The sequence below is a fragment of the Podarcis pityusensis genome, assembly GCF_964106645.2.
Source record: "Podarcis pityusensis genome assembly, chromosome: 14".
NCBI lineage: Eukaryota > Metazoa > Chordata > Lepidosauria > Squamata > Lacertidae > Podarcis > Podarcis pityusensis.
In genome coordinates this window covers 211,582-283,670 of record NC_138039.1, presented here as the reverse complement: position 1 = coordinate 283,670, position 72,089 = coordinate 211,582, and the positions used below count along the sequence as shown (strand labels likewise).

The window sequence follows — 72,089 nt, the reverse complement described above, 5'->3', positions numbered from 1 at the left end:
TATCAATACTTTGATTCCTAAATTCATGGTGATTTGATTGATACCACCTTTATGGTTTTTGAAAAAGAAAATACCCATTGCATTTTACTGGTTTCCACTTATCTCTGATACTTGTTTAGAACTAACTGATGGCTTAGAATTGTGTTTTGGGGGCAGAACAATATTTCTTTCAAAGGAAATTTGAGATACCATTGGGGATGGAGGAATACATTACAAAGAATGAAACATGCCTGTAGGAATAGGTTGCCTTGTTTGTTGGAAGTCATATATCATTCATTTGATTTTTTTAGATACGGATTATTGTTTCAAATGCCAAGAAGGTCAATTTCCAAACCACAACAGAGATCAATGCATTCCCAAGAGTCAACATTTTCTTTCCTACGCAGAACCTTTGGGATTCACATTAGCTGCCTTGGCTCTGCTCTTCGCTCTGGTCACAGCCTTGGTCCTTGGCGTCTTCTCTAAGAACAGGGACACTCCCATTGTCAAAGCCAACAACCGGGACCTCACCTACACTCTGCTCCTTGCCCTCTTGCTCTGCTTCCTCTGCTCCTTGCTCTTCATTGGCCAGCCTCACCCAGTGAGCTGCTCTTTACGACAAACGGCCTTTGGCATCATCTTCTCCATTGCGGTGTCTTGTGTCTTGGCCAAAACCATCACGGTGGTTCTGGCCTTCATGGCCACCAAACCAGGATCCAGGGTGAGGAAATGGGTGGGGAAATCTCTGGCCAACTCTGTTCTTCTGGGTTGCTGCTCACTTCAGGCCAGTATTTGTGCTGTTTGGCTCTGTACGGCTCCTCCCTTCCCAGATGTGGACATGGACTCTCTGGCGGAGGAAATCATTGTGGAATGCAACGAAGGCTCTGCCCCCATGTTTTATTGTGTCCTGGGGTACCTGGGATTCCTGGCCATGGTCAGCTTCACCATGGCTTTCCTGGCCAGGAAGTTGCCCAACAGTTTCAACGAAGCCAAGTTCATCACTTTCAGCATGTTGGTGTTCTGCAGCGTTTGGCTGTCCTTTGTTCCCTCTTATCTGAGCACCAAAGGAAAGCAGATGGTGGCTGTGGAGATCTTCTGCATCTTGGCCTCCAGTGCAGGCCTGCTCGCTTGCATCTTCTTCCCCAAATTGTACATAATCATTCTAAGGCCTGACTTGAACAGCAAAGACCACTTGATTCTGAGGAGCAAATAGGAGTCAACTTGCATTGATGCCTTTAATTCTTGCATTATTAGAAAATGTAGATATTTGTTGGAATAAAACTGGTGAAGGAAATCCCTCGTGTGTCCCAATTCTTATCTTTTTTCATAATCAGTTTTTTCTCTCCTCTCTTGTCACTGTCTATTTACATACAGCATTTTTCACAATCTGTGCTGAAAGTGGTTCACACAAAATTCAAAGTCTAAACACAGTGTGTATATATATATATATATATATGAACTTTGGGAGAACATGCTACATCCAGTCCATGGTACATCTAGTCCTGCATCCTGTTCTCACAGGGGCCAACGAGATTATCATTAATACTAGTATTTTTTCAATTTGTATACCATCCTTCATTTATGGTTACAGTTACTGTACCCCATCACATTGATTGGGTTTCCCCTGCCATTTTTGGTAGCTTCCAACATATATAAAAACATAATAAAACATTACGCACTTGAAGGCTTATCGATACAGGGCTGCCTTCAGATGTTTTTTATATTGGTATTCATCTCCTTGACATCTCATGGGAGGGCGTTCTCCAGGGAATGCCCCACTACCCATAAGGCCCTCTGCCTGGTTCCCTGTAACCTCACGTCTCGCAGTGTCAAGGACTGGGCAGAGGAGGAATGGTGGAGACTGCCTCTCCAGCCCTATCCTTCCAGGGAAGAGGAAGAAGAAGACAGTTTAGATTTAGAACAGGACTTGAGAGAGGTCACAGCTCAGAGGCAAATGAGGGGGGAAGTTGGGAAATAATTATTTGGGAAATAATGGGAGAGGAAGAGGAGGAGGAAGTGGGGGGGAGACAGTTGATGAACAAAATTTATTGTTAAGATGACATGTAGAACAATTAAGTAGTGCAATAAATCATCAAAATACGGAACTTGGAAGGCTGGGGGCCGAATTGCAGAGGCGTTCAGTGAAACACCCCAATGACACCCCCCCCCCCCGAAATTCAATGGAGAGACATATGAGTTCCTTGGGTTTAAAGCGAATGTGAACATGTTTTTCAAGGTGAGGGAAGATGATTTTCAGACAGACCAGCAATGCTTTGTTGTATGATTAATCTTCTGGAAAGAGTTGCCAGGTGATTTATTGATTAATCAGCGTCCTTGTTTGTTGAGATTGGACAGCTTTATGACTCACCTCAAGTCCATGTTCCAGGACCCGAAGCAGAAACCTGCATGTACACAAAAGTTACTGAAGCTGAAGCAGGGGTCTAACTCAGTAATGGGGTGCAGTACAGAGTTTAGTTTGCTGTTGCAGGAGCTAGTGTGGAATCAGGAAGCCTTGATGGCTATTTACCATACAGGGCTGAGGGAAACCCTCTTGGATGAGTTTGCAAGAATGGACCCCCCCCCCCCCCAGTTCCCTGGAGGCGTTGATGCAAGCGGCCTTGAGGTTTGATCAGAGGAAGCAGCAGAGTTGTGAGCCCTCATCGACTCAGGTTCCTCAGCAGATTTTCTTGATGTTGAATTTGCTAAGGAACAGGGCATACCCATGCAGAAACTGTCGGATCCTTTGGAAGTACAGACCATTGATGGAAGACCCCGGTGTCTGGGGTGATTTCTCACACTACTGTGCTGTTGTCCCTGGAGCTCCCAGCTCGTCGAGAGCAAGCTACCTTCCACTTGGCAAAGTTGGCCACATTTTCTACCTCCCCTTAACCGGTGTACAAGGATACACCAGTTGTTGTTGTTGCTGCTCTTGGTGTTACACCACTGAGGTCCAAAATCCTAAAAATCACGCCTCTGTTGGTGACATACATACACGTGAGGAAAATGGGGCATGTGTGATTGAGCAAGAGATTTGGAAAAACTAGAGAGCTCCCTTCAGATTACCGGATTGCAGGTGGGCTGCTTGCTTTCCTGTGACTCGCCATTCCCAGTGCACCACTCAACAAGAAATAAGTATGATTATTTTGCTTATTATTTTGTCTCACAGAACACAATGCTCCACGGAGATAACGTCGGAACTAGTAATTATCTCAGATTGCTGGGTTTCATCATCCATCTTGCCAAATCTCATCTAAGACCATGAACACAGTCAGAGTGTAAAGCTTATATCAAATAAACGCTGTGAAATTCAGAGCCCCAGTGAGAAATTCTGAACACACAGGATCTCATGGGTCAGATCTTTGGCACATCCCATTTATCAAAATAATCCAGAGCCAATAAACCTAATGCAATTTATGGTGGATGAGAGATAAATTTGCCGTTCTGCATAACTGTTGGTCAAGATGAGAGGAGCATTTCTGCTGCTGCTCCTTCTCTTCCTGTGGCTCCAGATGCCTCCAACTGAGTGCAAGGAAGACTCCGAGAGATGCACCATGACGGATCCTGTCCAGCTTCCATACCAGAATTATCAGAGAGGGGACCTGATCATTGGAGGAATTATTAATACTTTTGGCTATGCATCTGAAGAAAAAGATTTCCAGGACCATCCAAACACAGAATTTACAGATCAACTTTTGTAAGGAAATAACTATATCCTTTATAGTGTACACTTCTATATGCTGCTATAGGCTACAACTACACCATACAAACCATGGCATGTTCAGAAAATGTTTGACTTCTTTTCCATGTAAGAAGGTTAAAAATACAGTTTATTCTTTTTATATTGTGATAATAGCATCTTCTCCTATGTTGCTTTATTCCTCATCTGGAGGTTTCTGTCTTCTGACTCTTTTGCTTTCTCCACACCTGATCTCATACTTGATCCTCTTCCTCCCTCTGTGTTTCCTTCCACACCAAGGATGGATGATTTTACTTTGCAGCAAAGCTTGATCCCCTCATTCACAATCAGCATCATTTAATCTGACTGTCTCAGATGCTGTGATATCATAGATTCTGGATTATATTCCCTGTTGTACCATTTAAACAATCTTGGGTAAAAAAAACACCCCTGAAGTGTTGCAAACTTCTCCCCCCCAACCCTCCCCCAAAGTATCTAACTGAGGTTTATGCAAAGCAGACCAACTGAAATTCATACCTCTAGGTTTGTCTGATCTATTAAACGCAAGAGATAAGAGAAATTTTGTGTGTGTGTTACAAGAATGTTCTGCACAAAATGCTTTTTAGAGGTTGTTGTTGTTTAGTCGTTTAGTCATGCCTGCCTCTTTGTGACCCCATGGACCAGAGCACGCCAGGCACTCCTGTCTTCTACAGCCTCCCGCAGTTTGGTCAAACTCATGCTGGTAGCTTCGAGAACACTGTCCAACCATCTCGTCCTCTGTTGTCGCTGTCTCCTTGCGCCCTCCATCTTTCCCAACACCAGGGTCTTTTCCAGGGAGTCTTCTTTTCTCATGAGGTGGCCAAAGTATTGGAGCCTCAGCTTCAGGATCTGTCCTTCCAGTGAGCACTCAGGGCTGATTTCCTTCAGAATGGATAGGTTTGATCTTCTTGCAGTCCATGGGACTCTCAAGAGTCTCCTCCAGCACCATAATTCAAAAGCATCAATTCTTCAGCGATCAGCCTTCTTTATGGTCCAGCTCTCACTTCCATACATCACTACTGGGGAAACCATAGCTTTAACTATACGGACCTTTGTTGGCAAGGTGATGTCTCTCCTTTTCAAGATGCAGTCTAGGTTTGTCATTGCTTTTCTCCCAAGAAGCAGGTGTCTTTTAATTTTGGGACTGCTGTCACCATCTGCAGTGATCATGGAGCCCAAGAAAGTAAAATCTCTCACTGCCTCCATTTCTTCCCCTTCTATTTGCCAGGAGGTGATGGGACCAGTGGCCATGATCTTAGTTTTTTTGATGTTGAGCTTCAGACCATATTTTGTGCTCTCATCTTTCACCCTCATTAAGAGGTTCTTTAATTCCTCCTCACTTTAGATCCTATATTCCTAAAGCTGACTGAATACTGATCATGGATTTCCATTATCAAGTGTTGGCATCCACAATGCATATGAGATTTTTTGCTTATTTGTGTTATTTAATCTTTTGGAATTTGCTGGAAAAAGCCAAAAAAAATGAATACCTCTGACACATTGTACAACTTTTTTATTAGTTCAACACTGAAGTACTACCAGAATACCCTCTCCCTGGTGTTTGCTGTGAAAGAAATCAATGAGAATCCCAACATCGTACCAAATATGAGCTTTGGGTTCCACCTCTATGATAGCTTTGTGAATACAAGGATGACTTATCAGAACACCCTGAAACTTCTGTCCATCACAGAAAGGATTTTCCCCAACTTCAAATGTGACAAGAAAAGAAATATTATAGCTGTTATTGGAGCACTTGACTCTGACATCTCCCTTCACATGACTACAATCTTAGGCATCTACAAGATTCCACAGGTATAACAATGGTAATAGTAATATAGTAATAGTAATATGGCACCATCTGACTGGGTTGAGCCAGCCACTCTGGATAGCTTCAACTAAGTTATAAAACTACAGTATAGCATCAAACATTAAAAAACTCCCCAATACAGGGCTGCCTTCAGATGTCTTCTAAAAGTCAGTTGTTTATTTCCTTGAAATCAGATAGGAGAGTGTTCCACAGGGTGGGTGCTAGCACTGAAAAGGCCCTCTGCCTGGTTCCCTGTAACTTCATTTCTCACAATGAGGGGACCACCAGAAGGCCCTCAGATCTGGACCTCAGTGTCTGGGATGGATGATGGGGTGAAGATGCTCCTTCACTTATACTGTGCTGAGGCCGTTTAGGGCTTTCAAGGTCAGCACCAACATTTTGAATTGTTCTCAGAAACGTACTGGGAACCAATGTAGATACTTTCTCACTGGTTTTATAAGGGTCTCGGCAGCCACTCCCAGTCACCAGTCTAGCTGCCGCATTCTGGATTGATTGCAGTTTCCAAACCACCTTCCAAGGCAGCCCCACGTAGAATGTATTTCAGTATTCATAATGGTAAATAGTGAGTATGTGAGCTGTGAAGCTTTTCTGCCTCTGGTACAATAATTATCTTCTGGTATTCCATAATTTCTTTTTACCTTGGTTCATTTTTCTGAAAAAAGAAGTGATAAAGAAAAATACAAAACTTGTTCAAAAGTGTCTGGTTTTCTCATGTTTTTGATAAAAAAATCATACCTGGAAAAATAAATAGTTCACTCACTGATATTCATGCACCAGTAGGAATCCTCCTCCCAGGAAGATGCACAACACCAGTTGCGAGAGGGCAGAGAAACGATGCTACCCAGCTACTGCTGGAGATACGCACTAGGTTATGGTGAAGTCAACATGCATCCATAAATGGATTCTTCCCTCTTTTTGCCTTTTTCTATTCCACAAGGATGTTGAAGGAATGACCGTGATGGCCCCTCCCAACCAGCTGGTTTGATTTCTTCAAGTACTAGTTGATCTGTGAAGGTCCACTTCTCTCTGTGTCTTATGTTTCCAATCTCAAGGGATGACCACAAAATTGGTGGTGCCCCGCCCCCCATTCTAAAAGGCCTCGCAAGAATAAATCAGCATTTCAGTGTTCATTTCTCCTATTTTTGTAAGCATTTTTGCCTAATCCACAAATTTTCCAGCAATTTCTCCATGGTAGTATATTTTTGAATTTTATTTTGACTAAGAATGACACTTTTATGACCAGTGTCTCTTAATATATGCATTTATTTTTGGTTGGAGAAGGGAAGTGCAAAATTCAGAAGAGAAGAAATGTCAACAGATAGTTGCATTTTGGTTCACAAATTGTTTCTGGAATTCTGAGTTAGGTAAATTTTCATTCAAATGTGAACCCAACTGAATTTCTCTCCTATCCCTTGCCGTGTCTCATCAGAAAGGGATGTTGCTTGTCCATATGTTGCCCACTAGCCCAAGCCTCTATAACTCAATGGTCAAGCATGACCACTTGGAGTCCAGGAAGTTCTGGAGGGCCATGAAGTGAAGCATGATGTCCAGGTACAAAGAGTTTCTGGACAGACACTCCATCCACAGTTTCGTTGAGCTTTACTTTCTTCCTTCCAAAGATGCAGAACTTGAAGGAAAATGTCCATAGCTTGCACTAGTTTAGTGGTGTATTTCAGGACAAAGTATAGGAAAATGTGAAGGCCTTATTTTGTTACCTTCTATGGGGAGGGGGAATGAATAATAATAAACTGAAGAAGAAGAAGAAGAAGAAGAAGAAGAAGAAGAAGAAGAAGAAGAAGAAGAAGAAGATCCCTCAATTGTCTGGGGCTTTCCATGGAATTAGATGACATTATCTAGTACTTTTAAGGGACGCGGGTGGCACTGTGGGTAAAACCACAGTGCCTAGGACTTGCCGATCGTATGGTCGGCGGTTTGAATCCCCGCGGCGGGGTGAGCTTCCGTCTTTTTTCGGTCCCAGCTCCTGCCCACCTAGCAGTTCGAAAGCACCCTTAAAGTGCAAGTAGATAAATAGGTACCGCTTTATAGCGGGAAGGTAAACGGCGTTCCGTGTGCTGCTCTGGTGCTGGCTCACCAGAGCAGCGATGTCACACTTGCCACATGACCCGGAAGTGTCTGAGGACGGCGCTGGCTCCCGGCCTCTAGAGTGAGATGAGCGCACAACCCTGGAGTCTGACAAGACTGGCCCGTACGGGCAGGGGTACCTTTACCTTTACCTTATCTAGTACTTTACTGCAGAACCGAAGTAGTTAATCAAAAGGGTAAGTCTCCGAAGAAAATGACAGTATTGTTGGCATAAGAGAACTAAAGATTTGAGCCATAATAATAATAATAATAATAATAATAATAATACAATATAATAATAATAATAATAATAATAATAATAATAATAATAATAATGGCTTCCAACAAAATATTAAAAATACAATTAAACATCAAACATTAAAAACTTCCCTAAACAGGGGTTCCTTCAAGAAGTCTTTTAAAAGTCAGGTAGTTGACTTGACATCTGATGGAAGGGCGTTCCACAGGGCGGCCTCATAGTTCTAATATCACTTAAGAACTATTTCATTTTCTACATACTTCATTATAAATGATAAACCTGACCAAGATGTTGTCAGTGATGAATAATGGAGTCAGTGGTTTTATGTTATAAGACTTCTAAAACAAGGAATTTGTACTTCCATTCATTCAAATTCCTCCGATATACAAAACTATAGAATAAATTCAATAAATTCTCATGGTATCCACTTCAGGCAGTTATGTGGGGTGAATCCTAACCCTTTGCTATGACTCTCCCATTTTTGTGAGACTGATTTCTTCCTTAGATTGCTTATTGTGTATTAGCTCCAATGAGGAGGACCGAGTTGCAACTCCAAACCTTCTTCCGGACGGTGCCCAATGAGAAATATCAATATGCTGGGATTGTCAAGCTACTTCTTCATTTCCAATGGACGTGGGTCGGACTTGTTGCATCAGATGATGAAAATGGAGAGAAGTTTGTGCAAATCTTAGGGCCAGTGCTTTCCCAGCACCGAGTCTGCACAGCCTTCAAGGAAAAAGTACCATCCTTATCTCAAGGGGTAGATCATTTCATCTCACTGGATCTCATTCAAGCTAAGTTCTCTTTCCTGATGGACTCAGACGTCAATATATTAGTGCTATGTGCAGAACCTCAAACTACTGCAGCTGTGAAATTGATGATTTATTTTTCTTCATTATCTGAAGATATTGCAGAGAATTCTGCAGGCAAAGTGTGGATTTTGACAGCCCAATGGGCCTTCTCATCAGATACAATGCAAAGGTATTACGATATTCAAGTCTTTGATGGTGCCCTGTCTTTTGCAATTCACACAGAAAAAGTCCAGGGATTTACAGAATTCCTTCAGACCCTAAATCCTAACTCTCCAAATGGAGATGGGTTCCTCCAGACTTTTTGGAAAAAGGCATTCAACTGTAAATTTTCAGTTTCCAATGACCCCAATGAAATCAGAGACACATGCACTGGAAAAGAGAGTCTGGAGAGCCTTCCTGGGCACATTTTTGAAATGACCATGACTGGTCAAAGTTACAGTACCTATAATGCGGTTTATGCCATTGCATATACTTTGCATAAGATTCTCTCATCCAGACCAAAATACAGAATGATGGCAGGCAGAGGTGGACTCGATCCTTCAAACCTGCAACCTTGGCAGGTAAGACTTCATATTCAGAATAAATCTTTGCTTGGGACTAATATATTGAATGATGACAGACGTGTAAAACAAATGTTCTTTTCGGTGCTTCCCTGTTTTCCCTTGCCTTCAATTTGGAGCCAGAATCAATATATTCCCTGCATTTCCCCTTCAAGTTGCAGAGGTGGAAGTATCTCCTCCTGCTCTTCCTCAAACAGAAATGTCACCTCTTTGTAGAACTCAACAATGTTGTGGGAGGAGCTGCATGTTCTGCTGCCCTATGTGTTTGTGATGCTGATATGCCAGGAGTGGTGAAGAAGAGGCATGTGAAAGTGGGACTCATGATGTGTTAATATCAGAAAGATGGTATGATTTTGTACAGGATAAACCACTCCAGTACTTTCTTCAGGCAGTTCTTCTCACCTGTTGACATTGCACATACCACTGTTGTTTGTCTCTCAGCACCCTATAATAATATTTTTCTATAAAACCACTGAAAAACCTCCAACATTAAATATTTCCTCCAATATGAGTACTTTAAAGAATGAATAGACGCCAATCTTCATAATGCATTCTGTATAAAATGGTTCTGAATCTAGACATGTTTCATTATCCATGTGATAATGTGCAGAGTCAGGGAAGAGAATGGACAAATATCAAGAATGAAGAATGCATTTGAAATTATTTAGCTATGTTTCTACCCCTGACTGCCAAAGCATTTCGTCTATATTCTAGAGCCTGCAATTCTTTCTGAACCAAAGAGGCACTTATACGGCTATTTAAAATGTAATTGCGCTTCCCTCCCAAAGCCAGGTGAGTGTTGGGAGTTTCCATTCCACCTTTAGTTGCAGACATGGGATTGTTACATGGCACATGTCTGTTTACATTCCAGCACAGTTTGCTAGCATTAGCAGAACTTCTGCTGTATTGCTTTTGCTTTGACTCTCTCTCTGAGAAGTCGGCAAGGAGAGACAACAGGTTTCTTTGTCTTGATTTATGATTAATAAATCCATAGTTCATAGTATCAGCCTCTTCTGTTTGTGCAGTTTACACTGCTGAATATAGTGTGCTCAAGTCCAGGAGGCTTGAGTCACTGATTCATGTTGGAGCCATATGAAGTCGATGTATCCTTGCAGTGGCACGGCCGGAAGGAGACAATCCAGCTGGGGGCTAGCCAGCTGGCCTTTCGACCCCCACACAGTGAGCAAGGCAGTGCATTCCATGCCACCTTGGGGACGGAGACACAAGGCCTCTGGAAGGCTAGGAGAAAAGGTGCCCCCTTGCTTATCAGGCTGTGAGGAGGTCAGGACAAGTCTCTGGGAGCTTCCCAAGGCCTTCCTGCAACCTTCCCAGAGCCTAGGATGCCCCTCTCTGCCTTGCGCTGGGCACTTCCAGGGGTTCCTAATTTTGCACGATTTTGCCTTTGCACATGGACCCCCAGAAAGGAAGCCGTATATAAGTGCCTGGCCAAGTCTACTTCCTAGAAATCCATATGTGCTCCAAAGGTGGACCACACCATTTTTGACTCCTTTCCATTGTGTGACATATATTGATTGATACTTTTCATATGCCTTGTTTTCTTCTGTCTAGCTTCTCTCTTTCCTGAAGAGCATCTCCTTCAACAACGGTGCTGGGGACTTTGTGTCTTTTGATGAGAATGGGGAATTGGCAGCTGGATTTGACGTTATTAACTGGGTTACTTTCCCCAACCAAACCTTCTTGCGAGTGAAAGTAGGAAAGATAGAACTACAGGAATCACACTATGTTGACTTCAGCATGGATGAAGAAGCCATCACATGGCACAAAGCATTCAATCAGGTGGGAGTGGACTCTTGGTTTTCTAAAAAGGTAGCATTTTTATTAATATTAAGAATACAAATTCAAGAATAAGGTCCGGTGTTAATAACATTCTTAAGTTCCGTTATTGCATGAAGGGGTTACTACAAGGGAGTAAGCTCTCCTGCCGATCTTAGCCAGGTCACATTAATGTAGGACTGGAGGTAAAAGGGAAGGCAATTGACCCCTTAATGGTTAATTCCAGTCAAAAGGGACTATGGGGTTGTAGCGCTCATCTCCCTTTTCAGGCCAAGGGAGCCAGCCTTTGTCTGCAAACAGCTTTCCAGGACATGTGGCCAGCATGACTAAACCGCTTCTGGCACAACAGAACACTGTGACGAATGCCAGAGTGCACGGAAACGTTGTTTACCTTCCCACCACAGCGGTACCTATTTATTGACTTGCACTGGTATGCTTTCAAACTGCTAGGTTGGCAAGAGCTGGGACAGAGCAACAGGAGCTCACCCTGTTGTGTGGATTTGAATCTTTGACCTTCTGATCAACAAGGAGCTCAGTTGTTTAGACTACAGGACCACCTGAGTCCCTGTGTAGGAGTAAATCCTGTGTTACCAAACAACACACATATCTCAGAAGTATAAGTTACCCACTTGCGAAGAAGAAGAAGAAGAAGAAGAAGAAGAAGAAGAAGAAGAAGAAGAAGAGGAGGAGGAGGAGTTTGGATTTGATATCCTGCTTTATCACTACCCTGTGGAGTCTCAAAGTGGCTAACATTCTCCTTTCCCTTCCTCCCTCCCTCACAACAAACACTCTGTGAGGTGAGACACTTCAAAGAAGTGTGACTAGCTCAACATCACCCAGCAGCTGCATGTGGAGAAGCGGGGAAGTGAACCCAGTTCACCAGATTACGAGTCCTCTGCTCTTAACCACTACACCACACTGGCTCTCAATGAAGGAAGAGTACTTGTCTTGTAGTGTTTCTCTGAGCCTAATGTATATGCTTTCTATTTTGCCATCTCTGCCAACTCCCTGTAATTCATAATCTGTTGTCTTTCCTAGTCTCCTTTCCACCCACCATCTCATACAGATGAAATATTCAATTTCTCTTCTACTTGACTCCCAATATTTATAAAGCAATTTATTCACACATACAAAACCATTCTGGAATAAGATGAATCTGCCAAATGATCTCATCTTTTTGGTTCAAACTGTGTTCTTTACCATGCAAAAGGGAGCTTCCTCTTCTCCTCTCTTTCTGGCTAGGTGATGCCCCTTGGTTTGTGCAATGATCGGTGCCAGCCAGGCTACAGCCGGAAAAAGAAGGAGGGGCTGCCATTTTGTTGCTATGATTGTGCTTCATGTCCGGATGGGATGATTTCAAATCAAACGGGTAGGAGACATCAGCTGCTCTTTTTAAAAATGCTTCCTAGTCTATTTCAACAGTTTCCCCTTAATAACAGTTCAGTACTCACTCCTAAACAGGACAGCAGTTGCACTCAGATCTGGAAGAAAGAAGACAGACACAGAGAGTGGGGCAAACTAGAGCCACAACTTTAACCTTGACAAAGTAGATTTGTGGAAATAGGTGTGGATCATGTCCAGTGTTCTCTGCCTGCTCCCCACCTGCCACAATTTGTGGAGTCAGGGAAGACTTGCCTCTCCCTCCATCCCCAGAGTTTTAGGGGTGAGAGCCAGAAACACCTAATCAAATTCTGCTGCTCCAAGATATCATAGTGGGCTTCTCACTTTTCAACAGAGATAACCGTTTTCTGGACAATAGCCATACGAGAAATATGTAAAATAACTAAGCAAGTATTAGACATCACCCCAGAATTGGCCCTACTAAACATCTTCCAAGACAACAGTGCCCATTTACACCACAAAGAACTCATAACCCACCTGCTCTCAGCAGCCAGAAACACCATAACCAGACACTGGAGAGACCTGTCAGGAGTAAGCATGGACCAATGGTACCAAATAGTATGGGAAACAGCCCTACTAGAAAAATTAACTAATAAACTGAAACTGACACGGGGACAAACAGAAGAAGACGCCTTCACCCCGGTATGGCTCCCCTTTATCACATACACAGCCCAACAAGACAATGACAATAATCCACCAACAGCATACAAATCAATATGGCTAACCTGATCCAAAACACCCACCCACCTCACTCACACACGAAAACAAAGATCACCACAGCCAATCACACCCTAGGCCAACCCCAACCTCTCTCACCGCCAAAGGAACACAAGTGAACAACACAAGCAACGCTGACACCAAACTCTACATACATTAAGCATAATAGAAACATCGCCACCTGACCCCACCCCCATCCATCTTCCCTCCCGCCACCCCCTTTCTTCCCCCCCATTTTCTTTCTTTCTTCTCCCCCTAATGTCTCAACAAATGAAACGGATTTGTAAAAATGTTACATGGGGAAAAAAAATACACGAGGCATTACACTTACTTCTGTAAAACAAGAAAATCTTTAATAAAATATATATTTAAAAAAACAACAGAGATGACCGTTTGCTCTTCCAACGGCACCATATTAACAATCGTCAATACTTTGCTTCCTAAATTCATGGTGATTTGATTGATACCACCTATATGGTTTATGAATAAAAAATACCCATTGCATTTTACTGGTTTCCACTTATCTCTGATACTTGTTTCCAAATAATTAATGGCTTAGAATTGTGTTTTGGGAGCAGAAGCAATATTTCTTTCAAAGGAAATTTGAAAGGCCATTGGAGAGGGAGGAATTGATTTCATTACAAAGAATGAAACAAGCCAGAAGAAAAAGGTTGCCTTGTTTGTTTGAACTCATATATCAATAATTTGATTTTTTTTAAGATACAGATTATTGTTTCAGATGCCAAGAAGGTCAATTTCCAAACAAGGACAGAGATCAATGCATTCCCAAGAGACAAAATTTTCTTTCCTTCGCAGAGCCTTTGGGATTCGCATTAGCTGCCTTAGCTCTGCTCTTCGCTCTGGTCACAGCCTTGGTCCTTGGCGTCTTCTCTAAGAATGGGGACACTCCCATTGTCAAAGCCAACAACCGGGACCTCACCTACACTCTGCTCCTTGCCCTCTTGCTCTGCTTCCTCTGCTCCTTGCTCTTCATTGGCCAGCCTCACCCAGTGAGCTGCTCTTTACGACAAACGGCCTTTGGCATCATCTTCTCCATTGCGGTGTCTTGTGTCTTGGCCAAAACCATCACGGTGGTTCTGGCCTTCATGGCCACCAAACCAGGATCCAGGGTGAGGAAGTGGGTGGGGAAATCTCTGGCCAACTCTGTTCTTCTGGGTTGCTGCTCACTTCAAGCCAGTATTTGTGCTGTTTGGCTCTGTACGGCTCCTCCCTTCCCAGATGTGGACATGAGCTCTCTGGCGGAGGAAATCATTGTGGAATGCAATGAAGGCTCTGCTCCCATGTTTTATTGTGTCCTGGGGTACCTGGGATTCCTGGCCATGGTCAGCTTCACGGTGGCTTTCCTGGCCAGGAAGTTGCCCGACAGTTTCAACGAAGCCAAGTTCATCACTTTCAGCATGTTGGTGTTCTGCAGCGTTTGGCTGTCCTTTGTTCCCTCTTATCTGAGCACCAAAGGAAAGCAGATGGTGGCTGTGGAGATCTTCTGCATCTTGGCCTCCAGTGCAGGCTTGCTCGCTTGCATCTTCTTCCCCAAATTGTACATAATCCTTCTGAGGCCCGACTTGAACAGCAAAGACCACTTGATTCTGAGGAGCAAATAAGAGTCAACTTGCATTGATGCCTTTAATTGTTGCATTATTAGAAAATGCAGACATTTATTGGAATAAAACTGGCCAAGGAAATCCCTTGTGTGTCCCAATTCTTATCTTTTTCATACTCAGTTTCTTCACCCCTCTTTTGTCACTGCGTTTTTCACAATCTGTGCTTAAAGTGGTTCGCACAAAAGTCTAAGTCTAAACTCTGATTTTCCAGGGACAGTTCCATAATTCCAAAAGCCATCATGGCTTCTGATTTGATCCTGGATTGTCCATATTTCCCAAGCCAGTTCTGCCAGCACCAACTCAGGGAGGAGGATGAGCCAGGGCTTGCCCTGAGTGGTGGCAACAGTGGAGGTGGCCAGGAAGCCTCCTCTTGCCTCTCCATGGCTGCCGCTGCTGACCTCCTCCCTTGGGCAGCTGCTGGGGAGCAGGTGGGGAGGAGAGGCTGTCACTGCCCAGGCCAACCCCGCAAGACGCACTGACTTTGAGGGGCAGGCAGAGGGCAGGGCTCCCCTGGGTGGGGAGAAAGGGGAAGGGGAGCAGAGGGGAGCACAAGGAGTCCGTACTGATTTCTACTGAATTGGCAAAAATACCTAATTGACTTCAACTGACAATTCAGAATATGTATAATTAATGACTTCACTGTGACTGTGATTTTACTGCATGTAATTGATGTTCATGAAACCAAGGCTTTATGTCTTTATGTCTTAAGATTTTATAGTTTTATGGCAGGATGCGTGGCTGGTTTGAGATGAGAAAGCCTGAGTAACAGAATGCAGGCCTGGCCTCTGACGCTGCCATCAGGATTTGAGATGCCTTTCACTCCTAATTTATTCCCAACATGAATTGAGCATTATGAGGATGAGAAAAACCCTGAATAGAAGAATCAGCTTTGGGTCCTATTCCAATCTGTCTGGAAACCGCCAAAATAGAAGTAGGAATGGGGGTATTTGTGGCACATTGACTGAGTCAAGAACCATGCTGACAGGAATTTCCCTAAGCCAATACGCATAGCCAAATTCTTTCGAGATCTCTATCATCAGCATTTGTCTAGATGCACAATGAAGAGATGTCCATACTCTTTCATTTTGCTTTTCTTATGAGCTGCTCCCTGTCGTTCAGCTCAGGCCTCAGCAGAATGATGTAGCATTTCGGAGAAAAGATGCAACCCAGTAATCCAGCACCGGATGATAAGATGGAGAAGATCTCCACAGCCACCATGTATTTCCCTTTAGTGCTTAGGTAAGTTGGGAGAAATGATGACCAAACACTGCAAAATGCCAACATGCTGAAGGTGATGAACTTGGCTTCATTGAAACTATCTGGCAACCTCCTGGCTAGAAAAGCCACAAAGAAGCTGACAAAGGCTAGCCAGCTCATATAGCCCAAGACACAGTAAAACATGGTAACTGATCCCTCATTACATTCCAGGATGATTTTCCCTTTCAATGAGTGTGTGTCCCTATCTGGGAATGGAGGGGAAGTGCTTAACCACAGAGCACAAATTCCGGTTTGAATGGAGGTGCAGGAAAGGACAAGAGCATTGGCCGGCCCTTTCCCTACCCATCTTCTCACCCTGAATCTTGGATCCTGAAATTGATGTTGTCATTCTCTTACATCCAACACCAGTTATCAGTCCATAGTATACGTGAAAATGTGTGTTAGCGTTATATCAAACATTAACATTTTTAGTTTAAATGCTTTCAAATCAATAGCCACGATTCATTAGGTTAATTAATTTCAGTGAGTCTAACTTAATGGATACATCTTGGTGTGTGTATTGGATTAGGATGACTCCTGTATCCCAGGCCAAATCATGCTGATTTCATGAGATTCAGAATGCTCTGGGACTCAGAAGGATGCAATTAAACACTAATTATAGTTTTTACCAAACAGAAATACTAAAGATTTAGAGCAAATTGTTCTGGCAGATGCCTTTTCCAACTGGTTGGATGTGAATAAAAAAAGAGGAGGGCAACCAAAATGGTCAAAGGCCTGGAAACGATGCCTTATGAGGAACGGCTAAGGGAGCTGGGCATGTTTAGCCTGGAGAAGAGGAGGTTAAGGGGTGATATGATAGCCATGTTCAAATATATAAAAGGATGTCACCTAGAGGAGGGAGAAAGGTTGTTTTCTGCTGCTCCAGAGAAGCGGACACGGAGCAATGGATCCAAACTACAAGAAAGAAGATTCCACCTAAACATTAGGAAGAACTTCCTGACAGTAAGAGCTGTTGGACAGTGGAATTTGCTGCCAAGGAGTGTGGTGGAGTCTCCTTCTTTGGAGGTCTTTAAGCAGAGGCTTGACAACCATATGTCAGGAGTGCTCTGATGGTGTTTCCTGCTTGGCAGGGGGTTGGACTAGATGGCCTTTGTGGTCTCTTCCAACTCTATGATTCTATGATTCTATGATTCTATGAAACACTAATTATAGTTTTTACCAAACAGAAATACTAAAGATTTAGAGCAAATTGTTTTGGCAGATGCCTTTTCCAACTGGTTGGATGTGAATAAAAAAATTACCTTGCTGTTTCTTAATTTTTTTGTTGTTGCAATAGAAATGCAACATATTGGAAACATAAGTGAATTTTGGGAAATACAGACTTGACACCTTAACAACATGTAGCTTCAACCTGGCATCCTTAGTTACCGCAAATAAAACACTTCTTAGTATTATATTATCAGTGTTCTGCATCTATGACCTCAGATATAGCTAGAGATGGGAGAGAAATTCATTTCAGTTTGCCTTTAAAGGGAACCCACATAATTTGCACTTCGCAAAACAATGAACAAGCGGAAGAACAAGCAGGCTTTGAAATCTGCCTTTGAAGAGATAGCTATATATCGTATATACAAGGGCAAACTATATGGAATCATAGAATCATATAATTTTTGCATTGGGAGGTACCCCAAGGGCCATTTAGAGCAATATGGTCAAGCAGCTGTTAATGCCAGAAAGGACTTCTGAGTGTTTAGTTGGAATCTGCTTTCTTTGAATCTATCGGTTTGGTTCCTCCCTACTGAAGCAGTGGAAAACAAGCTTGTTTCATCTTCCTGTTAGATATTTGAAGATGGTTATCTTTACTTTTCTCAAGGAAAACATACCTAAGTGCCTCAAATATTTCTCATCAGGCTTGGTTTCCGGAGCAGGAGAAAACAAGCTTGCTCCATCCTGCATGTGACAGCCTTTCAGATATTTGGAGATGGCTATCATATCTCCTTTCAGTCTCCTCTTTACTAGGCTAAACATACCCAGCTCCCTCAACTGTCCCTTGTCAGCCTTGGTTTCCAGACCCTTTATCATCTTGGTTGCCCTCCTCTGCACACCTTCCAGTTTGCCAATATCCTTCTTCAAGTGTGACACCCAGAACTGGACACAGGACTCTTGGTGGGGTCTGACCAAGGCAGAAGAGAGTGGGACTATCACTTCCCTTGAATGGGACACTAGACTTCTCTTGATGCAGCCTAGAATTGCATTAGGTGGTGGTGCTGCTGTTATTTTTGCTGCTGCATCATACTGTTGACTCATGCTAAGCTTGTGGTCTACTAAGAAACTGTATGTAACCAAATGGGGCAAATGTGCTGGACAACTGCATTTATTCATAAAGTTCCCAGGTGAGTTGTACACATACACTGTCAAAAGTCTAGGCTTAAAGCAATGGGCACCCAAGTGGTGGCTGCTGACACCCAGCGTGTCACCAGTGTCAACCATGGAGCCCATAAGGGATATTGTTTTTCCAATTCTGATGGTTTATATTGCTATGACATTTGTTTGCATAATGCACAAGAATATCTAAACTAGTAATTTTGGCAATGATTGGTGTTATAATTTTCCTTGTGTACTGTGTATTTTCTTCTTTGAGATATATGTAGTCAGTGGCACTTGATGAGGAAGTTGAAGGCTGCTTTTGTCCAAGAGAGAGATTGTTGTTATTACTAAATTTGTTCCCTGCATCACACCCTAAATTCCTGGGGTGCCAACTTGAATAAAATATGGGGGGGCAGGTAAGCCCCACCCCACACAATTGGTCACAAGAAGTGGCACACTCACAGCATTTGAATGGCAGTGCCCATCGTCCTGAGGGGGCCTGGACCCCACAAATATTTTTTGCTCAATCTAAGTTCTTGGCAGAGCTATGCACAGTTTCTGGTCCTGATTTATAAATCTGGATCAGACTCTATAGGGTCCAAACTGACCCAAACCTGATTTGCCCTGCCCTGCATCCACATCCAGATCATGATCATGATCCAGAAAATAGAGTTCCCCAGTCTGGAGGTGGTCAAGAATAAGAAACCAACACAAAGGAAACTCATGAGACACAAATTTATTCAAAGATCAAGATCAGAGGTCAGAGTGAATGATGTCCCAGGACTACTCAAGCTCTAAGATATGGACATACACACACTATTTTCTTCCCCTTATTAGGCTTTCCTTGTTGTTCAGGTCAGACCTCAGCACAATGATGTAGCATTTAGGGAAAAAGATGCAACCCAGTAAGCCAGCACTGGAGGACAAGATGGAGAAGACCTCCACGGCTACCATGTATTTCCCTTTGGTGCTCAGGTAGGTTGGAACAAAGGTCAGCCAAACACTGCAGAAAACCAACATGCTAAACGTGATGAATTTGGCCTCGTTGAAACTGTCAGGTAACTTTCTGGCCAGGAAAGCCACAAGGAAACTCACAACGGCCAGAAAACCCATATAGCCCAAAGCACAATAAAACATGGCAGCTGAACCCTCATTGCACTCAAGGATGATCTCACTCTTCAGTGACTGCATGTCTGTATCTGGGAATGGAGGGGAAGCACTTAGCCAAAGGGTGCAAATGCCAGCTTGAAGGAAAGAGCAGGAAAAGACCACGCAATTGGCCAGCCCCTTCCCCACCCATCTCCTCATTCTGGATCCTGGCTTGGTTGCCATGAATGCTAGAACCACGGTGATGGTTTTGGCCAGAATACTGGAAAGGGCCACCGAGAAGACGATGCTGAAAGTCATTTGTCGGAAGAGGCAGGTCCCTTTTCCAGGCTGACCAATGAAGAGCAAGGAGCAGAGGAAGCAGAGAAGGAGGGAGATGAGGAGGAGGTAGGTGAGGCTGCGGTTGTTGGCTTTGACGATGGGAGTGTCCTTGTGCTTCACAAAAGTCACCAGCACGAAGGTGGTGATCAGGGAGAAAGCCAGAGCGGAGACAGCTAAGCTGAGCCCTAACTTTTCTTGGTAGGAGAGGTAGCTCAGCCCCCTTGGAATACACCCTGTTTGGTCCTGGTTTGGGTAGTTTTCTTCTGCGCACTTGACACAGGCATCCATATCTGGAGGGTGGAGGGGGAGAAGATGGAACAATTAAAAATGTCAAGATAATGACCTACATCTCCTGAAAGAATCAGTTACAGCAGGCAGTGAAAGTGTTCTTGAAATTGTTTGACAAACTGCAAGAGATTGGACACCCATATTTTCTTTTTCTTTTTTTTAAATGATATTTATTAAAGTTTCAAAAAAAGGTTACATAGATAAGAATAATAAAAAAATAGAGAAAAGAAAAATACAAAATACAAAAAAAAAAAAACACAATTAAAAACAATTCCATCTTTTCATCACTTATCTTTCATTTACTTGTTTCCCGGACCTCCTCATGCCTCCCTTTTTTGTATTCCAGTTCAATTTATTAGTTCAGCAATTCCTTTCCCTCCTTATTTTATCCTGATCTTTAATCTTAATATATTATAGCATTGAGTTTTTACGTATTGAAAATCCAATTTTTCCATATTCTTTTATACCATTACAGCTAGAAACCACTTAACTTCAATCCAACATCATTCTAACATTCATTAATTTTACAATATTTCTGTAAATAGTCTTTAAATTTCTTCCAATCTTCTTCCACCGACTCTTCTCCCTGGTCTCGGATTCTGCCAGTCATTTCCACCAATTCCATGTAGTCCATCATTTTCATCTGCCATTCTTCCAGTGTGGGTAGGTCTTGTTGGACACCCATATTTTCAGGGAGAGGGTTTGAATGTTGCTGAGGGGTCAGATTATTTTATAGCCGCTAACATTTCCCCAATCAAGCTAGGGAATTCCTAAGGAAAAGCAAGGCATTCTGGGATCAAATCAGAAACCAGGATGGCTTCTGTAAAACCAGGACTGTCCCTGGAAAATAAGGACACTTGGAGGGTCTAGTAGATGCAGATCTCATCTAAAACCAAGAATGCACTAGGAAGTTCAATTATTCCCATAGTATATTTGTATCTGCTTGTTGTTATTGAAAATCTTCATAAATTAATTACAAAATAAAATGTATTCCAAAAGGGAAAAGAAAAGTTTGGTGATAATTTTGTGCTTCCTGTGCAGGGCTTCTTTTATTAGTAGTAGCAGCAGCAGCAGCAGCAGCAATAATCATAATAATAACAACAATAATTTTATTCTTATATCGCCCATCTGGCTGGGTTTCCACAGTCACTCTGGGTGACTTAGACCCTATATAAAAACACAACAAAACATCAAACATTAAAAAATAGAATATCCTATACACACAACAAACAAACCAATAAATCAATAATAACTATAATAACAGTTTAGTTATACCCACATTAAAATGTATTGCATAATGCATTCAAGGGGACATACATTTTCCAAAGAAAGGAGGAGCAAGTATATTATGCTAAGTGAGTGTCTCGATATCTCTGTCCATGTTGCCTCTTACCCTTCTGATTAGAGATCGTCCCTTCTGGACATGGAAAACAATCATAGCAGCAGAATTTCTCTCCCTCCTTCTTTTTCCTGCTGGAGCCAGGATAGCAGTTGTCGTTGCACACAGAAACTGGCAGCCCCTGCACAGAAACACGCACAGGAGATTAGTAGGAATATATGAACCCTCATGATGAGGAGCGTGTGCATGGGTCTGTGGACATTTGTTAGACCCTAAATCAGCGTTTCTCAACCAGGGGCCATATAGCCCCCTGGAGGCCCCCAGGATATTCCAAAGGGGCCACAGGTGAAAACCGCATAAATAGCGGGCCTTGACAAAAAACTAGGGGGGCAGGTTTCAGTTGTGTAAATTATTTACTCTGCCTAACATGGAGTGGATTACTGTCATCATGCCTGGAATATGGAAATATGAAGCAGAGATAAAGTAATTAAACAAGAAAAGAGATAATGCGGGATTTGACCAAAACAAATTCTGGAGAAAGGAAGAAACTTTCAAAAGTGTTGAAACTTGTTTGCCTCTCCGTCATTCAATCTCCATTCTCTAGATGTTGGCAGATTATACTACACATCCCATCATCCTTGATCATTGGCTATCCTGCCTGATAATGATGGGAGTCGTAGTCCAACAACATTAGGGGACCCAACATTGATTTTTTTTTTTTTTTACAATATCAGGGATGGATCTACACTCATGGTTTATAACATTAAGAAAGGGTTAAGGAAAGATTTTCAAAACGTAAGAGCCACATTACGTTTAGCTTAGAACGTTGATCATGCATTATTAAAATGGGACACCAGAGGTTGCTGCAGAACAACCAGGAACCAGGCAGTGAGGGGAACAGCTCTTTTGTAAGTAATGAACGCTTTTTTGAGCAATTATGTTTTAGAACGATATAGTTAAAATCATTCTAATGACATTAAAAAGGTCAGTGTACATCCAGGTCTGGTCTCAGACTGCTACATCTCACCTGATTAAAGCTTTTATGCCACACAATCTGATCATCATAAATGGTTAACTTTTTGCCGAAAGGAGCCTGAGGGTTCAGTTTTCCAACTTTGGCTCTAATCACTGAACCATTGGGGTAAATTCTCCAGTTTGTAACATCGAAACCTACAACTATTTCTGCATTTTCATTAAAGTATACAGTATCTCCAGCACTGTTGTTGAATATGATGCTCCGTAGAAATTGATGGACCTGGATTGAAGAAAGAACAGTCTATGGTAGAAAATCTTAAATTAACTGGAGATTTAAACACCCATTGGATAGAGAATTTACTTTTTTCTCAGAGCCAAATTGATCTGTGGGAAGAATCAACTCGGTATGGATATCTAATCAGTATGGATATCTAATGAACTAACATTAAGAACTAAAAAAGTGGAACTACAACCTAGGACACTCTTGGAGTATAATTCATTACTGTTGGAATTAAGAAGAGAAGAAAACTCACCTTTCAGATGGAGACTAAACGAAAGCTTATTAGACAATAAAAATTACCTTGCAGAAAGCAGGGGAAAACCCTGAGAGATTATTTTGAACTAAATTTGAAGCAATGTATGGATATAAATGTGGTTTGGGGCACAATTAAAGCAGTAATGAGAAGTTTTTTTATACAACAAAATACTCTGCAAAAAGAGAGAGAGAGAAGAGAGAAGAAAAAGAAAGAGTTACTCGATGAACTGATTAAACACGAAAAACAAATAATTAAAAAACCAGGAAATGAATCAACAAAACAGAATATAAAGATGTTACAAACCTAATTTTCAATGTTGGTAAATCAAGAAATTGAATGGAAAATAAAATTGATAAAACACAAATTTTGAGTTTGCAAACAAATGAGGAAAATTGCTAGCATGGTAGTTTGTTTTTTTTTAAAAGCAAGGAAGTTGGATTGGAAAATGAAGATAAAATTGATCCATATTTAAAGTAGAATGTCCTACAAAAGATTCCAAAAGAAAAGATAAATCTTTTAAATGCACCAGTAATGATGATGGAACTGCAGCAAGCAAGAGGACAAGCTAAATTAGAGAAATTGCCATGACCAGATGGACTTTTAGCTAAATATTTCAAAAAAATCTGCAAGATCAGTTGGCACAACCACTGAAAGATGTAATGAATAGGATAATGAATTCGAGTCAAATGCCAGATTCTTGCTTATATTACATTATTTCCGAAACAGGATTCAGATTTACTTTTAGTTACAAATTACAGGCCGATCTCACTATTGAATAATGACTACAAATTATTTGCCAATATTTTGGCAAACCGTTTGAAAACAGTGTTAAAAGAAACAATCCACCAAGATCAAGCTGGCTTTTTACCTGGCCACTAGATGAAAGATAATATAAGGAATGTAAGATACATAAAAGAGTATCTGGAGGCCAGGAATGAAAAGCAAGCGGATTTGATGTTTACTGATGCAGAGAAGGCCTTTGATAATGTTTCTTGGATTATTATGAAAAAGACAATGGAAATGATGGAATTTGGAGAGCCATTCCTTAGAGGAATTGACGCTATATATTCTGAGCAGAAAGCCATGCTGATTGTGAATAATGTTGTCAGGGGTTCAGGAGCAGAGGCAAGGGCAAGGGAGGAAACAGAGAGCGAGGGAGAGGAGGCAGAAGAAAAGATGAGTGATGACGACGACCCGAGATCTCCGAGTCTTTCCAGTGAATCAGAAGATTCACAGAAAGGAGCACCAGTGGCCAGGGCAAGGGGGGAGCCTAGGGGGACACCCCAGGAAGATAGAGCCAGAGGGGACTCAGAGGGGAGCAGTTGGAAATCAGGACCAGCGTCACCGCCAGAGAGCAGGGAAGAGGAAGGGCGCCAGGGATCAAGCGCTGGCAGCTCACAACAGGGGGGAGGGCACGAGTCAGGAGTGGCCACACCTCCATCGGGGAGCGAAGAAACGGTCAGACGGAAGGTGGAAGGTTGGGCGCGCGTGCCAAGTTCAAATGCACAGGAAGGTGGCGCAGTAGGCAGCCCGGAAAGGGAGCCAGGTCCTAAAGCCCGCCGAAAGGAGGGAGAAGAGTCAGGGGGGTCAGCGTCAGCGTCAGAGGAATCCCGGAAGGAAGAGACCCCGGGGGGCAGAGGGACCCAGAGAAGAACAGTCAGGCGGAAAAGGTGGAGCAAGGCTAGGATATTAAGTTGGTGTACAAGGGGCGGAGACTCAGATGGAGCTTCGCCGATCTAACCATGAGACGTAGAGTTGCACGCAGCAGCTTGAGAATGGAAACTGTAACTCAATAAAGACTTTTATTTAATGATCGCTGGCTAGCGTGATCCTCTGTGAGCTAGGATCTGGAAGCAGCTCTGACAGTAAGCTCCATCCCCAGATTGTGGGCATCTACGTCCTCGCGGAGAGGAGAGAAAGCGGGTGCCTACTAGCGAGCTCACGAACGGCAGACAACATGACTGCCGAACAGCAGATAGTGGAACTCAGAGAAGCAGTGACACGACTGAATGCCGAGGCTCTTGCATCCAGGAAGAGAGAGGAGGACGCAGCTGCCGCCTACAGGGATCTCCAGGTCAGGTTGGAAGTGCTTACGAAGCAAGGGCAACTGACACCCAAACCGGAGGGGATTGGGTTGGGGAGACGAACAGGCGGTCTGGTCTCTCACTTCGATGGGAATTTGCAACAGTACCCCAACTTTAGAGCAGATGTAATGTGTGCACTGCAACTGCTGAACAAAGACTTTAGAGATGAGCAAGAGAAGGTGGGATTCATCATGTCCCATTTGCATGGAGATGCTAAAGCATGGCTGCGCAATTTGTGGAGAGATAAGGATCCGGCGCTCCAAAATGCGGATGCCTTTATTAAAGCGATGGATGGGTGCTTTTTATCAAGCATTGACGTGGATCTTGCTCGGCAGGAGATACATGGACTGAAGCAAGGGAGGGCCAGCGTAAGGCAGTACCATGCCCGCTTTTTCGCTTTGGTCAGTGCCCTGGAATGGGACAGAGATTCGGCTCCTGTAAGAGACCTGTTTTGGGAGGGATTGCACGGCTCGGTTAAAGATGAAATTGCGAGGGGGGAGAGACCCCGGACCACGCAGGAGATCGTTCAGAGGGCGCTGGCGGTGGGGGTGCGGCTGGAAGGACGTCCGTGGAGCAGGGACGAAGGGCGTGGAGGGCGCGAACCAGCCAGGGGCTCCTCCTTCCTTCCCAGAGAAGCAGCGCGTGCGCAATCCACGCCTCCGCCAGGAGGAGGAGCGGAACCTATGGAGGTTGGAGGTGCAAGGGCTCAGTCAGCAGCCAGAGCCCTAGCACCGGCAGCAGTGAAAGCGAAGCCTCCTAGAGGGAACAGGAAGTGTTACATCTGCGATGATCCACAGCATATGGCGAAAGAGTGTCCCCAGAGGCTCCACAAGCACACTGCAGCCTCAGCAATGGTAACTGCAGCAACGCAGCAAGGACAACCACAGCAGGGAAACGAAGGAGTCTGGTTGGAAGAAGAGGCACTGGGGCCCAGCCAGACGTGTCAGTGAAGCAGTCCCCAGAGATTTTACAGCCCATGGACCCCCTCCCGCCCAAACCGGTAGTGAGGCTCACCGCGTCGCTCCAGCTGCCCAATGGAATCACCATGGACGTGCCAATCACCATTGACTCCGGAAGCAATGCGGACTTTATAGGGCAGGACTTTGTCGACCGGCACGCTATACAGTTGCTGCCTGCCACGCTGCCCCTGCAGGTTGTCACGGTGGATGGCAGGGAGCTGCTAGGGGGGCAAGTGGTGAAGCAGACGCCACCAATGGTGATGCGACTTGGGAATCACAGGGAAATCATCAGCTTCAATGTCACTCAACTATCGGACACGCCCATTGTATTGGGCATGAGTTGGCTGGACAAGCACAGCCCGACGCTGGCTTGGTACCAGAGGCAGCTGACCTTCGGCTCTTCCTTTTGCGCTGAACACTGCATCGTGCCCAGGCAGGAAGGAGGGGAAGAGGAGTCACAGCTGCAGCTAGGCACGCTGCAAGCGGTTCCCCACAAGTACGCAGAATTTTTGGAGGTTTTCTGCGAGAAGGAGGCAGACAGGCTACCCCCCCACAGACCATATGACTGCAAAATTGACCTGCTGCCGGGGGCGGCGCTGCCCAAAGGGAAGCTGTATTCCATGTCTGAGGACGAACTGCAGGAACTCAAAGAGTTCATAGATCATAATTTGGAGCGCGGTTTCATCCGAGAGTCCAAGGCAGCGGGGGGCAGTCCGGTATTCTTTGTTAAGAAGCGGGACACGCCCCAAAAAAGACTTGTAGTGGACTTTCGCATCTTGAACAGTGTGACCAAGCCATCGGACTTCCCCATGCCCCGAATCGACGACCTCCTCGCAAAGGTACGGAAGGGCAGAGTGTTCACCAAGTTGGACCTGCGAGGGGCATACAACCTCATTCGCATGCGGGAGGGAGATGAGTGGAAGACAGCCATGTTCACGCCCCTGGGCACCTACGAATATAGAGTTATGCCTTTTGGATTGCAAAATGGCTCCCACGTTTTTCAAGCTTTCATGCATCACGTGTTGGCGGGGCTCCTCTACAAGACGTGCGTCTGTTTCTTGGATGACATCCTGATCTTTTCGGAATCGCAGCAGGAGCATGACAGACACGTCAAGGAAGTGCTGAGCAGGCTACAGCAACATAGGCTTTACGCCAAGCTGGAGAAGTGCCAATTCGACGTGACGGAGGTGGATTTCCTGGGCTACAAGTTGTCTGATAAAGGGCTCGCCATGGACAGCGCCAAGGTCCGAGCAGTGTTGGATTGGAAAAGCCCACGCAACCGGAAGGAGGTCCAACGGTTTGTCGGCTTCGCGAACTTCTATCGCAAGTTTATCAAAGGCTTTGCGATGCAGACAGCGGCCATCACGGACACGCTCAGCTCCAAGAAAAAGAAGTTCATCTGGACAGAGCAGGCGGAGCAGTCCTTTCAGGCACTCAAGCGTCTCTTCGCGTCGGAAGAGCAGCTGCTTCATGTCAACCCCAGCAGGCCGATGAGGGTGGAGACAGACGCTTCGGACAGAGCCGTGGGAGCAGTCCTGCTGCAGAAAGACCCGCAGGGGGTTTGGAGGCCGGGAGCGTTTTACTCAAGGAAGCTCAGCAAGTCCGAACAGAACTACACCATCTGGGACAGGGAGTTGCTGGCCATTCATGCAGCGTTCAAAGCGTGGAGGCACTTCCTGATCGGCGCCAAGCACACGGTGCAGGTCTGCACGGACCACAAGAATCTAGAGCACTGGCGCACGGCACAGTTCCTGAACCAGAGGCAGATACGTTGGGCTGAGTTCTTTGCGAATTTCGACTTCCGAATAGAGTATGTCCCGGGGGACACCAACATCATGGCGGATGCTCTCTCCCGTAAGCCACAGTATCTGGAGGAGGCAACGCCAGCGGCCGCCATGCACATCTTCGCACCGACAGTGTGGGCGTGCGCGGCGGCGACAGTTGACCTGGATGCGGTGCGACGAGCGTTGCAGGATGACTCCTTCGCGCAAGCAAAGATGGCAGAGGTGCACAGGGGCACGGCAGCGACCGACGAGTTCCAGCTGCGAGATGGTTTGCTCATCCGTAAAGGGGCCATCTACGTGCCGGGAGACGAACTTCGCGCCAAGGTACTGCAGCAGCTGCACGACGCGCCCACTGCCGGGCACTTTGGCAAGGAGAAGACGGTGGAATTAGTAGCCAGAGACTTCTGGTGGCCCGGAATGAGAGGGGAAGTCGCGGACTACGTGGCGAGGTGTGACACCTGCCAGAGGTCCAAACCAGTGCACAGACCGCCGGCCGGACTGCTGGAACCGCTGCAAACTCCGTTCGAGCCATGGGAGAGAGTGGCCCTGGACTTTGTCACGGATCTGCCCAGCTCGAGGGGCAAGACGGCTGTGCTGGTGGTGGTGGATTTGTTCTCCAAGATGGCACATTTCATTCCGTGTGCGAAGGTGGCCACGGCGGAACAAACCGCCAAACTGTTCATAGACCACGTGTTCAAGGTTCACGGTCTGCCGCGGTCTATTCTGTCCGACCGAGGGCGACAGTTCATCTCAAACTTCTGGCAGAGGCTGATGGGCTTCCTGAACGTCAAGATCAACCTGGCGTCGGCTAGACACCCGCAGACCAACGGGCAAGCGGAGCGGGTCAATGCCATCATGCAGCAGTACCTGAGATGTTATGCGAATCAACAGCCTGCGACGTGGGTGGATTACCTGCCTCTCGCCGAGTTCGCCTACAACAACACGAAGCACGTGTCCACGGGGGTCACGCCGTTCTTCGCCAACAACGGGAGGCACCCTAGAACCTTCCCGGGACTGGAAAGAATGGGGGAGGGGGAGCCGCAGACAGCAGATGCGTTCGCGTCGGAGTTGCAGGAGGTCCACGATCAGCTGCGGCGGCACCTGGAGCTGGCTAAACACGCATACAAGGTACAAGCGGACAAACACAGAAGGGTTGGCGAAGAGATCCATGTGGGAGACTGGGTCTGGTTAGCAGCCCACGCAGTGCCGGCCAGGTCGTTGGCGAAGAAGAAACTAGGGCATAAACAACTGGGGCCCTACCAAGTCGACGAACAGGTCAACCCGGTGGCTTTCAGGCTGGCTCTTCCGGAGGGTTCCAGAATGCATCCGGTGTTCCACAGATCGGTGCTCACTCCCTACAAGGCACCTCACAGGTTTCAGGAACCAGGAACGGCACCGGGTCCGCTCCGAGAGAGAACCGGGCAAGGGGGAGTGGCACAGGAGGAGCGCATCAACGAAGTCACGGAGATTTTGGACTCCAGATGGGGGGAAGAGGGGGTAGAATACCTTCTCGCCAAGGAGGGCACCCCGGCCAGTGCCAACAGCTGGGTGCCGGGCTACGCTTTAGACGAACCTCTGCTCAAAGAAGAGTTTCATGCCCTCTTCCCACATAGGCCAATGCCAGCAGACTTTTTCGACGACTGGCTTTTCACGCCCACGCTTTCAGCCAGCACGTTCCGGGGGTTCGACTCGGACGAGGAACCGACACGAGACGCCCGTTCCCCGGAGGGGTCACCCTCGGGATCTGCTTCAGAACCCTCGTATTGGTGGGATGATCGACCAGAGGAGCAGTTCCGCAGAAGGTGGCTGGAGGGTCCAGGACGAGCAACGTCTCCAGAAGGCAACGAGGGAGAGACGGACATGGACGTTTTCGGGGACGACCCGGGTTTCGAGCACGGCGGCACAGAGATGGAAGCGGAGGTGACCGTCGTCAACGAGAGCAGGGAGGAAGAACCGGAAGACTTCGGAAGGCGGCCCGCCACGGGAAGCGAACTGTATCCGACATTCGTCCCCCTGACACGGCAGCACCCAGATCCCGCACCGGAAGGAGGGGAGGGGGGAAGAGGGGGCTTCGAGGGGGGGATGGATGTCAGGGGTTCAGGAGCAGAGGCAAGGGCAAGGGAGGAAACAGAGAGCGAGGGAGAGGAGGCAGAAGAAAAGATGAGTGATGACGACGACCCGAGATCTCCGAGTCTTTCCAGTGAATCAGAAGATTCACAGAAAGGAGCACCAGTGGCCAGGGCAAGGGGGGAGCCTAGGGGGACACCCCAGGAAGATAGAGCCAGAGGGGACTCAGAGGGGAGCAGTTGGAAATCAGGACCAGCGTCACCGCCAGAGAGCAGGGAAGAGGAAGGGCGCCAGGGATCAAGCGCTGGCAGCTCACAACAGGGGGGAGGGCACGAGTCAGGAGTGGCCACACCTCCATCGGGGAGCGAAGAAACGGTCAGACGGAAGGTGGAAGGTTGGGCGCGCGTGCCAAGTTCAAATGCACAGGAAGGTGGCGCAGTAGGCAGCCCGGAAAGGGAGCCAGGTCCTAAAGCCCGCCGAAAGGAGGGAGAAGAGTCAGGGGGGTCAGCGTCAGCGTCAGAGGAATCCCAGAAGGAAGAGACCCCGGGGGGCAGAGGGACCCAGAGAAGAACAGTCAGGCGGAAAAGGTGGAGCAAGGCTAGGATATTAAGTTGGTGTACAAGGGGCGGAGACTCAGATGGAGCTTCGCCGATCTAACCATGAGACGTAGAGTTGCACGCAGCAGCTTGAGAATGGAAACTGTAACTCAATAAAGACTTTTATTTAATGATCGCTGGCTAGCGTGATCCTCTGTGAGCTAGGATCTGGAAGCAGCTCTGACAAATGTAGTAACTGAAAAATGTGGAATTACAAAGGGAACAAGACAGAGTTGTCCCATGTCACCATTACTGCTTATACTAGTCTAAGAGATCCTGGCGAGAAATATAAGAGCAGATGAAGGAATAAAAGGAATTACGGTGGGGAGTAAAGCATATAAACTGAAAGCTTTTGTGGACAACCTTGTGATAACAGTTGAAGAACCCCAGGTCGACATACCAAGGCTGTTAGATAAGATTCAGAAATTTGGGCAAGTAGCCGGTTTTATGAATTCAGTCTGTTTGTTTGTTTGTCTGTCTATCGTTCTTTCTTTCATCTGTCTATCATCTATATCTATCATCTGTCTATCATCTATATCTATCATCTATCTATCTATCTATCTATCTATCTATCTATCTATCTATCTATATCTATCTATCTATCTATCATCTATATCTATCTATCTATCTATCTATCTATCTATCTATCTATCTAATCTATCTATCATCTATCATCATCTATCATCATCATCTATCTATCATCTATCTAGTAAAAAAAAAAAGGCAAATGAAATCGAAAAACTGCAACAGTTGGTAATGATAAGCATCCTAGCTGACCCCAAAGCCCACATCATTATTCCTTAAAATCTTATTCCCTTTGTTTCTGTTTTGTCCTCTAGATAGATGGCAAGAGAGTTCCCCCTGCAATGCAAGAATCTCAGCTCAAGCATCCATGACAGCTCTTCATGTTAGAAATTTCTTCCTGACAAGTATAATACAGTGATTAAGGATAAGAATAAAAACAACAACATGGGAGGGTTGGGAAGTAAATATATATATATAAAAGAGTATGCGAAGTAAATTGATTTAATGTTTTTGAAAAACCTAATAAATACTACTACTACTACTACTAATGAAAGTTCTTCCTGATGTTCATTCAGAATCTCCTTTCTTGTAACTTGACACCTTTGGTTTCAGTCCTACTCTCCAGAGCAGGAGAACACAAATCTGTTCCATCTTCCATGGGAAAGCCCTTGAGATACCTGAAGATAGCTATCGCATCTCCTCTCACTCTTCTCTTATCCAGGCTAAACATACGCAACTCCCTCGACTGTTCCTTGTCAGGCTTCATTTCCAGAGCCTTGATCATCTTGGGCTCCCTCCTCTGCAGGCAACCTACTATCTGCTGACAGGAATGGCAAAGAGCCAAATTTGAAAACCAGCCCTCTTTACTCCACTTCTTCTCTCCACCGTAGCACCTCTCCTCTCCTCCTTCCACCCAATACACAACTCTGGACTGCAGGGGTGGGAACTTAGTTACCTAAAAAATTATCTGATTTAATTACCTGCCATGGTTCCACATTCTGAAATGCCATTTTTCGTCCTTCATTCAATCTTCTATGCATGGATTTGAACTGGAATATAGCATTCAGAGCATGTGCCACAGCATAGATAGCGTTGTAGACATTGTAGCTGTGGCCAGTCATTTTCATTTCAAACAAACCTCCAGGAAGACTCTCCAGATTCTCTTCCCCAGTGCAGGTTTTATTCTCCTCTCCTTCCCACTCCTTGAACATTGTTAGCAAACAGCCAAAAGCCTGTTCCCAGAAGTCTTGAATAAAGCCATCTCTTTTGAACCACAAAGGTCTTACCATCTGAAGGAACTTTTGGAAACCCTCAGGCTGATTTGAGTGAACTGTGAAAGATATGGACCCATGGAAGGTTTGTAAATCCCAATTCTTTTGAATAGAGTGTGATGCAAAATCCCAGTGAGATGTAACAATCCAGACTTTGCCCCGGAATGGCAATTCCAAGAATGGTGCTACAAAAATGAGCATTCTCAAAGCCTGAAAGGATGGAGGTTCTCCATATACAAAAAACACACTGGCTTTCTCCTTGAAGACAGTTAAATAGTATTCTACACGTTGTAAAACATATTCTATAATCTCATCCACATAATTCCATTTTGGTATTCTCATGATGAAGGCATAACAGATGCCATTTTCATCAAGCATTGGGGCCATTGTCTGCAAAAACTGATCCCCTTTGTCATCATCCACAGCCCAGAGCCCAATCCATGTCCATCCAAAATGTTTGAGTAACTGCACAACCCCGATGTGCTGCTGGGCTTCATTTGGGACCATCTGGTACAAAAAGGGGTATAAAGTGTTGGCATGTTGTATTGGCAAAAATGATCCATAAGTGAGCTGAAATAAAATGCACAAGTATTCTTCATGTGGTCTTCTCTGTTCTGCCACCATACCAATTAGCTACTGGCATGTCGACCCCAGAAGTTTATATACAATAGAACAAATGTTCCAGAGCCGTCTCTGGCAGTCAGAGCAGAAACAGGGAATTGGTGAGCTGAGCAAGTGGGTTGGAAAGGAAAGATCTCAGTACAGAGCTGTTCACTAAAGTAGTGTCCAGAGCAGACAGAGAAGATTACATCTACAATAAGAGCAAAGTCCCCACCCACCATCTCCTGAAACACTTTTTTTGTCATGCTCCGGGGTAGACACTTCCCTGCCTTCCTCGCTTGATACTGCCTTCTGGTAGCAAGGAGATTCAGTTTCCCACAGATTTGGCTACAGTAGGAATAGGGTTCCCTGCTATGTCTCTGCTCATTTAGTGCCCACGGTTTTCATTATGCTGGTTTGCTTCATGTAGATACTTCAGCTTGGCCCTTAGTGGGTATGATGGCCATGGACATTGTTGAGCTATATGTCACCTATCATAGCTACAGGGGTGGTATGGGTTTAAAATGGAAAGTTACTTTTCTCATTTCCTGGAAAGAATGATTTGATGAAGTTTTGGGATTTGATAAGAATGGCCCAAAAAATACATTTTATTTAATCTCAAACGTGGCAATTAATATAGAAATAGATGCTAGGAAAACTGGAGGCCCTCTATACAACATTGCCATGGAAATAATTATCTCCTGCAAAAGCAACTTCAAGTACATTTTTAATTTTTTCTGAATAAATTACATTTACTTATGTAACATTGTGATGCAAAGTTATTTTGGGGGTAGTTTTGTTGATTATTGATAATAATTCTTAAAGAAATAAGATTTAAAAAATATGTTTTAAAAGTTCTTCTCTAACAGAATAATAAAAACCCCATCACTTAAATATGCTAGAAAGGGCACAGATAGTTCCAATATACAACAATCATCTTGGATAGGATGGGAACTGCAAACACGGTGAGAGTGAGCTGAGCAGAGCTATGAGGTTCACATCAAAGATTGAAAAACCTGAAGAGAACTCTGGAGTGAGAAGTTTATCGAAAGATCAGTATTGAAGACTGTTCACAAGCTCTTGCCTGTGAGGCATGAGATCGGCTTCTGCAAAAAAAGTGTGCAACTTCCTCAAACCTCCCTCTTCTGATTGATTTTAAGAAATTTTCCATCTCTAGCTGCCACTATCCAACTTTAGGTCCATGAGACAAAGGGGGAAATTGGGGAATAAGACAAGGCTTTAATATTGGGAAGGAGGCAATTAGTAGGCCAAGTGAGTCATTGATGTGAAGAGGGACTTGAGGTGGCCTTAGGACCATTGCTGATTCCTCCAGATATTTGGTTGTCCTGGGTTTCTCTACAGGGCCCCACAGAAGAGTTCTCCCCAGCCTCTGTGTCCCACAGCATCCTGAGAGTTCCCAGCTCTGGAGTAAATCATGGATAAAAATGTTGAACTGTATCTGAGAAATGACAAAGCCCTGAGTCACTTCACTGCAAATTTATCTCAAGTCTGATTTACCTGCAGGATCAGCCCTGTTTTCAAAGAGCTGTGAATAAACCTGGTAGTATTATCACTTGCACTGCATTTAACCAGTTGGCTATCCAAAATATCGCAGGTCATGTTTTTGAAATCATGATATTGTGCCACAACTCTGAACTATCTGTACTTGCATGCACGCAGCTTACCTGTGGAGTCTTGTAGATGGCTGAAATGACGGCCACGTTGGCAGAGATTTCAGAGATGCATCCTCCAATGAGAGCTATCAGGTTGTTGTGGCTGTGACACTTGAAGTTGGGGACAAAGCGACGCTGTGCAGAAAAGAGGCTGAGGGTGGCCTTGTAGGTCGGCTTTGCAGTGTAGTAGCTATTGAGGGTGTGAAATCCCAGAGGGAGATTCAATAAAATGTTGGGATTTTCATTGATCTCTTTGACAGCAAATGCTGAGGCCAGGATGTGCTGGTAGTTCTTTGGCACTGAACTGTAATAAAAGTAGTAGATGACACAAATACTGAGAGAAGCAAGAAAAAAATATGTGTCCTCTTCATCTCTCAGCTCATCTTTCAGTTGTTACAATCAAACAATAAATAAGATGAAATTGCGTCAAATAAGTAAGAAGGGATTATTTATTATCTGGAAATAGCAAGGTAACGGAAGAGCGTCTCCCACTTAGTGATGAAATCAGAGAAGACAGCAAGTGAGAGGTACAACTGTAAGCCTCTTCTTAGTCTATATATTTGCAAACAGTGTAATACAATATGTCTTATGACCAATTTAAAAATTACATGCGCACACACCCCATAATATATTACCTCTACATATTTAAACGCACCAGCAGAGGCATCCAGGGAATATTTCAAATGCTCCTCTCATATGCATACTCTCATCAGATTTGATTGTGGGTTCAATATATTTACAGTTGCAGCAACTGAGTGGAACTGGTCATATGAAATCTGGAGTAGGCTGAAGGAAGGGCGGGATGAAATCAAGAGGAAGGATGGAATAGGGTGGTATGCCTGGACCAAAATAATATGAAATGAAAGTTTAAAAGACCAGATGACTGAAAGACAATGGGATGGGATACAGATGAAGGCCAAGGATGGTAGGGAACAAAGAGTAAGAAGGAGTAGTGTGGAGAAAAACAAATACATGCAAATTCCTCCACCTAGAGTCAGAAAAAGCCCAATGGAAGTACTGAAGATCCTTACACTTCAATGACACTTGTGTGAGAAAACTCACTAATGCTTTGTGCTAACAGTATAATGTGGAAGGCTAAATAGATATGAACAAGCTTCTGACATGACACTTTTCTCACTCCAAAAATGAACCTTTTCCTTAAAGACATATTCCCAGTAATTATATTCTGAACATACTTTGCAACAAGTGTGTGTGTGTGTGTTTATGAGAGAGAGAGAGAGAGAGAGAGAGAGAGAGAGAGAGAGAGAGAGACTTACATTGGCTCATCAATCACAATCTGTGTCGGCTGTTCCATGAAAGAGAGGAGATTGTAGAGCAAGAAGACCTGAGAAACAATTTCACTGATGACCAGGTCTCCCGGCAGGTAAAACTCATGAGGAATAGGGAGAGGATCGTCACGTATGCTGCAATTCATGGAATATGCCTGGCAAACACTATGACACAGCAGCACAAGCAGCAACATCACAACCAGCAGGATCCTTCTGTGGAGAGGATCTTCCCACGAAAAGCAGCTTCCCATGTTTCCCTCCGCAGAATTGCATGTGGCTTTGATCAGGATTGATTTCAGCAGGAGCTAGCTTTCATGAAAATAATCTGGATCAAATCACTTTTCTGTTGACTTTATTCCTTAGGGGTGAGTGGTAATTACTTTAAAAAGGGGAAATACCTCATATACAGGTAAAGTTATCAATGCCCTGATGTAAAAGCAGGCAGAAAGGGTGAAACTCTGCAAATCAGTTTGTGCAAAGGAACAGAAATAATGCCAAAACAGGATTTCAAATAAAATTGGGAAGTGGAAGATACAGCAGCCAAAGAGAAATGCATCAACATATGAAGCGGGAATGATGATTAACGAATGATACAGAATCTTGCCTATCTCTTGTTCTAAAAAATATGAGACTTTTGTAACTTCTCTCAGAAACTGATGGTTGATGTGCTAAAGATCCCTGGAAGCACTTTTTGTTGTCAGTCGGATGGAAACCAGCAATTCTGGTAATGATAGGGGTGACTATCTATTCCCCAGGGTGCCCCTTGTTTTTGAAGTTGCATTTTTTTTGAACCTGTGAGGAGTCCACCCACTTTGCCTCCCTGGAGTCCTACAACTCATATTTTCTCTTTTGAAGAGTAGTTAGGAATATGTGACACGTAGCTCTGTAGGTCCAAGCTGCCTCTGCTCAAGTTAGAGTAAATTTAACTACACATCCCTGATATTAGGCATTGCCCAACAAGTCTTCATTTTTGCTATAATGTGAAAGACCATATTTTAAGGTAGAATCACAATCTGGGGAAATTTGAGGTTCAGTTCAATGGGGAAATTTGAGGCCCAGTTTCATCATGATGATGGGAACATCTCCTTTAACAAATCTGTTCTAATATTGTTTGCCTATAATATCTTATGGTCAAAAGAATTCATTTATGCAGTATTAGTAATATGAATGATGTAATAAAAATGGGGGTCAAAAGGTCTGGGGCCCAAGCATCTTCAAATCTATATTTTGACCATATGTAGGTGTCTGGAAAGGGCTTTATCAACGGGATTTTCAAAACCCATTAAAAAATATCTTCAGGACCTACAAAACTCAATATAGTGACAAGTGATGGCTCTATTAGTTTTTCAGTCTAGATTCTTTCTCAACTTTGCTACTCCAAATCCCCTGGGAGGTCATAAGAGAGCCTGCTTATGCTGAGGAAACAAGAAAACTCTTTCTCTGAAGTCATCTGTGGAGACACCATCGTCCAGCCTGGACACCGAGGTCCACCTCCAAAGGCCTTCTGATGGGTCCCTGACTGCAAGAAGTGAGGTTACAGGGAGCCAGGCCTTCTTGGCAGTGGTGCCCTCTCTGTGGAACGCCCTCCCATCGGATGTCAACGAGATCAACAACTATTTGACTTTTAGAAGACATTTGAAAGCTGCCATGTTCAGGGAAGTTCTTTATGGTTGATGTTTCATTGTATTTAAAAAAAAATTCATGGGAGCTGCCCAGTATGGCTGGGGCAACCTAGTCAGATGGAAGGCATATATGATGATCGTGATGATGATGATGATGATGAAACAAGGAAGCCATCCAGATTGGTGCTTTATTGTAGGGGTATTTCTGTAATAGTGCATTATTTGTATCTCTATTCTGCTTCAGTGTGTTCTGGGATTCTTTGCCTGTGCAACCAAATTATTGCAGTAGCGCAAGCAAAACAGGACACAAATATACCAAAACATTTATGGAATAATAGGTTGCAGGAAATTATGTGATATGCACTGATTGGAAGTGAAGCTATGACCACCTGAAATATTTTGTGGACATGATGAGCATAAATCATCAAGATGTCTGGGTGGGTCAAGAAATATGAATACAACAGAGAGGAAAAGAGACGAGACACAAATTTATCAAAGATCATGATACTTCTCCATTTAAGGTCAGTGAAGGATATGCCCATTATTTATTTTCTTCCCCTTATTAGGCTTTCCTTGTTGTTCAGGTCAGACCTCAGCACAATGATGTAGCATTTAGGGAAAAAGATGCAACCCAGTAAGCCAGCACTGGAGGACAAGATGGAGAAGACCTCCACGGCTACCATGTATTTCCCTTTGGTGCTCAGGTAGGTTGGAACAAAGGTCAGCCAAACACTGCAGAAAACCAACATGCTAAACGTGATGAATTTGGCCTCGTTGAAACTATCCGGTAACTTTCTGGCCAGGAAAGCCACAAGGAAACTCACAATGGCCAGAAAACCCATATAGCCCAAAGCACAATAAAACATGGCAGCTGAACCCTCATTGCACTCAAGGATGATCTCACTCTTCAGTGACTGCATGTCTGTATCTGGGAATGGAGGGGAAGCACTTAGCCAAAGGGTGCAAATGCCAGCTTGAAGGAAAGAGCAGAAAAAGACCACGCAATTGGCCAGCCCCTTCCCCACCCATCTTCTCATTCTGGATCCTGGCTTGGTTGCCATGAATGCTAGAACCACGGTGATGGTTTTGGCCAGAATACTGGAAAGGGCCACCGAGAAGACGATGCTGAAAGTCATTTGTCGGAAGAGGCAGGTCCCTTTTCCAGGCTGACCAATGAAGAGCAAGGAGCAGAGGAAGCAGAGAAGGAGGGAGATGAGGAGGAGGTAGGTGAGGCTGCGGTTGTTGGCTTTGACGATGGGAGTGTCCTTGTGCTTCACAAAAGTCGCCAGCACGAAGGTGGTGATCAGGGAGAAAGCCAGAGCGGAGACAGCTAAGCTGAGCCCTAACTTTTCTTGGTAGGAGAGGTAGCTCAGCCCCCTTGGAATACACCCTGTTTGGTCCTGGTTTGGGTAGTTTTCTTCTGCGCACTTGACACAGGCATCCATATCTGGAGGGTGGAGGGGGAGAAGATGGAACAATTAAAAATGTCAAGATAATGACCTACATCTACCTGAAAGAATCAGTAACGGCAGGCAGTGAAATTCCTCCCCTCCCTCTCCCTTTCCCCTTTCTTTTGCTTTCTGTTATGTATTGGGTTTAACACATTTTATGTTAGAAGGCGCGTTCTAACCAATCGTATAAGCGTTGGTAGACGAACGGTCTAATGGCATGTAAACGCATGCACTTTCAACTGTCAACTGTCAACAGTCAGTTCATGCTCGGCACTATTTTTGTGTTGTCCAGTCAGTTCGGTTTTTGTTTTCCTATGAGTGAGCTGTTGTCATTGACAAATGTTAAATAAACGTAGTTGAGGGACTTATACTGCCTTGGGCTTCTGACTTTTTCCAAACATTTAACACTTTCTTTGGGTTTCCTTTGCTCTGGGCTGTTGTTAGGGGATTGTGCACACATGGGGGGCAAATAGCTGAGTGAGAGGCAGGGAAGGGAAAACCTCCCAAGGTGAGGGACTGGGAAAACAAAAGCTCTCAGGTGAGAGCTAGAAGGGCCCCCACTTTCTGAGTGAGACCAGAGTCAAGAGCAGCTTTGGAGGGAGGACTCTACATTCTAGTTCTAGCTCTGTTTTTATGTAGTGTGGCTTCTTTTGACTTGTTGTATTGTGAAAAAGCCTTGATAAAATCTTATTTTAAAAAGAAATGAAAGGGCTTTTTGTGTTCATGCCGTTCTTTGACCAACCAAAGGACACTCATGATTTCAGAGAGAAAGTCTGGATGATGCTGAACTGGTCTACTAGATAGTTTTTCCATGAAATAGTAAATTCTGCTCTCGTTGAAAACCATGAATGCACTAGGCTGTTGTCTTATTCCAATACTCTGTTGTTGTTGTTGTTGTTGTTGTTGTTGTTGTTGTTGTTGTTGTTGTTGTTTTGTTGTGACTGTTCCTGTTGTGGAAAGTTTCCATACATTTAACTTTATTCCAAAGGGGAAAGGAAAGTTTGGTGAAATTTCTTTGAGTGTTGTGCAGGACTTTTGTTGCACATATTTATTTTTCTGGTTGCTGGGGTTTTTAGATGTGCTTTCCTTTATTCTACAACCCTTCCCACATACCCATGCTTCCTGAATACCCATGATACCCTCAGCTGAGCTTTATTTGAGATACCCCATGATTCACCTGGCAGCTGATCATTTGATTGAAATATTTTTACTTCCAAAGAAACCAGAAATACATTTCTTAAGGTAAAAGGAAGAACTTGTTTTTAACATACAGCCTGTTAACATTTTCAAGCACTTAGCATTCAAAGCCAGGAGAAGATGTCATGACAAAAGATCTTTTCAAATAAGGAATTGAGAGCAACCAGGGAGACTGAAGGAAATGGTAGAAATATTTAATGGGCTTAAAAGAAGACCTACACACCCCAGACCCATGACCATGGAAGGTGGGAACTAGCATCATAATCTCTCTTCCAGGATTTTCCTATGATTTATTGGGGTAAACAATACTTGCCAAGTATAATTTGTTAAATGTGTTCATGTTGAGTAGCGTCACCTATTTTTCTAGAAAAAAGTATTGCTCCTACCCTTCTGGTTAGAGATGGTCCCTTCTGGGCATGGAACACAATCATAGCAGCAGAATTTCTCTCCCTCCTTCTTTTTCCTGCTGGAGCCAGGATAGCAGTTGTCATTGCACACAGAAACTGGCAGCATCTGCACCAAAACAAGAAAGGAAGATTAGCAAGAGCATATTATCAGTCATTCGAATGTCGTATGATTAGGATTATGTGCCGAGGAAAGAGAGCATGGAGCAGTCAGATGTTCCAGCTTTCCTCCACATGTTGAGGGCTGGATATCTGTAGCAGGGAGTGTCCTCTACATTTATCCTTTTTCAGAACAGTTTTAGGAGCCTGCATTCAGAGCTCAACACCCAGAGGGAGACAAGGATGGTCCTGGTGGGGAGGCGACAGTCAACAGCTCCCCCTGTCAGATCACTCCACTTGTGTGAGGAGCGAACGCCTGAAGAGGGCTGGCCTGCCCTAAGAATGAAAGATAGTGGCATGCTGAGTCCCAAGGATGTGGAATCCTAGCTGGCTTCAGAAGGAAGCCTGGGCTGATCTGAATAAAGCATTGCAGAAAGGTTTATGGAGGCGAATCATATTCTCTGCCTCTTTCCAATGTCGTAGCTCAGCTGCTACCTGTGCACTGAACAAATGCCACCCCAGAGTGAGATGTGAAGGACTGCCATCCTCTCTCCATCACATTATTCTCCAGTATTCCGGCCCTTGTCTTCATAGCAGGTTAAGGAGCCAATGGCCTATAGATAGCAGATGCTCATGGAGCCTGGCATCTGTGAGCCCAGAACCATGAGAGACAACCAGGAAGTCATGGGCCCTCACATCGTGTGGGCTTTGGACAGATATAGCCTTTCTGACCACCCCTCAGCATCCCTGAACAGAATCCCTTGGTGGCTCTGTGGGGCTCAGATGCTTTGGCACCCAGAGGCCCCTTGATCTGATGGAGATGGTGCAGAGGACCAATCCTACCTGCCAAAGCAATCAGTCCATGTTTTGCATGTATGCTAGGGAAAACTGAGGAAAGGGGTAGGGTTGTGCTTCCGCTGTATCTTACTCACTTTGGGTTGGGCTGGGCCGGGGGGTATTGTTTTTGCTTGTTACTTTGGTGTTACAAAGGAAGGGCAGTATAGAAATGTAACAAATAATATTCATTCCTGGGGAGAATGCCAGGATGGGAGGCGGGGGGATGTGGCCATGTAGGTGCTTCTCTTCATGCCTCAGGTTTCATCCGAAGTCATGCTTTCCATGTTCCCCCCACCAGCCCTGCTCTGCGCCTCCTCAAGCTCTTCTGCTTGGCTAGAATGTGGCCCTGCACAGTGATCATCCATCTTGCTTGCCTCTGTGGAGAACAGAGAGAACTACTGGGATGTATCCAGAAGCCTCTGTGTTTGGAATCGCTGGAATGTAGCCTATTCAACACAGGCCAGAGTCATGCCTGCTGCTTCACCCTCTTTGGGCGCAGTCACTTCCCTCTTCCCCACCCACCACTGGCGTATGATCCCTGGATGGTTTCCCCTAAGAGAATGGGGGCAAAGGACTGACAAAGATTCTGAGCTCCTGGTTTAATTGGCTTTGTTAATAAGGAGATAGACTTCAGCATGGCCATGGGTGAATATGGAAAATGGATTACTAGCATCATGCCCAGAATATGGAAATATCCAGCGAATGGACATTCTCTCTGGCTACCCCACACCAGAACAGCGGCGTAGCATGGGTTGTCAGCACCCGGGGCAAGGCAAGTAATTTGCGCCCCCTAACCCCTAACCTGCCGCCGCTGCCAGCTTCTTCTTGCTGCTGCCTGGTCTGGTCTGGTGTGGTTCTCTCCCGCGCTCAGCGCTGCGCTGGGCGGCCGCTGCACTGTCCCTCCCCCAGATAGTCCCTCGCTCTCTCTCCGCACCGCACGCCTGGCACCCCCCCCTCCACAGTGGACAGCGACCCAGCGGCTCGGATCGGATTCGCACAGCCAGCACTGCAGTGAGAGAGAGTGAGTGAGCCAGGTAGGGGCAGAGAGCTGCGAGTGCGAGTGCCCCCCCGATGTTGCGCCTGGTGCGGCCGGCCCCCCCTGCACCCGCCACGCTACGCCACTGCACCAGAAATCAAGCAATTAAAGAAAAGATTATGTGGGATTTTACCAAAATTAAATCTGGAACACAATAAGGAATTTTCAAACATTTTGAAGCCGATCTCAATACCTGTCCTTCAGGCTTCAGCTCCCAGATACTGGTGCATTTTATTACACCTCCCATTCTCCTTGATTATTGGCTAACCCGCCTGATGATGATGGGAGTTGTAGTCCAACAACCTCTGGGACCCAAGGTTGATTTTCATGGCAGTATCTGGTCTCACACACAGCTATGTCTCACCTGATTAAAGCTTTTATGCCACGCAATCTGATCATCATGAATGGTTAACACCTTGCCGAAAGGAGCCTGAGGGTTCAGTTTTCCAACTTTGGCTCTAATCACTGAACCATTGGGGTAAATCCTCCAGTTTGTTACATCGAACCCTACAACTAATTCTGCATTTTCATTGAAGTGCACACTATCTCCAGCACTGTTATTGAAAACGATGCTCCGTAGAAAACGATGGACCTGGATTGAAGGAGAAGGAAAAAGGACAACCATTTCACAAAGGGACATATGTTGCTGCAGTAGAACTTCTAGTGCAGGACAGGATCACACTTCAAAACGACCTTGACAGATGAGAGAACTGAGCCAAAACAAACAAGATGAACTTTAACAGGGAGAAATGTAAAGTATTGCACTTGGGCAAAAAAAATGAGAGGCACAAATACAAGATGGGTGACACCTGGCTTGAGAGCAGTACATGTAAAAAGGATCTAGGAGTCTTGGTTGACCACAAACTTGACATGAGCCAACAGTGTGACGCGGCAGCTTAAAAAGCCAATGCAATTCTGGGCCTCATCAATAGGAGTATAGCATCAAGATCAAGGGAAGTAATAGTGCCACTGTATTCTGCTCTGGTCAGACCTCACCTGGAGTACTGTGTCCAGTTCTGGGCACCACAGTTCAAGAAGGACACTGACAAACTGGAACGTGTCCAGAGGAGGGCAACCAAAATGGTCAAAGGCCTGGAAACGATGCCTTATGAGGAACGGCTAAGGGAGCTGGGCATGTTTAGCCTGGAGAAGAGGAGGTTAAGGGGTGATATGATAGCCATGTTCAAATATATAAAAGGATGTCACATAGAGGAGGGAGAAAGGTTGTTTTCTGCTGCTCCAGAGAAGCGGACACGGAGCAATGGATCCAAACTACAAGAAAGAAGATTCCACCTAAACATTAGGAAGAACTTCCTGACAGTAAGAGCTGTTCGACAGTAGAATTTGCTGCCAAGGAGTGTGGTGGAGTCTCCTTCTTTGGAGGTCTTTAAGCAGAGGCTTGACAACCATATGTCAGGAGTGCTCTGATGGTGTTTCCTGCTTGGCAGGGGGTTGGACTCGATGGCCCTTGTGGTCTCTTCCAACTCTAGGATTCTATGATTCTATAAGCCGCAATTGATTGAGTTGCAATTCAGCAACACATGGAGAGCTGGGCGTTCCCCACACCTGGCATAGGTGGGGGCTTAATCCATCGGACTGTCATGTCCTACTCTTGAATTGTACATGATATGGGATCATTTGATTTTTCTTTTCCTTTCCCTGCCTCCACATGGGTGGCAGATTATGAATTACAAACAATTCACTAGACTGCCATTGCTTATCCAAGTGAATTTGCAAAAAGAAACCAAAAGAAAACTGCTCCCACATGCCTCATCGATAGCACCCCCAGGGTCCTGCTCCCAGGTCAACTTAAAACTCATTTTGCTACCAACTTTGTGTTCAACAAGCTTTCTATAGATTGGTGAGACCATGCCTCTAGCACACTCTGCACCTAAGATTATAAACTGTTCCCACATTGAACACACTGGCCTTTATAACTTGGTTTCCAATTCAGACATCATCCCATCTTTTACAAGAAGAACAGGCTGCATGAGATCATGAAGGGAACTGGAGGGGTGATGGCTCTGGGGCTAACAGTACTGCTCTGGGTATCCACACCTTAAACATAGTTATAGTAAATCTCAACTTAAGTTTCTTTAATTTTATTACCTGCCATGGTTCCACATTCTGAAATGCTGTTTTTCGTCCTTCTTCCAATCTTCTATGCATGGATTTGAACTGGAATATAGCATTCAGAGCATGTGCCACAGCATAGACAGCATTGTAGACATTGTAGCTGTGGCCAGTCATTTTCATTTCAAACAAACCTCCAGGAAGACTCTCCAGATTCTCTTTCCCAGTGCAGGTTTTATTCTCCTCTCCTTCCCACTCCTTGGACGTTGTTAGCAAACAGTCAAAAGCCTGTTCCCAGAAGTCTTGAATAAAGCCATCTCTTTTGAACCACGAAGGTCTTACCATCTGAAGGAACTTTTGGAAACCCTCAGGCTGATTTGAGTGAACTGTGAAAGATATGGAACCATGGAAGGTTTGTAAATCCCAAATCTTTTGAATAGAGAATGATGCAAAATCCCAGTGAGATGTAACAATCCAGACTTTTCCGAGAGGTGGCAATTCTATGAATGGTGCTGCAAAGAACAACACTCTCAAAGCCTGAAAGGATGGCGGTTCTCCATATACAAAAAACACATTGGCTTTCTCCTTGAAGACAGTTGAATAGTATTCTACACGTTGTAAAATATATTTTATTATCTCATCCACATAATTCCATTTTGGTATTCTCATGATGAAGGCATAACAGATGCCATTTTCATCAAGCATTGGGGCCATTGTCTGTAAAAACTGGTCACCTTTGTTATCATCCACAGCCAATAGTCCAATCCATGTCCATCCAAAATGTTTGAGTAACTGCACAACCCCGATGTGTTGCTGGGCTTCATTTGGGACCATCTGGTACAAAAAGGGGAATAAAGTGTTGGCATGTTGTATTGGCAAAAATGATCCATAAGTGAGCTGAAATAAAATGCATAAATATTATTCAAATGTGATGTTAAATTAATCTATTCCAGTCGACTTGTATGCCATTTTATCTGTGGAATATCAGAATAACACCATCTGCAAGTAATTGCATTGTTCGGTTTAAGTACTCTTACTCCCGGTGCTAGTCCTTACTTCTGGGACTGTAGAAAAGGGGTCTCTGCTATGTGGCAGTCATTAAAATATTTGAAGTATTTAAAGTTTTGCTTCAGGCGGGCATATGCTGCCTTCATCTGTAACAGAAGATCTACAGGAATCAAGAACCAGGTCAAAGGGGTGGATCCAGGCAACAAAAATAGAAAAGAGTCTTTTTGTGCGCATTCTGTAACTCCGTTGTTTAATGCCAATGAAGGACACAGGGTATTAACAAATCATCACCTAAACATGCCAGGCAGACCACAGAGAGCTGGTACACATTTCGGCTCATGCAAGTAAGGTGTCAGATGGCTTTGTGTGCAAACATGCAAGCTTGATCCCAGCTCCCTCTTCTGCTCACTTTTAACACATTTTGTCACCATCCCGATGTGCCACCCTCAGTCTTCAGGGGGAATCTGGGATGAAAGCAGGACTTTCAGATTGTGAGAGAGGCTATGAGGGAGATCAGGAGAGTCCTATATGTTAAGAGGCACTTCAGGTGGCCTTGGGACAGGACTGGTTCCTCCAGATCCTCGGTGCTTCTGAGCTCCTCTACAGGCTCCACATCTTTCCCTCTGAGGATGTCGCTCCATTGTCTATGTCAGACAATGTTCACAGCATACAGCTCCCAACTAGAGATCAAAGTCATGGATGAAAAGGTTGAACAGGATCCAGGAAAGAACAAAGCCCTGCTTAAAACTTGTTGATCCGCACAGTTTGCCAATGAACTGTCGATAAACCTGATAGCAGTATCATTAAACCTGCATTTATCCAAAGGATGACAGGATTTTTTTCTGAAATCATGATGATCCCACCATGATGGGAGCATATTCACCCAGTGCTTTTCCAGCTGCACTGGCTCCCGGTGGAGTACAGGGTCAGATTTAAGGTGCTGCTTTTGACCTTTAAAGCCCTTCATGGCCTAGGACCCTCGTACCTACGGGACCGCCTCTCCTGGTATGCCCCACGGAGAGCCTCAAGGTCCATAAATAACAACACCCTAGTGGTCCCAGGCCCTAAGGAAGTTAGACTGGCTTCAACCAGAGCCAGGGCCTTTTCAACTCTGGCTCCGGTCTGGTGGAACGCTCTGTCTCATGAGACCAGGGCCCTGCAGGATCTGATTTCTTTCCGCAGGGCCTGTAAGACAGAGTTGTTCCGCCTGGCCTTTAGCTTGGAGCCAATTTGATTCCCTCTCTCCCTCTCTTTCTTTTTCCTTTCCTTCTCCTCCTGCGATGAGGCTACATTTTAATATTTTAATGTTTCAATATTTTAATGTTGTATTTTAATTTTGTTTTTAAGTTGTAATCATTCAACTTGTTTTTATTATTGCTTGTAAGCCGCTCTGAGCCCAGCCTTGGCTGGGGAGGGCAGGGTATAATTAAAAACTATTATTATTATTATTATTATTATTATTATTATTATTATTATTATTCTCTCAGGAACAGGCTTACCTGTGGAGTCTTGTACATTGCTGAAATGACGGCCACATTTGCAGAGATTTCGGAGATGCATCCTCCGATCAGAGCTATCACTTTGTTCTGGTTGTGACCCTGGAAGTTGGGGACAAACCTCCGTTGTGCAGAAAATAGGCTGAGGCTGGCCTTATAGGTCATCCTGGCAGTGTAGTAGCTGTTGAGGATGTGAAATCCCAGAGAGATGTTGGATAAAATGTCAGGGTTTTCATTGATCTCTTGGACAGCAAATGCCAAGGCCAGGATGTGCTGGTAGTTCTTTGGCACCGAACTGTCGTGGAAATTACAGATGTTATAGCTGTTGATAAACAACAGTAACAGAAGCAACCAAAGGACATTCATACTCTTCTTCTCTCATCTGCTTGTTTCCAAGATTGACTTGCAGTTTGAACCTCAGTTGAGTCATTCCCTTTGCCAATCAACTGAGTTTAAAAGTAAGATTTTCTTTGCATGTTTTCATAAGGTGCATAAAATATTTTGTTTAGTTTTAATCTTATTTCTTCTGGATCAGTATGTTTATTCATTATTAGTTATTAGTTATTAAATGTATAACCTGCCTTTTCTCCCTGAGTTTTATATACCTAACCTTTCTCCCAGTTTCTTTCATTATTCATCTTGCTTGGCTGGTACGCCCCTCCCGGTCATTTTATATGCGGATGACACAGTTTTAATTTCTTTTTCTTGTGTTGGATTAAGAAAACTTTTGAGATCTTTCACCAAATACTGCAGCATCGAACAATTAACAATTAACTACAACAAATCCAAAGTCATGGTGTTCTCTAAAAAAAGGAGGAGGCACAAATGGAGAATAGACAACCGCTTAATAGAACAGGTAGCAACCTTTAAATACCTGGGTGTAACCTTCCAGGAAAGGGGCTCCTGGCGCTTTCAGATTAATAATACTATTGCAAATGCAGAAAGATCTACCAAAGCGTTAATAAGATTCTTCTATGGGAAAGGAGGCCAACACATACCGGCAGCCTCCCAGGTCTTTGCTGCCAAAATATTATCACAATTGTTATATGGATCCCAGATCTGCAGTTTTAAAAACCTTACTCTCTTAGAGGCATTTCAAACTAAGTTTTTTCCGCTGCCTGCTGGGGATCCCCTCTTGTGTATCCAACATAGCGGTCCGTTTGGAGGTTGGGCAAATTCCTATCAGTACTCGGATATGGATATTGAAGATCCACTATTGGCTAAAGCTTATTTTCTTCCTGGTTGGGCTGGCACCTTTAACTTTATTAGATACCTACCAATCCAAATGGAAAGCTACACTGCTGGAAAAGCTTAAAGGCTTGGGGATCCCACAGCAGACCCTGATAGCGACAGGCTTCGAGAAAGCTAGGACTACAATTCGCCAGCGTATCTGGGACGTAGAATTACAATGCCACATGAGCGAAATGATCAAACATCCTGCAATAAGGGACCATGGGAGAGGTTTCTCTCCAGCTAACTATCTGTCAGGTCTTCAGGTACCCAAATACAGACGGTCTTTTACCTTCGCCAGATTCAACGTTCTCCCTTCTACCTTACTACAGGGCAGATTTGAGGGTAAACCATACACAGCACGGGTCTCCCCTTGTGACTCGTTGGAAGTTGAAACTGCTTCACATGTACTATTACGTTGTCGTCTTTATGAGGATATACGTTTGACTTTTATTACACCTGTTTTGCAAAAGTCCAGGAAAGAATCGGAACACCATAGTTTAAAACTACTGCTAGAGGACAAGAATCCCAAGACTACATTAAATGTAGCCAAATTCTGTGCGGCTGCAATTAATCGCAGGAAGCAAGCGGTATCCCATAATGACCAAACCCCCAAATGTTAATTACAGGGGGCACGCTAATAATTAATTTAAATTTTTTATATTTAACAGTATGTTTATTCATTATTAGTTATTAGTTATTAAATGTATAACCTGCCTTTTCTCCCTGAGTTTTATATACCTAACCTTTCTCCCAGTTTCTTTCATTATTCATCTTGCTAATCAGCCACATGATTACAATTTTCATTCTTTTATTGGCATTTCCCAAAATAACTTTAATTCCTATTTATTATTGTTATAATCCATTGCACCATTAACTTAGCACAAGTTTCCCTTAAATTCATACCTAGAGAGAACCTATGTGATTCCTCTATCCTAACTTTTCTCATGCCACTATGGGCACACACTTTCCCAGGTCCCCCCCCCCCCCATTTGATCATTATTTCCTTCCTCGGTTCCAGTTTAGGACTGTGTTTCAGGGATGATGTGTTTCCTAGTATTTTAAAAGGAAACTATAAGAAGAGACGTAATATAGAATCAGACCCTTTTGCCAAGTCTCCGCTGACAATCTCGTTACTTCATTCTATACAGAGGGGTCCAGACTATATTTCCAAATGCATCTTAGCCAATACGTTCTCTCATCATATTTGATTGCTGGTTCATCTCCAGTGTACTTAAAGCAATAAAATATTTGAGAGCGGAAGGAAATAACTAGTTTTAATATCACCCAGATTTAGTTATGCTTCCTCACTCCTGTCTTCATTGAAGGAGATTGCCGGAGCAAAATCCTCCATGTAGATATTCTGTGCAAGGCTGGTGGAAGTGCTCTTGTGGGACTCGGCCACATTGAGATTTGTTGTGTGGCAGAGACTATCACCAGGCAATGGGTAGCAAAGCAAAAACGCTTTCTTCTTATGCAAGAATGGTGGCTTATCCATCTCATGGCACGGACAAGAGACTATGGGGGCTGCAGGTTACACATATGGTTTTATACTGTCACATGTGCAGCTTAATGACCTGTTTGCTCCTAGCTTGACTCACCTTTATGTAGGGGCTAACCATAACCTTTGATAAGCAGCCTTCATTGTGCATTTTGGGGGGGATTTCCACTGCCCCTTTGTTCCCACTATTATTTCTGGTTTTGCTCATTTCTCTTGAGCAGAGTGCCTCAATTTCCCAGCACAATCACCAACCTAATTCCAATACAGTGCACAACTTCCATACATTTCAAGAACACTTTTGAGAGAAAACTATGAATGCTTTCTGCCACCAATATGCTGTAGATGCCACTTTTCTCACTCCAGAAATGAACAAACACAACTGTTCCTTAAATATAAGTTTTCAGCAACTATACTTGGAACTGATTAAATAAGCAGCATGAGTGAGAGGGAGAGATGGTGTCTTACATTGGCTCATTAATCACAATCTGTGTCGGCTGCTTCAGGAACGAGAGGAGATTATGGAGGAAGAAGACCTGAGAAACAATCTCTCCAATGACCAGGTCTCCAGGATGGTAAAATTCATGAGGGATCGGGAGGGGATCATCTTGTATGCTACAGTTAATGGAATGTTGCTGGCCCACAACATGACACAGCAAGACAAGCAGAAGCACTGCAACCAGCATGATTCTGTTGGAAGAACAGAGCCAGGAAATGCAGCCTCCCATCTTTGCCTCTGCAGCATCACATACCACGTTCATCAGGATTGACCTCAACAACATCTAAAATAATTCTTTTTGTTTTAAAAATCCTCATACAGAGCAACAGTTATCACAGCACTGGTATATAAAGAGGAAAAAATGGTGCAACCTAACAAATCAGTTTGTTCAAAAGAAAGTGAGGTCAGTTAGGATGAAGCAGTTTGCTTGGATATGTGTGTTAATTAAGAGCCACAGAATGAGGTCCAATTTTCCAGTGGCCAAAGACGGATGCCCTAACAAACAGAGGGGAAATGATCATAACAGGAATGATACAGAGTCCTGCCTAGACCCAGATCTAGTTCTAAATAATGTGAGATCTTTATAACTTCAGATGGTGATTGTTGATGTAGCTGAAGAGCTCTGGAAGCACTTTGTGTTTTTCAGGATGGAAACTAGCAATTCTGCTAATGATGGGGATGACTATCTCTTCCCCAGGGTGTTCCTTGCTTTGGAAGTTGCATTATGCACGATGAACCTGTGAGGAGTCTTCCTCCCAACTTGGAATCCTATGAATCTTATTATTTCTTTTGAAGAGTAATTAGCAGGAGGAGGCACTTAGCTCAGTAGGTCCAAACTTCACCTGCCCAGAACTAGAGGCAATAATAATAATAATAATTTATTATTTATACCCCGTCCATCTGGCTGCCCCCCCCCCCAGCCACCCTGGGCGGCCCCCAACAAAACACTAAAATACAATAACCTATCAAACATTAAAAGCTTCCCTAAACAGGGCTGCCTTTAGATGTCTTCTAAAAGTTTGGTAGTTATTTTTCTCTTTGACATCTGGTGGGAGGGCATTCCACAGGGCGGGCGCCACTACCGAGAAGGCCCTCTGCCTGGTTCCCTGTAACTTGGCTTCTTGAAGGGAGGGAACCGCCAGAAGGCCCTTGGCACTGGACCTCAGTGTCCGGGCAGAACGATGGAACACATCCCTGATATTGGGCATAATCCAGCAAGCCTTCATCCCCCCCCCCCCAAATGAGAAGGCCTAGAGTTAAAGGTACAATCACAGCCTAGGGAAATTCCAGGTTCAGATGCATCGTGATTTTGGGTTCATCTCTTTAAATTGTTTGCCCCATTTGCTTTTGCAGTATTATCAACATGAATGTCATCAAATAATATCTATACATCATTTTCATATAGTTTTCCCTCAAACCATAACTTCCTGTACACTTCAGATCTATATTCCACAACCGCTCCCATGTCGACATGAGAGAAAGGAAGAAAGGATTGTTTCGCTGTAGCTGCAGCAGCATCTCTTTACTGCCCTCTCTCCAATGTGAAGAAGAAAATTACCTCCCTGAAAGCAGGAAACTGGGGCAACAGCTTGGCCAGCAGACAAGTGGGATCCAAACTGGGAGGAGGTCAATTGATGCAGCAAGACAGAAGGCAGAGGAAGGAAGTTTCGTGCGTGTCATTGCAGGCTCAGAAGCAACCGCACCCATGCCCTGAAAGGTAGGACACGCGAGGGGGGCAGGGGAGAGAGCTGGGGGGCAGGCAGGGGGTGGTCTCTTGGCTTCTGACAACGTAGACCTTTCAGGACCCCTTTCTGCCTACCCAAAAGGAACTCTGCTCGAGGGAGCCAGTCCTTGGCTGACTGAGACAGGCTAAAAGGGAAGAAAAACCGAATGGGAGGGGCAGCATTGCACTTTGTACAAGCTCAGAGGCATTCCCAAACCTGAACACCCAGTACAAATATACTCACAGCAGCTAATGGTGTGGGAGATCTTGCAGTCAAATCTAACAATGCATATTCTTGCTAGTTAGCATGTGAAGGGGTCAGGTCCTCAGAGCTGTACTGGTGATAGAGGGACTCCGACCATAGAAATGTAATTGGTAGAGAGGAATTTGGGTGATGTCATTCCCCCCCCCCCCGCCCAGGGAGGAAGGAGAAAGTAATATTTTCTTCTCTCTCTCCTTTTGACCAATGATGGAAGCAGACAGGCCCCCACTTTCTCCAATTTTAGGCACATGCCTGAAGTTGTTTTTTTGCTGTAAAAGCAAATATTTTGCCTGTGTTGTTTTAATGCTGTTGGTGCTGAGGACGAATGCTTGACTGTCGGTAAATATATGTTTTAAACTTACTTTTCAGATTGTAGCATGTTTCTTTGATAAACTGGGGGAACAAAGGGGGAGATCAGCCTAACAGCTAATTGCTATGTTTTCAATTTATAGACTGCTTAAAATGGGTTTTAATCCCATTTCTTTCTCCATCTCCTTCCTCAGTTGCTCCTTCAGTCACCGTGTACCCAGAAAATGCCGTGGAACTGGGGGACCCCAACGTCCTCATCTGCTTTGTGGACAGGTTCTCTACCAAGTGCTGAACATCACCTGGCTGAAGAACAATGAGGTGGTCTCCAAGGGCGTGGAGGAGACAGACTTCTACCCCAGCGTGGACAACACTTTCCGCAAGTTCTCCTACCTCCCCTTTGTCCCACAGCAGGGAGACATCTACGTCTGCCAAGTGGAGCACTGGGGCATCCCAGAGGCAAAGATGGAGACGATCTGGTGTAAGCACCGGGCAGGATTGGGGCTTTTCTCTGGGACTTGAACTCACAAACTCAGATTTTTGACTCATAAGAAGCAAGTTCTGATTATCAGAGCAATTTATTCAATTGAAGTATATTTGCACTTTTGCATAATTCATTCTACTCTTTCTAGCCATAGGACAAAATAAGGTGCTCAGCTCCCTTCAAGGTATTGTCCCTCAATTTAACTTAAAAGTGTATATTAAAGGGTGTGGGGTGAGTGTGTCAGGACTCCTGTGTTCTTTCTTTTGCTGAACACACACAGAGAAACAGAGTCCCTCCTTAGCCCTGTCCTCTCTCTCTCTCCACCCCATTTTCCAAGGTGCCCTCTCCCATCCCAGAGATGTTGGAGAACGTGCTGTGTGCCCTGGGCTTGGCCTTTGATATCCTGGGCATCATCTTTGGCACCATCCTTTTCTTCAAGGCCATGAGGATGAACGGTCGCAGGGGCCTCTTGAACCCGTTTCACTTCATGGGCTCAGAGGCAAATTCAAGGAAAGCCAAAATAGGGGACAGCAGCTTTGTCATAGCAATAGGGTAGGGTGGGCCTCATCCTGCCCAGAAGCTGCTCAACCTCAATACTCCCAGCTCACAAGCTCCCTTCTCCTTTCTTTTCAGATAATGGAGGATTTGTTTCCTGACAGCCTCTTCCGCAAGGCCCTCTCAGCTCAGCTCCTTTGGCAAGAGTCTCTTCTGCTATAAATCAGCTGGAAGGAGTTGCTACCTCCGTGTGCAGCTTATTCTTAGAAGCTTTTCTGATAATGTGTTTAACTTCCGAGAACAATAATGATAGTCAAAGATGCTTAGGCAGACTTCATTACTTTTCTCCCTTTTATGTTTCCCTCTTAACAAAGAAATTGCTGTCAGACTGTTGACAGCTATACTCCGATTCTTTTTTACAAGGGGAGGCCTTTTTTTTTTTTTTTTACAAGGGGAGGCCATCAGCCATAAGGGTTTTTAATGCAAAATATGTTTCCCAATGTCTCTATGCTTCAAACGTCTGGTACAATGGCTCATTTCCTAAGTTGGACGGGTTCCAGGCAGTTTCTTCGGTCCCTATTACAGGTCCCAAACTGTGTCCCAAATTCAATTCTATTTTTGGAAACAGGTGAATGCTTGGTGGGCTGCCTTGAGATACTGGCTCAAGATCTCAGTATTCAGCCTGGGGAAGGGATTATTAGTACATTTAACCAACGAGAAGTTTGTCAGCCCATGGCTGAAAACTATGGCCAGAAAAGCTACCTTGATTGGACTGCCATCATACCTCTTATATCATCTGGGTTACTACACTCCCCTTGAATCCCTGAGGCAAAGGCTTTGAGACATCTCACATAGGGACCTGTAATCCCGATCTTGTGTAATTTGTAGCCCAGTTGCAGCTGGAACCCAATACAGGTACGACTTTCAGATATCCTCATACCTTAGGAATTTGTCTGTATCTACCTATCTGCGTTTATTTACCGAAGCCAGACTAAATGCATTTCCCTCGGAAGTTCTAAATGGCAGACTGAGAGGCATCCCCTATCAGAATAGGCTTTGTTTACCTTCCCAGGACATTGATTGTATGAAGCATATCCTACTGCATTGTGGGCAACATGAGCAAGCAAGGGGCCCACTGATCAAACCCTTACTGGCAAATTTGCAGGGAAAATCTGAAGCCTCCCATATTAAATATCTTTTGGAAGACAGGTCAAATGATATTACACTGGCCGTGGCAAAGGTTCTATCGGAGGTTATAAGAAACAAAGATCATTATGCCCTATGTGAAACAAAATGACTGCCTTGGTTCTACCATCTGTCTGTCTGGTTGTTTAAACTGTATCTAGTTTTGAAATTGTTTTATGGTTTATGTTTTATGGGTCTTTGGACCGCAATAAAGTATTGATTATTATGTTTTTATATATGTTGGAAGCACCAAGAGTGGCTGGGGCAGCACAGTCAGATGGGCGAAGAAGAAGAAGAAGAAGAAGAAGAAGAAGAAGAAGAAGAAGAAGAAGAAGAAATAAATGAAGGGTGGTATACAAATAAATAAATATATTAATGATAATCTGGTTGGCCCCTGTGAGAACAGGATGCTGGACTAGATGCGTCATGGGCCGGATCCAGCAAGTTCTCCCAATGTTCTTGTGTATCACTGTGTTTAAACTTAGATTTCTGTGCAAACAACTTTGAGAACAGACAATAGACAATGACAAGAGACAATGACAAGTTAAAACACAGAGTATGAAAAAGATATGAATTGGGACACACAAGGGATTTCCTTGGCCAGTTTTATTCCAACAAATGTCTGCATTTCTAATAATGCAACAATTAAAGGGATCAACACAAGTTGACTCTTATTTGCTCCTCAGAATCAAGTGGTCTTTGCTGTTCAAGTCGGGCCTCAGAATGATTATGTACAATTTGGGGAAGAAGATGCAAGCGAGCAAGCCTGCACTGGAGGCCAAGATGCAGAAGATCTCCACAGCCACCATCTGCTTTCCTTTGGTGCTCAGATAAGAGGGAACAAAGGACAGCCAAACACTGCAGAACACCAGCATGCTGAAAGTGATGAACTTGGCTTCGTTGAAACTGTCTGGCAACTTCCTGGCCAGGAAAGCCAGGGTGAAGCTGACCATGGCCAGGAATCCCAGGTACCCCAGGACACAATAAAACATGGGGGCAGAGCCTTCGTTGCATTCCATGATGATTTCCTCCACCAAAGAGTTCATGTCCACATCTGGGAAGGGAGGAGCCGTACAGAGCCAAACAGCACAAATACTGGCTTGAAGTGAGCAGCAACCCAGAAGAACAGAGTTGGCCAGAGATTTCCCCACCCACTTCCTCACCCTGGATCCTGGTTTGGTGGCCATGAAGGCCAGAACAACTGTGGTGGTTTTGGCCAAGACACAAGACACCGCAATGGAGAAGATGATGCCAAAGGCCGTTTGTCGTAAAGAGCAGCTCACTGGGTGAGGCTGGCCAATGAAGAGCAAGGAGCAGAGGAAGCAGAGCAAGAGGGCAAGGAGCAGAGTGTAGGTGAGGTCCCGGTTGTTGGCTTTGACAATGGGAGTGTCCCCGTTCTTACAGAAGATGCCAAGGACCAAGACTGTGACCAGAGCGAAGAGCAGAGCTAAGGCAGCTAATGTGAATCCCAAAGGCTCTGTGTAGGAAAGGAAATGTTGGCTCTTGGGAATGCAATGATCTCTGTTGTGGTTTGGAAATTGACCTTCTTGGCATTTGAAACAATTATCCATATCTAAAAAAGTCAAATAAATGATATATGAGTTTGAATAAATAAGGCAACCTTTTCCTTCTGGCATTTTTCATTCTTTGTAATGAAATGGATTCCTCCCTCTCCAATGGCCTTTCAAATCTCCTTGAAGTAAATATTGCTTCTGTCCCCAAAACACAATTCTGAGCCATTAATTAGAAGCAAGTATCAGAGATAAGTGGAAACCAGTAAATGCAATATGTATTTTTTTCTTCATAAACCATATAGGTGGTATTGATCAAATCACCGGGAATTTAGGAAGCAAAGTATTGACGACTGTTAATATGGTGCCATTGAAAGAGCAAACGGTCATCTCTGCTGAAAAGTGAGAAGCCCGCTATGATATCTTGGAGCAGCAGAATCTGATTTTGTGTTTCTGGCTCTCAGCCCTAAAACTCTGGGGATGGAGGGTGAGGCAAGTCTCCCCTGACTCCGCAAGCTGTGGCAGGTGGGGAGCAGGCAGAGAACTCTGGACATGATCCATACCTATTTCCATAGGTCTACTTTGTAAATGTTAAAGTTGTGGCTCTCGCCTAACTATCTGTGTCTGTTTTCTTTCTTCCAGATCTGAGTGCAACTGCTGTCCTGTTTAGAAGTACTGAACTGTTATTAAGGGGAAACTGTTGAAATAGACTAGGAAGCATTTTATAAAAGTGCAGCTGATGTCTCCTACCCGTTTGGTTTGAAATCATCCCATCTGGACATGAAGCACAGTCATAGCAACAAAATGGCCGCCCCTCCTTCTTTTTCCGGCTGTAGCCTGGCTGGCACCGATCATTACACAAACCAAGGGGCAGCACCTAGCCAGAAAGAGAAGCAGTTTAGTTATGCTGGCCACGTGACCCAGAAATATGTCTGTGGACAAATGCCAGCTCTCTCAGCCTGAAAAGCAAGATGAGCGCTGCACCCCATAGTCGCCTTTGACTGGACTTCACCATCCAGGTGTCCTTGACCTTCCCTTCCCCTTTACTCCGACATCAATGAGACCTAGCAAAGCCTGGCAGGAGAGCTTACTCTATTGTAAGAACCCCTTCATGCTTTTACTGGACTTAAGTATGTTATTAATATCGGACCTTATTCTTGTATTTGTATTCATAATGTTAAGAAACTGCTCCCTTTTTACAAGTCCACTCCCACCTGACTGAATGCTTTGTGCCATGTGATGGCTTCTTCATCCATGCTGAAGTCGACATAGTGTGATTCCTGTAGTTCTACCTTTCCTACTTTCACTCGCAGGAAGGTTTGGTTGGGGAAAGTAACCCAGTTCAGAACATCAAATCCAGCTGCCAATTCCCCATTCTCATCAAAAGACACAAAGTCCCCAGCACTGTTGTTGAAGGAGATGCTCCTCAGGAAAGACAGAAGCTAGACAGAATAAGATGCTTTATTGGTGTTAGACAGGATAAAACAAGGCAAAGGAAATAGTATCAATCAATACATGTCACACAATGGGAAGGAGTAAAAAATGGTGTGGTCCAACATTGGAGCACATATGGATTTCTATAAAATCCACTTGGCCTGATATTTAAGTATTTGAGGGTTCAGTTCAGGGGTTCCATGTGCAAAGGTAGAATCGTGCAAAGTCATTCTTTATTTACTCTCCCCCACCATCATGAGGTTGCAATCCCATATGTAAAGTGAGCATAATCTGTGGGCCCCATGTAAATAAGGAACTTTCCAGGAGCATGTTAAAAAATTGACCAGGCAATAATATTTGAAAATAGCCACATAAGTTTCTCTTTTGTGTAGAAACAATTTCAGGCTCTAGAAAATAGTTTTAGTTGGTGGACAGAATAGTTTGGCACTCAGAGGTAGAAACATACCTAAATATTTTCAAATGAATTCTTCATTCTTGATAGATCTCCTTCTCTTGCTTGACTTTGTGCATTGTCACATATATAATGAAACAAGTTTAGTTTCAGAACCATTTTTATATGCATTATGATGTTTGGCATCTATTCAGTTTTTTTAAGTACTCATATTGCAGGGAAGTTTTTAATGTTGGAGGTTTTTCAGTGGTTTTAAAGAAAAATATTATTATGGGGTGCTGAGAGACCAACACCAGTGGTTTGTGCAATGTCAAAGGCTGAGATGTTGCCCGAGGAAAGTACTGGAGAGGTTCTTCCTGGATAAAAACATACCATCTTTCTGATATCAACACATCATGAGACCCAGTTTAACATGCCTCCTTCTTCACCACTCCTGACATATCAACATCACAAACACATAGGACAGCAGAACATGCAGCTCCTTCCACATTGTTCAGTTCTACAAAGAGGTGACATTTCTGTTTGAGGAAGTGCAGGAGGAGATACTTCCACCTCTGCAACTTGAAGGGGAAGTACAGGGAATATATTGATTCTGGCTCCAGCTTGAAGGCAAGGGAAACAACTTGAAGGCAAGGAAAACTGAAAAGAATATTTGTTTTGTACAGTATAGGTAAATGCTGTAAGAGGTGTTTTTCTTCCATGTGTATTCATTCTATGGACTGTGTGTCATCGCCCATTAGATTAGCCCCAAGCAAAGATTTATTCCAAATATGAAATCTTACCTGCCAAGGTTGCAGATTTGAAGGATCGAGTCCACCTCTGCCTGCCATCCTTCTGTGTTTTGGCCTGGATGAGAGAATCTTATGCAAAGTATATGCAATGGCATAAACCGCATTATAGGTACTGTAACTTTGACCCGTCATGGTCATTTCAAAAATATGCCCAGGAAGGCTCTCCAGACTCTCTTTTCCAGTGCATGTGTCTCTGCTTTCATTGGGCTCATTGGAAACAGAAAATAAGCAGCTGAATGCCTGTTCCCAAAAAATCTGGAGGAACCCATCTCCATTTGGAGAGTTGGGATTTAGGGTCTGAAGGAATTCTTTAAATCCCTGGACTTTTTCTGTGTGGATTGCAAAAGACAGGGCACCATCAAAGAGTTGAATATCATTATTCCGTTGCATTGTTTCTGATGAGAAGGCCCATTGGGCTGTCAAAATCCACACTGTGCCTTTAGAATTCTCTGCAGTATCTTCATCTAATGAATAGAAATATGTCAACCACTTCACAGCTGCAGTAGTTTGAGGTTCTGCACATAGCACTAATATATTGACATCTGAGTCCATCAGGAAAGAGAACTTAGCCAGTGAGATAAAATGATCTATCCCTTGAGATAAGGATGGCAGTTTTTCATTGAAGGCTGTGCAGACTCCGTGCTGGGAAAGCATTGGCCCTAAGATTTCCATAAACTTCTCTCCATTTTCATCATCTGATGCAACAAGTCCGACCCACGTCCATTGGCAATGAAGAAGCAGCTTGACAATCCCTGCATATTGATATTTCTCATTGGGCACCGTCCGGAAGAAGGTTTGGAGTTGCAACTCGGTCCTCCTCACTGGAGCTAATACACAATAAGCAATCTAAGGAAGAAGTCAATCTCACAATTGATAGCAGTGATAGAGTTACAGCAAACGGTTAGGATTCATCCCATATAACAGCCTGAAGTGGAACCCATGAGAATTCATTGAATGTAAAGATATAGTCTTTAGTTTTATATATTGGAGGAATTTGAACGAATGTAAGCACAAGTTCCCTGTTTTAGAGGTGTTATAACATAAAACACTAAATCCATTACCCATCAATGACAACATCTTGGTCAGCTTTATCATTTACCATGAAGTATGTAGAATGTGAAATATTTCTTAAGAGATATTACATTTACCTGAACTGGAACTCATGATAATTTTTTTTGTTGGTAGCCGAACAGAGTGGCTGAGGGCATCCAGTCAGATGGACAGCATATAAAATAATTATTATTATTATTATTATTATTATTATTATTATTATTGTTATTATATTATTATTATTATTATTATTATTATTATTATTATTCCTAGTTCACAATTCCTGAAACAATTTGTGAACCAAAATGCAGCTTACTGGGAGGAGGAGAATTCCTACTGGTGCATTGGCACTGTACTAACCTTCGTCCCGCTTCCCAATCCCCCTCTACTTCCAGACAAGCTGCAGGGACACAAGTGACAGGAGGTCAGGCAGTCATCCAAGCCCTTTCCCTACAGCCACGACTGCAGAGCTCCCTGCCCAACATGTACACCATGAATATCAGTAAGAACTCTGTATCTTTGCTGGTAGGACGTTTTACTGAAAAAAATGTGCAAAGCCAGACGCTTTTCTATCAGTTACATATTTTTCTCTCTTACTTCTTTTTCAGAAAAGGGAACCAAAGTTAAAGAAAGTATGGAGAACCCAGAAGAGAATTATTGTACCAGAGGCAGAAAAGCTCCACTGCCCACACACTCACTATACCTGTGGGATCTTGTAGATGCCTAAGATCGTAGTCATGTGAAGGGAGACATCAGAGTTAACTGCCCCAATAACAGCTATCATATTTCTTTTCTTGTCACATTTGAAGTTGGGGACAATCCTTTCTGTGGTGGACGGAAGTTTCAGGGTGTTCTGATAAGTCATCCTTGCATTTAAGTAGCTCTCATAGAGGTGGAACCCAAAGCTTATATTCAGTACAATATTAGGGTTCTCGTTGATTTCTATCACAGCTAAAAACCAGGGAGAGAATATTCTGGTAGTACTTTGGTGCTCCACTAATAAAATAGTTGTGCTATGTGTCAGATATATCCTGCTCCTCAACTTTTTAAGTACACTACACAGGTTATTTTCTGGCTTTTTCAGGCAAATTCCAAAGGATTAAATAAAACAAATAAGCAAACAACACATATGCATTGTGTCTCCTAACAGTTGATAATTGAAACCCATGGACAGTTAGGCAGGGTTTCTTCCAGGCAGACAAATGAAGAACAATATCAGAAATATTATAGATGTTATAGAATACCTGGAAGTAAGAAATGAAAAACAGGCAGCGTTGATGTTTTTAGATGCTGAGAAAGCATTTGATGATATCTCATGGAAATTCATGAAAAAAGTTCTAGAGGAAATGAACTTTGGTGAAAATTTTAGGAAAGGGATTCAAGCAATATATTCAGATCAAAAAGCCAATTTAATTGTATATCATATGCATTGTCTCCTAACAGTTGATAATTGAAACCCATGGAAAATATTCACTCAGCTTCAGGAACAGAGCATCTAATTTTGTGCAGAACATTCACATCCTGCAAGATACACATGTACATAAGTTATTTCCTTATGTGGAGGTGGACCACAGGAGCTTTAAATCATGGCCCCTCACAGGTTGCTAAAGCAAACAGCAATTGCTTCCTTGTGTGCTACTGGACAAGAGGATGGTTGTATCAATTTCAGTGAGCCTACTCGGGATATGGCTTAGATATAAACCTTTGTTGTGCAAAGAAAAAAAAGGGGTTGTAACACTGCGGTTTTTATTGTACAATATCGTTTACATTTTATAGTAGGGAATATTATCCAAAAACTATGATCTTACAGCATCTGTGACTTTCAGACGAAATGATGCTGATTGTGAATGTGGGAATCAAGCTTTGCTGCAAAGTAAAAGCATCCATCCTTGATGTGAAAGGAAACACAGAGGGAGGATGAGGATCAAGCATGAGATCAGGTGAGGAGAAAGCAGAAGAGGCAGAAGACAGGAACCTCCAGATGAGGAATAAGGCAATACAGAAGAAGATGCCGAGATCACAATATAAAGAGAAGAAAAAATATTTTCCAATTCCTTCAATGGTTAAGTCCCATCTTTGATAATACTGGTATGGAATCTGGAAAGGATCCGTCATGGTGCATCTTTCAGAGTCTTCCTTGCACTCAGTTGGAGGCATCTGGAGCCAGAGGAAGAGAAGTAGTAGTAGCAGAAATGTTCCTCTCATCTTGGCCAACAGTTATGCAGAAAAGCAGATTTCTCTGTCATCCACCAAGAATTGCATTAGGTTAAATGGCTCTGCTTTATTTTGATAAAGGGAAGTGACAAAGATGTGATCCAAGAAAACCTGCATGTTCAGAATTTCTCACTGGGAGTCTGATTCACACAGGGTTTATTTTTTAAACACTTTGTGTTTAAGGCCTGATAGAATGTATGTGGGATTTGGCAAGATGTAAGGTGAAACTCAGCAATTTGAAATAATTACTTGTTCCAAAGTGATCTCCTTAGAGCACTGTGTAGTAAGAGCAAAATAATCATATGCATTTGTTATTGAACTGTGCCCTGGTATTTGTGAGTGTCACAGGCAAGCATGCAGCCCCCACTGAGTGATCTTAGGCTGGATCTAGAAGCGTCAAAGAAGCAATTCAGTTAAACGCATTGTAAACTCATACAGGGAAAGACGGGACTCCACAGCGCCATTTGGTGTCATAATTTTATATTGCAAATACAATGAATATAGAACGCTTTTCCTTTACCAATCTAGCTGAGTCCTTTGTCTTATTAACAACTCACTTTCCCCTAGATCTAACAGCCCTTGCTTTAAGCTGAGGCTGCTTATCAGACTACATTCCTTGCATATTATTATTATTATTATTATTATTATTATACCTGTGGAATCTTGTAGATGCCTAAGATTGTAGTCATGTGAAGGGAGATGTCAGACTCAAATGCTCCAATAACAGCCATCATACTTCTTTTCTTGTCACATTTGAAGTTGGGGACAATCCTTTCTGTGGTGGACAGAAGTTTCAGGGTGTTCTGATAAGTCATCCTTGCATTTAAGAAGCTATTATAGAGGTGGAACCCAAAGCTCATATTTGGTACGATGTTGGGGTTCTCATTGATTTCTTTCACAGCAAACACCAGGGAGAGGGTATTCTGGTAAGCCTTCAGTGTTGAACTAATAAAAGAGTTGTACAATGTGTCAGAGGCATTAATCTTTTCTGGCTTTTCCCCAGCAAATTCCGAAAGATTAAATAACACAAATAAGCAAAAACCCCATATGCATTGTAACTCCTAACACTTGTTAGTGGAAATCCATGGTCTGTATTCAGTCAGCTTTAGGAATATAGCATATAAAAGGCATTTTATTTTGTGCAGAACATTCACATCCTGCAACACACACACATACACACATATAAGAGTTATTCTCTTATCACTTATGTTTAATAGATCAGACCAACTTAGAGGTATTAATTTCAATTGATCTACTCTGCCTATACCTCAGTTAGATACTTTGTTTCGGGGGGGGGGGGGAGTTTGCAGCACTTCAGTGATTTTTACCCAATATTGTTTAAATGGTACAGCTGGGGATATAATCCAGAATCTATGATATTCCTATCTCACAGCATCTGTGACTGACAGATTGAATGATGCTGATTGTGAATGTGGGGATCAAGTTTGCTGCAAAGTAAAACCATCCCTGCATGGTGTGGAAGGACAGACAGAGGGAGGAAGAGGCCCAAGCATGAAATCGGGTGAGAAACATGAGATCAGGTGCTGAGAAAGCAGAAGAGGCAGAAGATAGAAACGTCCAGATGAGGAATAAAGCAACACAGAAGAAAATGCCATGATCACAATATAAAGAGAAGAAAGTGTATTTTTAACCTTCACACTGGGAAAAAGTCATATGGAAATGTTTTCTGAGCATGCTATGGTTTGTATGCTGTAGTTGTAGGCTATAGTAGCATATGAGGGACGCGGGTGGTGCTGTCTAAACCACAGAGCCTAGGGCTTGCCAATCAGAAGGTTGGTGGTTCGAATCCCTGCGACGGGGGATGTAACCTTCACACATGGAAAAAAGTCAAGAAGTCAATTGTTTTCTGAGCATGCCATGGTTTGTGTGGTGTAGTTGTAGCTTATAGCAGCATATAGAAGCGTACACTATGAAGGAGAGAGTGATTTCCTTACAAAAGTTCATCTGTAAATTTCATGTTTGGGTGGTCCTGGAAATCTATTTCTTCAGATGCATAGGCAAAAGTATTAACAATTCCTCCAATGATCAGATCCCCTCTCTGATAATACTGGAATGGAAGCTGGAAAGGATCCGTCATGGTGCATCTTCCAGAGTCTTCCTTGCACTCAGTTGGAGGCATCTGGAGCCACAGGAAGAGAAGGAGCAGCAGCAGTAATGCTCCTCTCATCTTGACCAACATTTATGCAGAAAGGCAGATTTCTCTGTCATCCACCATGAATTGCATTAGGTTTAATAGATCTGGATTAATCTGATAAAGGGATGTGCCAAATATCTGACCCATGAGATCCTCTTTGTTTAGAATTTCTGACTGAAGCTCTGAATGACACGGGGTTTATGTAATATATGCTTTTGGACTCTGAAACTACTGTGTTCATGGCCTGACATGGGATTTGGCAAGATGGATGATGAAACCCATCAGTTTGAGATAATTACTCGTTCCACAGTTATCTCCGTTGAGCATTCTGCTCTGTGAGACAAAATAATAAGAGCAAAATAATCATGCACATTTCTCGTTGAGACGTGCACTGGGAATGGAGAGTCACAAGAAAGCATGCAGCCCACCTGCAAACTGGTAATCTGAAGGGAGCTCCCTAGTTTTTCCAAATCTCTTCCTCAATCCCACATGCCCCATTTTCCTCAAGTGTACATGTGTCACCAACATAGACCTGATTTTTAAGATTTTGGACCTTAGGGGTGTAACAACAAGAGCAGCAGCAACAACAACAATTGGTGTATCCTTGTACAGCAGTTCAGGGGAGGGAGGAAACAGTTAGAATAATGCAAACTCCAGTTACAAGTGCAATACAGGGTATTACATTCATTCACAAAATAGAGAAATGGTTAGTGTTTGCCAGACATTTGTGTTGCTAAACACGTCAGAAAACCCTTCTCACATGAACCAACAGCTTAATCTGACTAGTTATATGTAAAGATGTAGAGAAATGCCTACGGAGAAATGAATTTTGTCATCTAAAAGTAGGAGAGCAACGTGAGGGACCCAGTAGGTGACAATGACAGCCTAAATGCAGGGGTGCAACTTGACACATAAGAGACATGTGGTTGTGGCAGATGAGAATGGAAAAGCCAGTGAGATTCTGTAATTTAGAAAGTGAGCGACAGAGACAATCTGAAGGTTTAAGTTCTAATAATTACCTGTTTATGGGGCAAGGGGACATTATATACAAGATCTTTCTTGGGCTTTCACAGTTACCCAGCAGTGTGAGGTTCGGGTTCCATATGAGCATTCTTGGAGCAGTTCCATTCTTGCGTGGTCAAACATTCTTGGGCTTGCAGAGAGTAAGATGTCCCTGGTGGGGGAAGCAGCCAAGGGGGAAGCAGCTCTACTGGGGGATGAAAGGTTGGCAAGGTGTTAGAAGTTCTCTTGAGCTCTTCTCAGTGTGGCTCCTAAGCAAGGGTTCCTAACCTGGGTTCTTATGAACCTTCCATGAAGAACAGAAAACCAGCTCCCAGAGGAATGGTGAGGTTTGTGTTGTGTTGTGGTTGCAGGGACAGACCTGATAGATGTGCATGTGGCGCTTCATTCAGAGAAGAAAGAAAAACCAAGGAGCCAGGTGTTCTCTGCTAGTTTCTGTAACTGCGATAGTACAGCAGACTTATTTATGAATGAACTGCCAATTTTCATGAATGGACTGCACTGTTTTCAGAATGAACCATTCAATAAAGCAGTTGAATTGGTGGCTTTTGCTGTAGACCCAGTAGGTGGCACTGCGTATCTGTCAAATTTGTCAAAGCTGACAGAGTGCTATCGTATTGCAGAAAGGATACATTCTGGTTATTACTGTTTTTACATTTCTCAGCCTAGTTATTACAGTTGCCCTTTCAGTAGTTTCATGCTTTATCCAGTTACACTTTACACAGTTGGGTTTCCAATTACAGTTACATTTACCTCTAACAGTGAGTTTTGTGTTCCATTTGTATTTGCCCCTTGCCCCTACTGGCTGATGAAACTGACCACAGAGAAAACAGTGCGCTGGGATGGGAGAAGGGGGAAAATGTTCGGCATAGGGGTTTCATATGCTAAGATAGGAATTTTCAAATATCTATTGCTGTGTGGTTACAGAAAGCACTTTGAGTTTTGATTGGTTAAACAGCTAATTCCAGTACATTCTCTAGTGGCTCTCGTGTGGTTGGTTAATAGGTCACATGAGATTTTTCTTGGGCTTTCATGGTTACCCAGCAGTGTGAGGTCCGGGTTCCATGTGAGCATTCAGAAACAATCTGAAGGTTTAAGTTCTAATAATTTCCTGTTTATGGGGCAAGGGGACATTATATACAAGATCTTTTGGGGGCTTTCATGGTTACCCAGCAGTGTGAGGTCCGGGTTCCATATGAGCATTCTTGGGACTTCCGGGTTGGCGCCATCGCCGAATGGCGGACTCCCTCCGAGCTCCGGAGGGAGTCGGCTCGGCAGGGGCTGGGTCCTACCGCGCCGGCGACGCGGGGACCCTTAAAAACCACGGGCACGGGGCCCGTGGACATGGGGACTCGGCTGGTACCGTCAGCGCCCTCCCGACTCGTGAAGGAGCCTTTTTAAAGGCTACGGATCGGGTGCCTGGGAGTGGCGTGGTACTTTGAGTCTATCGCTTCCCCTGCCGAGTGCAGCCGCATGCCATTCGTCGGAGAGCGCTGGCTTCTTCCATTTGAAATTCGGACATTTAACAAAAACCCGTGAGTAATTGGGTAACCGGGTACAAAAGGAGGGGGAAAAAAAGGAATTTTTTTTTTCGGATTCGGCACGAGCGGGGGGGATCTAAAAAGGAAGTCAGTCCCCTCCCTGATTGTAAACATGCTAAAACAAGGACTGAGAAACCAAGATCAATTCAGAAGTTTATTGCTGATTAAAAATACCAAATTCCACGATGGAATCATTACAAGAATTGTGCTGGAGGAGAGTCGAGGGTGAGAGGGAAAAGGCAACCCCCCCCCCCCGGGAACCGGGGCGATTCAGAGAACCTGGTGGAGAGAGATGGAGAGTTTGACAGCTGTCAAAGTAGCTGTCAAATCTTGAGAATATAAAGAGGACTTTGCTACAAGTATTTTGCTGGTTAATTTTGATACAATTGGATATAAATATGGATACAAAATGTCGGGTGGAAAAAGAAACAACAATTTGACTTTTGGATGAGAGGACACAAAGTTATTGCAATCCCTCTAGAGGGGCTTTGGGACATTACAAGCGGCGTATATGGAAAACTACTCTGGGATGTGTACTACTGGTCTTAGCTCCTGGGAAAGTAGCAAAACTGAAATATTTGTTTTGTCTACAGAGGTGACAACACAATAGAATCTTTCTATTTAAGTAAGCTCCTGAATAACAAACCTCTGTAGTGATACTAGATTTCAGAATAAGAATGGTTTTGCAGCTGAACAAGACAGAAACCTGAGAAAGTAAGAAACAAAAGAGTAAAGGACCAACTACGCCACGGCAAGAACAATGGGAGGAGTAACAATGATCAAGGGAAATTAAAGGCCTCGATTAGACTGGACTTTTGAAATTAAACATCATCAAAACAAGTAAATTTAAAGAAAACCGGCAAGATGAATTGAGAAAGTTTGGCTGTGGACTTGAGACCTCCAGGCCGACAACATACAGACTGATGGACATAGGGAATCTAAACCGGGGAAGGGAGGGGGAATTCTAGAATCCAAAGGCTATGTAATCAACTTCTGGAACCTTCTTCTATTTTCTATCTTTTAAATTTTTTTTTTTTTTATATATAACTTTGGTATTTTGATTTAACAAGTTTTGGGGAAAAAAAAGAAAAGGGGGAATTCGTGGAAGGAAACGGGGTAGATTTTGGGGAAAAAAATCTTTGTTCTATTTTGTTAAAGGTGAGGAGTGATGTTAAGATTGTAATTTAAATTGGCTATTAGGCATAACATATTAGGTTAAATTGGGAATGAGAACTTGTGGAACCAACGTAGGGAAAGGGGAATACAGTCGGGAGGGGAAGGAGGGAGTCCCAGAAAGAAGGTTATGAAAATAAGGGTTTAAAATTGGTCTCTTTTCTTTCTTTTCTTTCTTTATCTTTTCTATCTTCTTTATTCTGTTATTATTGGAAATTTTAATAAATATGATTAAAAAAAAACCAAAAACATATGAGCATTCTTGGAGCAGTTCCATTCTTGCGTGGTCAAACATTCTTGGGCTTGCAGATGGTAAGATGTCCCTGGTGGGGGAAGCAGCCAAGGGAAAGGCTCTACTGGGGAACGAAAGGTTGGCAAGGTGTTAGAAGTTCTCTTGAGCTCTTCTCAGTGTGGCTCCTAAGCAAGGGTTCCTAACCTGCGTTCTTATGAACCTTCCCAGCTCCATGAAGAACAGAAAGCTGGCTCCCAGAGGAATGGTGGGTTTTCTAGTCTGCCAGCCTGGCTGAGTAAACTGATGGAATATGCCAAAATGGATAAGCTGACAATTCTTATGATATGCATTTATCCAAGAATGTTGAAGGAACCAAGTAAGAAGGGGAGGGAAGTCGGAGATATCTAGAGTATTTATGAACAAATAATCAAGAATATATTTTCTTTTCTTTAATGTTTACTATTAAGAAGTACATGTTCAACAGAGATTCTACATTGTGATTTCATGTTGAGAAGGAATATTTGTTATATTGAAATAAAACCAATAAAGATGGAGGGTTTTGTGTTCCATTTGAATTTGATCCTTGCTCCTACTGGCTGATAAAAATGAGCAAGGAGAGAACAGCCAGCAGGGCCGGGAGGGGGGATTAATGTTTGGTATGGGGATTTGATTGGCTAAAATAGGAATGTTCAAATATATATTGCTGTGTGGTTACAGAAAGCACTTTGAGTTTTGATTGGTTAAACAGCTAATTCTACTACGTTCTCAAGTGGCTCTCGTGTGGTTGGTTAACTTGTCACATGAGAAGCACCAAGTCACAGACTCCCTTCGGTGTGAGTGACTTCACTGTGATGACACAGCGCAGGAAGATGGCTGTGCAATGAACATACCTGGGAGAGAAGTCTTGGGATCTTCTCTGGACACTATTGAGAAGAAACACTGTTGATGCTCCTTCTAAGAATAATTTTAATAAAAAACATTCATAGTAATAAATCAAACCAAATCTTGCCACATTAAAAAAAACAACAATACAGTGGTACCTTGGGTTAAGAACTTAATTCATTCGGGAGGTCCGTTCTTAACCTGAAACTGCTCTTAACCTGAAGCACCACTTTAGCTAATGGGGCCTCCCACTGCTGCCGCCCAATTTCTGTTCCAACCTGAAGCAAAGTTCTTAACCCGAGGTACTCTTTCTGGGCTAGCGGAGTCTGTAACCTGAAGCATATGTAACATGAAGTGTCTGTAACCTGAGGTACAACTGTACAGCCAATTATATATAGAATTAGTTAATTTCAAGTTGGACTTCCCATGCTCTGGATTTCAAGAGATGATGTCCTACGTTTATTTTCTGCTTTCTTCTTTGTTGTTTTCCAATTTTCTAATTTTGATCCTAACCATCCTCATCTCTGTCAGTCAATCACTGTTATGTGACTCTATGTCTTGTTTTATTTGACGATTCTCGAAGCTACCAGCATGAGTTTGACCAAACTGCGGGAGGCAGTGGAAGACAGGAGTGCCTGGCGTGCTCTGGTCCATGGGGTCACAAAGAGTCAGACGCGACTAAACAACTAAACAACAACAACATAGTTCTATAATCACGTAGGAGGCAATATCCCCCCATGTTATTCTCAGTCATATTATTTTAAAGCACAGCCCTCTTTGGATGGCCCCTCCTTTCTCTGCCATTTCTTGCTCCTAAAGACTCTGGGCTTGCATCCAAGATTGAGATTGATGACGCTGTATTGTCTTTGATCTCTCTTAATAAGCTGAAGTTTCAATTGTACTCTGGGGTTGCGGCGCTCATCTCGCTTTATTGGCCGAGGGAGCTGGCATACAGCTTCTGGGTCATGTGGCCAGAAGGACTAAGCTGCTTCTGGCGAACCAGAGCAGCACACGGAAATGCCATTTACCTTCCCGCCGGAGCGGTGCCTATTTATCTACTTGCACTTTGACGTGCTTTCGAACTGCTAGGTGGGCAGGAGCAGGGACTGGCAGCGGCGTAGCGTGGGTTGTCAGCACCCGGGGCAAGGCAAGTAATTTGCACCCCCTAACCCCTAACCTGCCGCCGCTGCCAGCTTCTTCTTGCTTCTGCCTGGGCTGGTGTGGTGTGGTTCTCTCCCGCGCTCAGCGCTGCGCTGGGCGGCCGCTGCACTGTCCCTCCCCCAGATAGTCCCTCGCTCTCTCTCCGCACCGCACGCCTGGCACCCACCCCCTCCACAGTGGGCGGCGACCCAGCGGCTCGGATCGGATTCACACAGCCAGCACTGCAGTGAGAGAGAGTGAGTGAGCCAGGTAGGGGCAGAGAGCTGTGAGTGCGAGCGCGCCCCCCTAGATGTTGCGCCCGGTGCGGCCGGCCCCCCCTGCACCCCCCACGCTACGCCACTGGGGACTGGGCAACGGAAGCTCACCCCGTCACAGGAATTCGAACCGCAGACCTTCTGATCAGCAAGTCCTAGGCCTTGTGGTTTAACCCACAGTGCCACCCGTGTCCCACATTCCTGCATTTCCTTTGGGTAATTAATTCTTTCTTGGTGAGCTTCGCTGAATCATAAGATAGCAAATATAACAAATCCAAAAGTACAGCGACCGCTCACCTCATTAATCAAGACACCAAGATGAGAGTCTTTTTGAAATCCAAAGCTTAACCTCCAATGACTGTGTAGGTTAGCAGATTTTTCTTTTATCTCTTTCCATCCAGAACACACCAAGTTTTTTATCCAGAGCTTTTTTAATTTTTAGAAAACAGGTATCCCCTGTGTGTGAGAGTGGCTCTGGGGAGTTCTCAGTTTGTGCCATGCTTTGCCCAGCAGCCCAGCCCCTGCATCTTGTTGCGAGAGGCAGATAAGATGGGGGGTGTCAGCAGGGCTAATTACCCTCATATTAACCCTTAATTTCTGACACTACTAAGGTTTTGATCTCGTGGGAGGCAGCCATTTCCCACGGCAGGAAACAGGAAGTATGAATGTTTTTTTTAATTGAAAATGAATAAAAAAATATTTACAACAACAACAATAATCTTAATGATAATCTGGTTAGCCCCTGTGAGAACAGGATGCTGGACTAAATGAGTCATGGGCCAGATCCAGCAAATTATATTTATGTTCTTATGTATCACTGTGTTTAGACTTAGATTTTTGTGCGAACCACTTGGAGCAGAGATGGTGAAAAATGCTGTAAATAAATAGACAATGACAAAAGAGGGGTGAAAACACTGAGTATGAAAAAGATAAGAACTGGGACACACAAGGGATTTTCTTCGCCAGTTTTCTTCCAATAAATGTCTGCATTTTCTAATAATGCAACAATTAAAGGCATCAACGCACGTTGACTCTTATTTGCTCCTCAGAATCAAGTGGTCTTTGCTGTTCAAGTCGGGCCTCAGAATGATTATGTACAATTTGGGGAAGAAGATGCAAGCGAGCAAGCCTGCACTGGAGGCCAAGATGCAGAAGATCTCCACAGCCACCATCTGCTTTCCTTTAGTGCTCAGATAAGAGGGAACAAAGGACAGCCAAACGCTGCAGAACACCAACATGCTGAAAGTGATGAACTTGGCTTCGTTGAAACTGTCTGGCAACTTCCTGGCCAGGAAAGCCACCGTGAAGCTGACCATGGCCAGGAATCCCAGGTACCCCAAGACACAATAAAACATGGGGGCAGAGCCTTCGTTGCATTCCATGATGATTTCCTCCGCCAGAGAGTTCATGTCCACATCTGGGAATGGAGGAGCCATACAGAGCCAAACAGCACAAATACTGGCTTGAAGTGAGCAGCAACCCAGAAGAACAGAGTTGGCCAGCGATTTCCCCACCCACTTCCTCACCCTGGATCCTGGTTTGGTGGCCATGAAGGCCAGAACCACCGTGATGGTTTTGGCCAAGAC

General features: G+C 44.0%; 3 protein-coding genes across 3 annotated transcripts; 2 read left to right on the top strand and 1 right to left on the bottom strand.

Moving 5' to 3' along the window:
• Positions 1-2,162: 2,162 nt before the first annotated feature.
• LOC308462445 (vomeronasal type-2 receptor 26-like) lies at positions 2,163-14,819 on the top strand. Its single transcript, XM_080980103.1, has 7 exons — positions 2,163-2,215; positions 3,489-3,673; positions 5,215-5,506; positions 8,369-9,235; positions 10,805-11,032; positions 12,272-12,398; positions 13,868-14,819. Exons 1-7 carry the CDS (start codon positions 2,204-2,206, stop codon positions 14,767-14,769), a joined length of 2,613 nt encoding a protein of 870 aa, XP_080836229.1. The 5' UTR covers positions 2,163-2,203; the 3' UTR covers positions 14,770-14,819.
• A 4,351-nt stretch (positions 14,820-19,170) lies between these two features.
• Positions 19,171-44,906, bottom strand: LOC308462444 (vomeronasal type-2 receptor 26-like; the record flags this gene model as incomplete). The annotated part of the gene is made up of 9 exons (XM_080980102.1): positions 44,524-44,906; positions 42,779-43,006; positions 40,425-40,551; positions 38,780-38,837; positions 34,492-34,783; positions 31,916-32,776; positions 22,437-22,664; positions 21,464-21,590; positions 19,171-20,072 (listed from the first exon to the last, which is right to left on the bottom strand). Exons 1-9 carry the CDS (start codon positions 44,830-44,832, stop codon positions 19,171-19,173), a joined length of 3,132 nt encoding a protein of 1,043 aa, XP_080836228.1. The 5' UTR covers positions 44,833-44,906.
• LOC308462443 (HLA class II histocompatibility antigen, DR alpha chain-like) lies at positions 38,533-53,549 on the top strand (the record flags this gene model as incomplete). The annotated part of the gene is made up of 5 exons (XM_080980101.1): positions 38,533-38,613; positions 51,659-51,935; positions 52,707-52,990; positions 53,142-53,224; positions 53,331-53,549. Exons 2-5 carry the CDS (start codon positions 51,853-51,855, stop codon positions 53,547-53,549), a joined length of 669 nt encoding a protein of 222 aa, XP_080836227.1. The 5' UTR covers positions 38,533-38,613; positions 51,659-51,852.
• Positions 53,550-72,089: the final 18,540 nt, after the last annotated feature.

What these genes read in the sequence shown, in the direction of transcription:
- LOC308462445 (XM_080980103.1), top strand. An exon ending in GGCACAAAGCATTCAATCAG is followed by an intron (nt 11,033 to 12,271) that starts GTGGGAGTGGAC and finishes CTTTCTGGCTAG; the next exon opens with GTGATGCCCCTTGGTTTGTG. An exon ending in GATGATTTCAAATCAAACGG is followed by an intron (nt 12,399 to 13,867) that starts GTAGGAGACATC and finishes ATTTTTTTTAAG; the next exon opens with ATACAGATTATTGTTTCAGA.